The 67,534-nt window shown below is 50.6% G+C and overlaps 6 protein-coding genes, 1 long non-coding RNA gene and 1 pseudogene across 8 annotated transcripts; 6 read left to right on the top strand and 2 right to left on the bottom strand.

Moving 5' to 3' along the window:
- Positions 1 to 7,878: 7,878 nt before the first annotated feature.
- Positions 7,879 to 9,043, bottom strand: LOC119923278. Its single transcript, XR_005448806.1, has 3 exons — positions 8,965 to 9,043; positions 8,556 to 8,713; positions 7,879 to 8,037 (listed from the first exon to the last, which is right to left on the bottom strand). It is a non-coding gene; the product is annotated as an uncharacterized LOC119923278 (long non-coding RNA).
- Positions 9,044 to 14,814: 5,771 nt separating this feature from the next.
- On the top strand, positions 14,815 to 18,725 carry HOXA11 (homeobox A11). The gene is made up of 2 exons (XM_038772462.1): positions 14,815 to 15,539; positions 17,211 to 18,725. Exons 1-2 carry the CDS (start codon positions 14,822 to 14,824, stop codon positions 17,441 to 17,443), a joined length of 951 nt encoding a protein of 316 aa, XP_038628390.1. The 5' UTR covers positions 14,815 to 14,821; the 3' UTR covers positions 17,444 to 18,725.
- An 8,237-nt stretch (positions 18,726 to 26,962) lies between these two features.
- Positions 26,963 to 31,129, top strand: HOXA10 (homeobox A10). 2 transcript variants are annotated; one of them, XM_038769098.1, is made up of 3 exons: positions 26,963 to 27,355; positions 27,422 to 27,920; positions 29,663 to 31,129. In XM_038769098.1, the coding sequence occupies exons 1-3, from the start codon at positions 26,963 to 26,965 to the stop codon at positions 29,935 to 29,937; spliced, it is 1,167 nt and encodes a 388-aa protein (XP_038625026.1). In that variant the 3' UTR covers positions 29,938 to 31,129. The 2 variants fall into 2 exon arrangements, with proteins under 2 accessions (XP_038625026.1, XP_038625025.1); XM_038769097.1 differs by having other exon boundaries at positions 26,963 to 27,920.
- A 5,464-nt stretch (positions 31,130 to 36,593) lies between these two features.
- Positions 36,594 to 40,293, top strand: HOXA9 (homeobox A9). The gene is made up of 2 exons (XM_038741557.1): positions 36,594 to 37,549; positions 38,892 to 40,293. The coding sequence occupies exons 1-2, from the start codon at positions 37,003 to 37,005 to the stop codon at positions 39,128 to 39,130; spliced, it is 786 nt and encodes a 261-aa protein (XP_038597485.1). The 5' UTR covers positions 36,594 to 37,002; the 3' UTR covers positions 39,131 to 40,293.
- Positions 40,294 to 47,318: 7,025 nt separating this feature from the next.
- HOXA7 (homeobox A7) lies at positions 47,319 to 50,824 on the top strand. The gene is made up of 2 exons (XM_038767455.1): positions 47,319 to 47,768; positions 48,873 to 50,824. Exons 1-2 carry the CDS (start codon positions 47,393 to 47,395, stop codon positions 49,169 to 49,171), a joined length of 675 nt encoding a protein of 224 aa, XP_038623383.1. The 5' UTR covers positions 47,319 to 47,392; the 3' UTR covers positions 49,172 to 50,824.
- An 885-nt stretch (positions 50,825 to 51,709) lies between these two features.
- LOC119944878 lies at positions 51,710 to 55,896 on the bottom strand (annotated as a pseudogene).
- On the top strand, positions 54,059 to 64,329 carry HOXA5 (homeobox A5). The gene is made up of 3 exons (XM_038765991.1): positions 54,059 to 54,132; positions 60,142 to 62,269; positions 63,346 to 64,329. The coding sequence occupies exons 2-3, from the start codon at positions 61,711 to 61,713 to the stop codon at positions 63,594 to 63,596; spliced, it is 810 nt and encodes a 269-aa protein (XP_038621919.1). The 5' UTR covers positions 54,059 to 54,132; positions 60,142 to 61,710; the 3' UTR covers positions 63,597 to 64,329.
- On the top strand, positions 57,186 to 60,149 carry HOXA6 (homeobox A6). Its single transcript, XM_038765992.1, has 2 exons — positions 57,186 to 57,771; positions 59,279 to 60,149. Exons 1-2 carry the CDS (start codon positions 57,333 to 57,335, stop codon positions 59,536 to 59,538), a joined length of 699 nt encoding a protein of 232 aa, XP_038621920.1. The 5' UTR covers positions 57,186 to 57,332; the 3' UTR covers positions 59,539 to 60,149.
- Positions 64,330 to 67,534: the final 3,205 nt, after the last annotated feature.

The following is a 67,534-nucleotide window of genomic DNA, read 5'->3' as shown; positions in this document are numbered from 1 at the left end:
GGAATGACTGCTCAGGTAACTCATAGTGAAAAATGTACACTTACTGTATGTTTAAGCAATGCATTTTGTATGGAGGTAGAGGAAAAGGAAGGTACTGAAATGAAAATATCAGAAATAATCAACAGGGAAGAAAGATAACTGCGGAAGATGACTAGGCTTCTGGTAGCGAAATCAGCTCATCACAACCTGTAGGAGTTCAGAGTCAAATCTTGCTGATAAATATCCTTGCTGGATTTTTTTTAATTACTGGTAACAAACAGATTTCGTGGCATTTGAACTGTATTTGCCGCCCCAAATCATTTCTTTTCTAAAGGACTCTACATTTTAGAACACGATGATCAATAAGAAAGCTTAAAATTATTTCTTCCCGGGAAACCACAATTCGAAAATGACTGACTCTTGTTTGGACACAAATACATTAAAATTGGCATTTTATAAGGTCTTAAAATATATACATGCATATGTAGTTTTCTGACTAAGAAAACTGTTAGAAAACTCCGATCAGAAAATTCATGCTGTCACAGAAATATTCTGATTTCTATATTCTATATTTTGATCTATAAGTAATTAGTCTCTTTTCCGTGTTTATTGTCTGTTATGAGACCGCATTAGAAAGTGTAGGGATTCGTTTTACAGCACCTTTTTAATCAGTTATTTCAACCAGCACATTAGTTTTGTTCTTATTCACTATAAAATGCTATCTTGTAAATAAAGACATTCAGCGCACTGTGAAAATGTATTTGTGCACCCTCATTTTTTATATTTCTACTGAAAATGAAAAATCTAAGACGTGTAGATAGTCATAGTGGTATCAATTCTGTTAATAAAATAGTCACTGTCATAACACCTGAAAAGACATATTCTTTATTTTGATTTGTTGTTGCGTTCACTGTGTGGAAAGAAAAAAGGTTTATCTTAACTTATAAACCTGCGATCATTCTTTCAAATGACTGTTCAGTTCATATCTTTTTTTTTTTTTTAGTTAAAGCTAAAATTCCAAGGACTATCTTCATCCAATATATGTTAAAACTTAAGGTGCCAAGCATTTTTGAAGAAAGGAGAGACACGGAGAGAGGGGGAGATGAGAGATGAGCGAGAAAGGTGGGAGAGGGAGGGCATATGAGAGGAGGGAGAGAGAGAGAGAGAGAAGAAGAAGAAGAAATTCTAGTGCTTTTGCAGGGAAATCAAAACCAGTTGCTAGTATCACAGATGCCAACTCGCCGTATTTCAAGGTCTGCTGCTAGACTTGAATGTGTCTAAACGGGTAGGTTTTGATATTTGTTGAAATGACAGGACTAGGAAAGGCCTTAAACCTTGACCTTGACGAAAAAAGACAATTTGTGACCTTGACTTTTGACAGCTCATGAATTGGCATCTTTAGGATTAGTGGATCAAGGGCGCCACCTCGCGTCTCAAAGCTTCGTTGTACGTTACGAGCGGCAGTGGATATGGATTCAAGCCTCCTGGCTTGAGTCTGTTTCTGCAGGCCTTTTTCACAGGAGGCTTTGGCTCTAGAGGAAACAAATCTAGGCATTACAACTCCGTGTGGATGAGTTTTTGTGTGTTTATGAGTAGTTTATACAATTACGCCGTAGTTGATTGCCTATCTCAATGTATGTAATAGGTAGTCATATCTAGAGTTAAGGTGTTAACTGTATTTCATGGGAGATATACTCGACATATTTTTCCGTGGTTAGCCTAAGTCAGAGGTTGACCCATCTAAATGAGTTGCTTTCCTTACGTCATATTTCTTTGGATGTGTTTTGACGGAGATTTTTTTTACAACCTGATAGCTTTTCTTAAATAACCCTTCTTTCTATCCCCACATCTCCCAAGGTGGTCTGCCTCCCTAATTAGAATGATTGATAAACAGTTTCAACTAATGAAAGGGCCTTTCATTATGCCTGTCTATCTATAGGCCTTTAGAATTATGTTCCAGAAATTCAAAGGAGCCTACCTTCTTAGAGGTCAATATGGAGACTCTTTAGGATCTTAGTTCTGCAGCGCTGACCTAATAATGATACTTGGTTACAGACGAGTCAATTGTCAGAAACTTGACATTTTCGGTTTTCGAATGCTGGTGACTAGTTGATCAACCAAAGGAGAAAAAAAAACCACCCAGTGTACCTAGAGGAACTAGGTGTTTGGGAAGCTCGAAGGAGTCTGGTGCGAAGGAGGCTTTTGTGTGAGGAAATTGTTTTGCATTTATGTTGTAGCGGAATTATCCTGGATGCTAAGAGAGTGAATCGGTCGGCTCCTTCCACCCGGAGGAATACTGAAAAATTATGTCCCAGCCCGTTTAGAGGAACAATTCAGAATTATTGTCCCTAGCGCCTTGGCAAATGTCATCCCGCTCTAAAATGAGAATCAGAAAAGTAACTGAAGTTATTCTTCTAAAATTTCATCTGAAAAAGTATTATCAGATAAATATCACAAAATAGATGCCTATCTGGAAAATTCTTGTCAGATAAGTGTCACAAAAGAGAAGCCTTTTGTTCTGCCTTTGTAATCAGTTAAATAAATATAGGTTTCATTTTTTCCAATGGACCGCAAACTAAATGAATATCCCTATAAATGCAGAACTTCTTAATAAATTTCTAAGAGATTCAACGAGCAATCAAGTGCTAACTTCCTCCCCGAAATGGTCTCTTTTTTAAAAAATTTAGAGGAAGCTGTCCTCCAACTGTTGTTTACTCACAAACATCGATCAGCTTCTCTTGGTTGCACTGATATTGTTTTGGAAGAACCTGGTGATTAGTAATTATTACGGCCTAGGAGGGAGACGTAGCCCGTGATAGTAACTGGCACTTGGCAAACCAACTCGTGAATCATGGCTGAATCATGGATCTTAACGCCTTTCTTTAGTTTTCAGAAGTGTAGGGAAAACCCGACCTGCCCGCGGTTGTTACTATATTTATAATTTTCTCAAGCATTGTGATGCTTTGTGTTCCACCCATTTGAAATGGCCCCTAACCTGGGAAATAATCATAATGGTGGCCGGTAGACTAATGACGTGCATTGCAAGAAAAGCGATCTTTTAATACTCAGATACCTTCATCACAGAAAAGCAGAGGAATTCGGGCGTAAATTACAATTATTAATCATCAGAGAATAAAACATCTGAAAATTACCCCCCTCCCCCAATTTAAGACTAAGAGTGAGAAAAAGTACATTTTAAGGGATTTGGGTTTGGGGGCGCTATTTTGGGTCCGAAAGAATTTTATACGCTTTAGCGAAAGTATTCGAGTATATGCATTTCCCCTAATGTTTAAATAGGGGTCTTCCGAAATTTTACCAAATTTATATTTTAAACCAGTCCGAGTTAAATTGACTTGGTTAATCCAAGTTTTAAATTAAATGCTGCATAAAATTTTCTGGCGCGCAGACTCTCAGGTACGAAGATCATATCGAATTTAATTATATACCATTGAAAAGATGCATTTAAATGCATGTGATTAAAAATTCCAGTCTCGTGGGGTTTGTTTTTTCTTTTAATTTCTAAAATGCCTTGCACTGCCCTCGCTACAAATTCACAATGTTTCAGAGCTTAGCTGCAGTCGAATAGAGATTGTTAATAACAGTAATGTCCTGGATCCGAAGCACAACCTTGGCTCGCGGAACTCTACGGAGGTGCTATTCTGTAATTGATTTATGCGCATTCCTTTAAAGTTGATCGAATGCGTGTCAACAGCCTGGGACCCGGAGAAACAGGGAAATTCGCTACTCGTTGCTCATGTCCCATTTTTCATACCCAAAGATGTAGCGATATCGGAGAGGCAGCGGGAGATTTATGTCATGATTTTAGGACAGGCACGCTAATTAAGTTTTCATCTGTTCAGCCATGAAGTAAATAATAGCCTGCTTAATTCTTTATGAAAATGCACCCTACCTATCGGTGATATATGCGTGTGTTATTTGTAATTTTAATTTGCCGTTAAAGACGATAAAAGCTGTTAGGACATAAATATCTCGTCCAACACCCCGTGCACACGCGCGCGCGCACACATTCATCCATTCAATCGTATTTATTGAGCTCTTACTGTGTGCAGAGCACTGTACTAAGCGCTTGGGAAGTACAATTTGGCAATATATAGAGACGGTCCCTACCCAACAACGGGCTCACAGTCTAGACGGGGGAGACAGATAACAAAAGAAAACCCACAAACACACGCAGGCACACACTTCTTTCCCCGAACCACGACCAGGTTTTCTGCTTGCCTCTCAACAGTGTGGCTGAAAGGCCGAGCCATGAGCCCTCCTCCAGCTCACCAGAAAGCATTAGGAAATAGGAATAGCCAATATTTCGACCATCTCCCTCTCGTAGGGGACTAGGAAAACGGCTCCAATCGTTTCCCCAGGTGGAGAAGCAGGGTGCACGCGGGCCAGCAGGCTGGGACTCCCTGGACCTGCGTCTCCCTCTGCCGAATAGTGGATCCCCAGAAACTCCCCCCGCAAGTGGACACGAGAAACGCCAGCTCCGAAATGGCTGCGAAATCCTCCCGCTTCGTACATTCAGGCCCGGCTTTTCGTTCCCGGTGCGATGGGAACCCCAAAATCCGCGGAAGATTGTGGTTTGTGGGGGGCGGCGGTTGCGCAGCCCGATGACAGACACAATAATCAACCCCGTCACAAACGGCGCAGCGCATTTGCAAACTCCTTCGGTGCAGGGAGATCGCCGGAGCTGGCTACATTAATGCATGCTGACGTCACCGCAGCCTTATATTTCGATTCGAAAGACTGTACGCGCTCGGTGATATTTGATGAGAATGGACTCAGTTAAACGAATGTTTTGGGGTTGGTTTTTTTCCTTCTCTGAGAAAGAGACTAATCGGGTATTTAATCTCTCCCCGCCTTACTCTTGGCAGCGTGGAAGGAGGATTGCGATGGGAAATAAAACTTGACAGGAACATGTTTCCTAAGTGGAATTCTAAGGGCAGCCGAAAAGAAACTGTGTTTCTCGCCCTCGCATTCTTCCGTTTGAAACTCCCGAGTTGGTGGAGACTCTTTTGAAAATCACCAGCGACTCGACCTCTTTGGTTGGTAAGACCTTGAGTGATGGAATAGTGGTATTGATGTGGTGGAGGCTGATTGGGTATCGACTGTCGGCCCCTCTGTCATCTGGGATTATTCTACCCAGACACGCACACAACCGCACATTCGGGCCGCAATCCGTGGGAGCCCGCAAGCACCAAGACACCACGAGTCCCGAAGTCCGGGGCCGCCTCAATCAATCAATCAATCAATCGTTTTTATTGAGCGCCTACTGTACGCAGAGCACTGTGAAACAAGGGGAGGTGTCGTAGGGGGATGGAATTGCGTTTCTAAGAGGAAGAGCAGACCAAAGGCCAGAATCCTCCAGGGGCTTTGTGACTTGGCAAGGCCGAAAGTGGAGAGACCCGCGGGGGAGTGACATGTTTCGAGAGGTGTCCCTTAGCTCCATCACTGAGGGCCTGGTCCCTCTCGCGCTGCGCCCGATGTGGATTTTGTGGCGGGTGATGATGCGCGGGGGGCGGGGGGTAACAGGGGGTAGCCAGAGAGGAAAATGTGCCTGTCTGCAGTTGGTCTCCGCTGACCGAGCGGGAGGCTGATTTGGTTGGACGTAGCCTTCCCCATCTTGCCATGTTCATTGTTCCGCGGGGCGGCGGGGATGGTTGTCGAGCCGACACAAAGATAGAGGGAGGGGGGAAAAGGGGGGTGGGAGGGGAGCCATCGCCACCGCCAGAAATGGGGATTGTGTGGGTTTCTATTGGGTGGGGCGGCCCAGAAAAGTTCTCGGGATAAAAAGCCATGGCTCCCCCGCCTCCCTCTCCCCCCTACCCGCCTTCTCCTGCCCCCTTTCCCTTGAAGCGTGAAAGAAAGAGCCCTCCCTCCTCGGCGGCTTAAAGGTCAAGTCCTCCAGCACCATCCATGGTCACGTCTGTCCCGGTGGAGAGGGCACGGGAGGGGCTGTGGGCCGGTTCCCAGCTCGGAGCAGCTCTGAAGCTGGGCCCTCCGGGGGGCTGGGCCCTCTGGGGGCTAGGGGACGGCCACAGGGCCAAGCCGGCCTTTCTCTCCAACCCCCCCCCCACCCCCACTCTGTCCCCTGATGGGAGACGGCAGGCCCCAGGGGGGACGGGCAGGAATCGAGCCCAGATCTGAAAACACAAAAGTCACCCTCAGGCCCCCGTCTCCAGATGGATGGGGCTGGAGGGGTAGAGAGGGGCGAGCAGCTCCGGGATGCGGGAAGGCTGATGGTTGGCCCGCCCCGGCGGAGTCGATGGCCAGGGTCTGGCCCCGTGCAACCACTCTGGCGACAGCTTTCCCATCCCGGTAAGCGCCTAAAAAAAAGCGGGGTGCCAGGGGTGGCCCGGCGAGGGCGGGAGGGAAGATGAGCCAAGAGCAACGGTGCCCAGCCGGTTCGGGTGGTCCCTCTGGTCCTAGATGACCGAAGGCCGCCGAGGGTTGGCTGGTGCTTGGGCGCCTCTCGCTGTTCCTCTTCTTTCCTTTTATACTGGAAGCGTTCTAGCATTTCCCCCACCGCCCGCTCCTGCCCACACCGAGCGGGGCGGGAGGGGCTCGGTCCGGATCCCCCTCTCTGGGCCCCCGGAGTCTTCCGATCCCGGACTCTGTTCGCCTCTTTCGGAGGCTGGTTGCGGGGCGTCAAGGAGAACCCTGGGGGACGCGGACCAGCTGCTCTATACGGGCCTATGCCCCCGCGACGCTTTTTTTTTTCATTCATTTCATTTCATTCATTTCATTCATTTTTTCCCATCCATTCTCCTGACCCCCTTCCCCCGAATCCCACCCCACCCCTCAATCCCCCTACTTTTCCCCATTCAATTTCGCTTTATATGAAGCAAGAGTGAGGGCTGCTAGGCAGATCCTCTAACGGGAGCTGTATTTGGGGAACCGAAAACCGCCTCGCCCTCTCTAGCCCTTGACCCTTTCTAGGGGCGCCTAAACGCCCTTCGGCGTATTCATTCCTCCCGGAGCCGATTTACTGGGTTTCTGTTGGCTTCGCCGGAGCTGGGGAAATGCAAAAATAACCGCTTTCACAATCGGGTCTCCCCGAGTAGGCGGCTCGCTTCGCTCCGTCGCCGTCTGCTTCAGGTTTCAATCCAGAATCCCGGCTGGCTGCAGGTAATGATTGGCACACGTCTAAATCGAACCAGATTGCGCGACATGAATCAAAAAGGCCCCGGGAAAGATAAAATATAATGCTCAGAAATTCCCTGGTCTCTCTGTTGGGCTGGAGAACTCTTGTGTGGATTTGCTTTGGGAATGGGGGGGGGGGCGGAGGGGCGTGGAGGAGGGAGTTGCTTTTTTTTTTAAAGAATGTGATATGTCTGGTCCAGGCCGCTGATGGTGAACCGTAGCTCCGTATCATGATTTTATATACATCAGTGCTGAAATGTGAGCGCGTACTGAGCGGAGCAAAGAGAAACTATATTAGGGACCGGGAACCAAGAATACCCATGTTCAGTATATAGTTTTGCACATAGTGCTTAGCAAATGGCATTATTGTTGTACTATCATCATCATCATCGTTATTGTTGTTATTAAAAAATTCCCCTTTCTCCCAGTCCAACTCCCCATCTCCGGTCCTGCGAATTTAGCGAGGAAACGATAGTTCCGATCTATCTTTAATGCGGAGCTACAGAGGTGCCTGACAGAGACAGGAGTAGCCAAGGGGCTCGCGTCACTGCTCTCTCCGGTTAACGCGGGGTTCCGCGTTCACGTAGGAAAACCCGCGCCTGACCGCAACGCAGAGCTCCCACCCGGAGCAGAAGGGGCCGAGCTCTGCATCGCCCATCATCAATCGTATTTATTGAGCGCTTACTATGTGCAGAGCACTGTACTAAGCGCTTGAGGGCAAGCCCAGCTCTGGCTTGCCCTCGCCCAGTTCGGTACCCGGAGAAAGTGGTGTCCTCTGGCCCTGGCGGTGGCCTCCGCTTCCCTGGACCCGGTTCTGCCCGCCGGCGGAGGCGGAAGGAGCTAGGGAGAGTTGGTTCTGTAGCGACCAACCCGGATGGACGTGTAGGGGAGCGTTGTTTGTTTCTGTTCAAAAGAGAGGAAAGCCAAATTTGAGGTAAACCTTCCTCTAGCCGTGGAACTCAAGGCGAAGTCTCCTTGAGCCGGGTGTCTGGGAAGTGCTTTCAGAAAATGGACCCTTGTTTAACCTCTCTGAGCCGGATCACAGAACAAAATGTCTTGGTGCCAGGAGTCCAATAATAAAACTAGAAATGAGTGGAGAAGCAGGAGGAGAGGACAAAGTTGCCTCCTTTGCTCTCCTCAAAGAGACAGGCAGACAGCCCTTCTCCAGAGCAGGGTCTTCAGAGCCTTCCGGAGAAAGAAAAAAGAAAATTGTGGGGCGAGGGCCGCTGTAGAGAGTGTTTCTCGCTGGGTGTTTTTTCTCTCGCTCCCTCTCCTCGTCCCTCTCTTACACACACACACACACACACACACACACACACACACACACACACACACCACACACACACCACACACACACACATCGGGCCCCTTCCCCCCACATTTTGTAAGGAATGATCCTGAGGTCAAGTTCAAGGTATTACCTGAAGGAACTCTAGGACTGCGACAGGGCGTTTGTCTTTTCAAGAGGGAGGCGGAGAAGCAATTCCAGCCACGAGAATAAATTGTTCGTCCACCAGGTTGCCATCAGAGTCTCCTTCGTGAAATTGTCATAGGAGGCTCGCCCCGATTCCGCGTTGTTCTGGAAAAAAATGACGGATGGGGCTGCTTGTTTGCTAATACCTCTAGCTTCCTTGGAAGCAACATTGGGGTTGGTCCTTCTAACCTGCCTTGATTCCTCCCCATAAACCACGTCTCCTTGAAAGGGTCTGGGGACCTGTTTACTTAGGCTGACGTTCATGGTCCTTATCTTCTCCCATGCAGAATATGGGGGGAGCTCGACCCCCCAAAATGGCGAAGGGGAGCTGGTTTTGGAGAACAAGGTCCTATTACCCGGAAATTTGGCCATTTCGGTCTCTGACGAGTCCTATAGGCTTCTGCACCTTTGGCCACGCCAGCGGTGATGTGCACCTGCATTCCGAGATCCGGGAAAAAATGGTTAATGGGTTTTCCCGTGCTGGGAAGGGGAGATAGGTGAGGGGAGAGCGAGAGGAATTTGGAGAGAACCAATTAGGCGAGGGAAAAGAGACGAGAAATTTATGGTACCGGGAACCGTTAGTCAATCACTTAGGAAGCTTTGACGTTAAAGAAACTGCTTCCCCCCTCAGTCCTTCTGCGCCCCGTCCCCCTCCCCGGGATTCTCCCCTCCGACCTCTCCAGAGTCATGAGAGGTAAAAAGGGGAGGCTGGAGGAGTCGGGCTGCCTTGGCTTGGGCAGGGATGCAGCAAGTCACTGGACCTTGGGAGGAGGGAAGAATCCAGGGAAAGATGCTGGAGGCAGGAAGTCGTGCATCTGGTTAATGGTACCTTGGGGCAGAGGATTTCTGAGACCCAGGGTGTGACCCTAAATGGATTCGTGTGACTGGTGTTGGTACCGAAATGACACCCAATCCCCCGAGCGCCCCTCCTACCCCGTCCGCGTCTTTGTTTTGATAGTCCAGTGGGAATGCGAACGGAGATATCCTCGTCTTCCTTGTCCTCTCTCTTGTCGTCTTCTTCCTCCTCCTCTTCTCTTTTTGTCGGTTTTCTCCTTCTCTTTTTCCTCTTCCTCTTCTTCCTCTTCCTGCTTCTCGTGGAGCGAGAAGCAGCCTGCAGAGCTCAAGCCGGAGCCATCTCAGGTGCCTGCCCCCTCTGCTCTTCCTAGGCCCGAAAGCCGACAGCGGAATCGAAGGCTAAATTTGGGGAGCGGGAGCCTTGTAGGACTGAGGTTGCGAAAAAGAAGGTAATCGGGGGTGGAAAACTGGGGCGATTGAATTGGGGTAAGGAAGTTTATGGAAACAGAGGTCCGAGGCGCGACAATGGAGAAGAACCAGGCGAACTCGGATATTTACCTTGGCGTTAAGGAGACGAATATTTCCCTGTGTTCAACGAAGAGACTTTGAATCGAACAACAGCTCCCTTCTCATTTCAAAAGTCCCGTGGCGGGGGGGAGGACGGGGGTGTTAAGTCACTGCCCATTAGGCATTAGACAAATAACACGAAAATTTTCAATTCCTCATCAAAATATTAAGAGATTTCCCTCCTGATTTTTTCGTGCTGAAACGGGGTGGAGGTGTTAAGCTGCCCCGTGATTGATTGTTATTGAATATCGTGTCCCTCTGATGATAAAAGCCACAAAAAGCGAGAGGAAAGATATAATAGGACCAGTAACCAAAGCCAGGTGCATTTTCCAAAAATTACAATGTGGACATTTGTGATGTCATAATAGCCAAGGTATACTTCCCGCTTTTCTGGCCCCGTCAGGCCACCCACACAAATGGTTGTCCATTCGGACGGTCTCTTGACTGGGAAAGAAACCGGACACGATGGTGAATTTAGAAAAAAACAATTACCAGTTTTATTCTCCTATCTAATCCAGTGGAAAATAGTAGCACAAGGACAGCTTACACCAACACACAAGTTCTTTTACAAGTCAAAGCTACATCCCAGCGCAGAGAAAACATATTCTAATTTTTTCGGGCAAGTGATATGAAGCCGTTGAAAACCTTGGTTTCCTATAGACATCTCCCCTGTTCATTCACTTCCGCATTTCAAAGTTCCCTTTAGATTTACACTCTTAGATTACATAGATTTCTGCTGATGTTGGTTTTTTAAGGAATTTTCTCCAGAGACACTCTTAGAGCCCATAGAATGGAGCCCGGCAAAGTCACGGAGACCTTGATGCTTTTCAAAATAACAAGAAGAAATTGCAATATTTCCCTCCAGCTCATCTCACAAACACACACACACGCGCCCGCGCGCGCGCGTCAGACAGAGGAGACTTCCGGGCTTTGTTTTTCTTCCTCCAAAACATTTTTTGGCATTTTATATAAGTAGCTGATGGCTTCATGTTGGAAAAGAAAAGCAACTAGTGCTGTCCCGACACTGTTTACCATTCCCCCTCCTCTCATCACCTCCCACCCCCGCCACCGCTCCCCGAGAAAGTGAACCTGAGAGAGGCCAGATCTACTTCGCAAATATCCTAGCCTTGAATGTGCGTTCTCTAAAAAGCCCAGAAAGCCGGGGAAGGAAGAATAACGGGTTCTTTTTTGGTTTTGGGTTGGGGTTTTTTGCCTCTTCATACCCCTGCCCTCCCCCGGCCGCTTTGGGTGCTCAGATCCGGGCGGGTGCTGCTCTGGGTTATTTGTTGGAAAAAAAGGCGGAAGCAGCTCCAATTAGGAAAGGAGCAAAGTCAGAACCGGCGCCCCCTCCGCGCCAGCCCCAGGCCCTGCGCCCCCACCCTCTCTCCATTCGGAATATTCTACCGTGGTCGCCAAGTCGGCCCAAGCAGCAGGCTCACGGTAATTGCGCGTGCATTCCGAGGCTGGGAGGCTAAATGAGCTCTGTTTCATTTAACAGCAAATAAAGCTGTGAACGCCGCCTTGGCTGGATCTACTAATTCTGGCTCCCGGGGCTGGGCCCCCCTCCGGCCCCCACCCACCCCACCCACCGCATCCCCCCTCCGCCGCCGCTCACCCCCTTCCATCTTTCTACAACTACTCCCCAACGCTGTGCCAGATGCTCACGCGAGGCACAGTCTCTTCCCTCCGGCACGGAAGCCTTTTTCGTCCCTAGGTCTCCTGCTCCCGACTCCCCGGGAAATGTAACAGTCCGACGGCTCTCGCCTTCTTCGCAGTCCTGCAGCCGGGAGAGCCCTGCCTGCGAGAGGTCTGAGGTCCTAGGCCGGCCCTCCCGGTGGCACGGTCAACCTCAGCCGGCCTTTGCTCATCCCCTTTCCCTTCCGAACTTCGCCTCCCTCCTTTAATTCCCTTTGTTTCCTACATAGACACCTAAGGGGAAAAAAAATTCCCCTCCAGCGACCCGCGAACTCCTCACCGGGAGATGCTGGGGAGAGGAAATCGTCGGAGAAGCTAAGGGAGAAGCACCCCTAGACCAACCAACCTGTCCTAGGAGTCCCTGGAGCCCACCGTGGGGAAAGGGGGATGGACGGTTAAGGGTTTCTGGGGAGGTGGCGGGTCCGTTTCGCCGCTGGTCAACTCCGGTATGTCTGCTCTGACCCAAGCTGAAGTTGACTGCCAACAGTGCTATAAAACCGCAGGTCTGTCTAGAACTGTTTTCGGTTCTCCTAGACGCCCCGGGTTCAATTATAGCCTTAAAAGCCCTAATACAAGTGCAAGAATTTGTTTGCCAGCACCCAGAGGCGGGGCGAGGCTGGGCAATGGTGGCGCCTTTGTTATCTCAAAGTCACTGAAATCCTTTATACATTCCTTTTGTTAGGGGGCGTGGGGAGGGAGTCTGGGGCCGGGCGGGGGTTGAGAGGGTGGGTAGGGGTATATAATTTCATATCCAAAATTAAATCAGGGGGAGAAAAGCTCCTCTGATCTGAAATGGTCTCTCTTCTTTTCCCTTTCTTGCTTTTTCCAAGAGCGAGAAAAGGCGTAGATAAAAACAGGGGACAAGGCAGAGACAAACATGTTGCAACCGTTCAATTGCTGCTGGAAATATTTGTCATCTCGTTGCAACGCAGTCTACAGATATCATTTTCATAGCGAGAACCTCTCTGTCCCCCTTCTTTGGCTCTCTGTGTGTTTCACTCTATGTAATGCTCACACACACACACACACACACAAACACACACACGCACACATTCCCTCTATTCTACCCAAGCAGATTTGTCAAGAGGAAGATGAACTAATAATTTCAAGTTCAGCCTGCCAACATTAAAGAGCATAAAAGTTCTCTCGGCGAATCCAAAATAAAGAGTTCATTAAACGGATGTGTCCAAAGGCTTTGATTTGTGATAAGTAACCCTTGTAAAAAAAAAGGCATATAAACATTAATGCGAATAAATTAGTTTACTCCACTGCAAAGTAATTACTTGATATTATTGATATTTACAGCTGGTATTCAAGTGGAATGGTGTGCTATAATTTGGCGAAAATACATAATGAGGATAGTTCTTTTCCAGGGCAAAACATGATTAGATTTGTTATTGAGTCCGTTACGATCAGCTCAGCAATAAATAAATAAATCGATGTTGACATTTAAATACAGAAGATCTTAAAATTTATAATCGAAATTTCCCCCAGATATGTAAATACCTTCGACCATTTCCTGGACGGGAACATGGAAAAGGCTTATCCCTTTCATATTTCCACTTTCCTTATGTGAGTGCCCTCACCGATTCAGGAGAGGAGATATTGAACGAGGGATCACTCTCTAAGCCCCCAACTTCCTCAGCGCCGTCTGTGGCCTGCTGCTGGTCCAGGGGCTTTCAAAATACATCGCTAATTAAATCCGGCCAGGACTGCAGGCATTTTTTTTTTCCTTTTTTGCCTTCCCTCCAACGCCCTCGCCGCCCCCCGACACACACATACACACACACACACACAAAAATCAGTGAGCGCCAAAGTGACAATCCAATTCCATTGTGCGCGGGTGCATTTCTACCTATAGCTATCGCTCGGCTCCTCAAGGTGACCGTGCCTCCAGAGGTGCTGTAGGCTTTGGCGTATTTCTCTGTTTTTTTTGGCATTGCTCATTCGATGGGGTGTACAATTTTATTGGCAACAGTACCTCCCAGTCTCTGCCCTGCACAATCCTCTCGCTCTCTCATCCCTCTCATGCAACAAGAGGCAACCCATTTGCAAACTGGTCTCCCTGGATCTCTGCCTCTCTCGAGACTGTCTTCAGCGCTAAGGAGAAAGCATGGGGTTAGAGGATGGAGCGGGAGGCTGGCTTATTCCTGGAGGTTCTTAGGCTGTCAACTCGTTTAACTAGACTTTTGGCAATTAGACTTGGACGATTTGCTGAGCCGGCTCGCTCGTGTCCATTGGTTTTTCAAGCCCTTAGTTGCTCTTTTAAGCGAGGCGGCGGCACCGCTCCCTAGCCCCGGGCTCTGCTGGCGAAGGGAGTTTCGAGCCTGGAAATGGAGGCGGTTAAACGTCCCGAGGAAGAGGAAAGAGAGGGAATGTGGGGTGAAGAGGGAGACAGATCCCGGGTGAAACGAACGCCACAGACGGCGGAACGCGTCGGGAAATCTCGGCTGCAGCGGCACGGGGAGCTTGAAAGGAGCCCGCCCCTCCATCCCTTCCCAAGTGACCCCTAATGTGTCACTGAGTCCCTGGGAAAATGGATCCTATTCCCCCAACCTGGCTTTCCCCACCCAGGAAAGTCGCCCCCCGAAACGGGCCGAGTGAAGGGTCTTCCACGGAGACGGATCTCAGAGAAATCGGAGGCAGGGGAGGGAGGGACTGAGGATGTCAGAGACCCCGCGGGAGACCCGTCCCCAACTCCAGCCCCATAGGGGCCCTAGGCTGGCACTATCGGGGGGGGGGGGGGGGGTGAGGCTTGGGGACGGCTACCCTACGGCCGGGTTGCCACTGATCGGGCTGGTAAGGGGGATAGAGGGTCGCACGTTTCCTCGTCCTCGGAGGGTGCCCCAGGCAAACACGAGTGACATTCTAGACTGCGGGCTTTCGGTGAGATTACCGAGTGACGATCTGCGGCTTCCCTTGAGATGGCTACAAAGAAAGGAAGGGGAAGGGAAAGGAAAAAAAAAAGGGCCAGACTCGCAGCTTGTCAATTTCAACATTTGGTCACATGACCAGCACCTCCCTGCTAAGGATGGGGATAGATTTCCACGTCAGCTTACGTCTCCAAATTTCTACTTCACGGATCTGCTTCAAAGAGGCAGCTGCACTAGAGAATCATGTTAAGCTCAGCTAATGCGGAGAGCCCGAGGTAGCCTAATGATGGATTTTGATGAGCGTGTTCCTTGTTCCTCTAACATGTATTTGCCAAGTTGTACCTACTACGTCTCGGGTCCTGATTTCTCCAGCCTCCCTTCTTTTCTACCCCAGACCCCGTCTTCTCGCCCTATGACATATTCCTACTCCTCCAACCTGCCCCAGGTCCAACCTGTGAGAGAAGTAACCTTCAGGGAGTACGCCATTGATCCCTCCAGTAAATGGCATCCCCGGAGCAATCTGCCCCACTGCTACTCAGCGGAGGAGATCATGCACAGAGACTGCCTGCCGGCTACCAACACGGCAAGCGTGGGCGACATGCTCGCCAAGAACTCGGCCAACGTCTACCACCACCCCACCTCCACCGTCTCCTCCAATTTCTATAGCACCGTGGGCCGGAACGGCGTCCTGCCCCAGGCTTTCGACCAGTTTTTCGAGACGGCTTACGGCGCCCCGGAAAACCTGACCTCCTCGGACTACCCGGGCGACAAGGCCGGAGAGAAAATGCCTCCGGTGGCGACCGCGGCCGCCGCGACAACTTCAAGTTCGGACGGCGGCTGCGGTCGGGATGCAGCGACGGCGGCGGCGGTGGCTTCGGCGGCGGCGGCTTCGGCGGCTTCGGCGGCGGTGGCCGAGGAGAAGGACCGGCGGAGACGGACCGAGAGCAGCAGCAGCCCCGAGTCATCTTCCGGCAACAATGAGGACAAATCCAGCGGCTCCAGTACGTATAAAGCCAGCGCCCAGCGCTTTATGAAAGGGGAGTTTGAAATCTCGCGCACCGCCGCTGTTAAATTTTTATATGCTGTTTTATAAGCATAGAAGGTTTATGAAGGGCCTTTAGATTTCCCCCAACAAAACTTTCTTATAAAAGGCCGGATCACGTGGCGAGCCCAGAAATTGGCCGTGAAATACCCACCGGCCAATGGATGCTTTAAAAAAAAAAACACCCCAAACTCTTTTCTCCCTTTTTTTTGGAAACGACGACCAAAATGAAAGAAAGAAAGAAACCCCAAACCAGTCTCTCTCTCTCTCTCTCCACCCGCCCACCCTCTCCCCTCCCCCCGAAACCCCAGCTCCCGGGGTCAGCCCTCGGAAGGAGAGGAGCGGCCGTGGGGTGCCTGTAAACTCACCCCGAAAGGGATCGCGAGCCTTTGATATCAAGGTAATCCAGCGATTTTTATAAAAGCCATGTGTTGAGTCTGGAGTCTAGTTAGGGGCTGGATTCAAAGCCATCGCTGTTTAACGATTGCACGAGATCCGTGTTTAACAGATAAAGTAGCCGGCTGAACTGTAGCAATATATTAAAAGAAACAAATTAACCCAAAGCTGGCCTTTTTGTCTAAAGGAAGCCATTTTCCTAAGGCACTATGGCAATTACGTGCTGCCTTCTGTCCAACAGCGTGTTACTTACAATTGTTATTCAATCTGTCAAAGTCTGATTTTTTATGTCTGGTGGGTTTTTTTTTCTTAAAAAAAGGGCAAAGCGTGCATGCAGCTTTGACCAACACCTCTTCTCCCCACCCTACCTGCGAGGGAACGGTTTTTAAAAAGGCTTCTTAGGGAAAGGGGAAGAAGTCTGGGGTTAGGTGTTGTGGTGTTTTTTTTTTCCTGCTTCTTATTCTTCGTATTCTTTTTGGAGTGGCAAAAGTTCTAGGGCAGAGTGGGGAACCGGAGCCTGTTTTTCTTGGGGAGAAAAAAGGAGGTTGCCCTCTCTCTCCGAGCAGCAGTTTAGCTGGGGCTGTGATGATTGACTCCCAGTCTAGACCGAGGTGTCATTAGCCCTGACAAAGGAGGGGAAGGAGCTCTTGGAACAGGAAAGCAATAGATGTTTGCAAAATTGAAATCAATGGCCATGGCCACGGGGACAGGCTGGGATTGAGCTGTGTTTACTGCCCCTGATAACAGGCCGTCGGCCGGGTTGGGCCAGGTGATTGAGGGTGAATTTCAGCGAGAGAGTGTTTGTGTAGTGTCTCAGGGCAGGAGGGGCACAAGGCACAAAGCCCCTGTCTGGCTTGGAAAGCTGCAGGCACTCAGCCTGTTGCTTGGAGAACAGGCTTTTCTGATGGGGCCTGGTGGAGGGGGGCTTTGCCTCCATCCGATTCCGGGCTGGCTTTCATCTGAGTTTGTCTGGTTGGGCTGCTGGGTCCGAGCCCGCCAGGAACGGGCTTGCCTGATAGCAGGAGGTCAGTGGAGGTGGGAGGGGGTGGGGGAGGAGGTGAGGGGAGTTGTTGGGGGGGGGGCGGGGGAGGAAGACTCTCCATGGCGGGCCGGCGGGAGCCCAGACTCTTTCCTGCTGGCCTTTCCGCCTGGCCGGGCCCGGGGCTGTCTCCGTTGTGGTCTCCCGGCCATGTGCTCCGAATCTCAGTAGTTTCTGCCTTTTTCCATTCCACAGGTGGACAACGCACCCGTAAAAAGCGCTGCCCCTACACCAAATATCAGATTAGAGAATTAGAGAGAGAATTCTTCTTCAGTGTCTATATTAACAAAGAGAAACGCCTGCAGCTCTCCCGAATGCTCAACCTGACCGACCGTCAAGTCAAAATATGGTTTCAAAACAGAAGAATGAAAGAAAAAAAAATTAACAGAGACCGATTACAATATTACTCTGCGAACCCACTACTCTAAAACAAAAAAGCTCGCTCTCCAGGTTTGTTTGGGTTTTTTTTTTCGGAGATGAGATTAAATTCATATTTCGCCCTTGACACTGTCGAGACACAGGGTTATTTTCTAAAAGGTGTGTAACTGGCCGGGACGCTGGGAACCAAAGTTCCTCTCGCAGAGCATCAACCGGGGACTAGGTTTGCTATTGTTATTATTGTTGTCTTGATATTTACATATCAACTGGATCCCATTGGATTTTGGCCCTCGTGGCTTCCATTTCCAGCATGCCAGCCCCTCCACCGCTCTCAGAGCCCGGTTCATACCTCTTACTTTGATAGACACTGCCGTCTTAAACTGGTAAGTTTTCTAAAGGGTGGATAAAGCCAGTCAGAGCATGCCTAGCTATCCAGTTCTCCTGTCCCTCACTCCAGAGAGAGGAATGGCCTGTGTACGTGAACCCCTAAGCCCCAGCATACACGTGGAGGACCACTGCAAAATTCAACTTGGGGGAAAAAAAAGATAACCTTTTGGAGGGAAAAGGGGGACAGGGAAGGGGAAATTCCTGTCTTAGAGCAGTGCACCGTCCCATTGACTGAAGAAAAAACAAACACGAATTCTTTCAGAAGGCCAAGGTGGAGAATGTGTACGGATTTAGTTACTGATGTTACCTTTTCTATCGAGAAGAAGGAGAAAATGACCCTAATGAAACCCTTGAAATGGATTTCATTCAGGTAAAGATGTGCCCGATCCCTTTGAAAACAAAAGCGAACCCATAACCATTATGGTAGCCCCAGAATTTACCCTCCAGTTCAATTTCTATCAACAGTCCATGTGGGCTAATGTTCGGAGACAAATCATGACGCTTATGTTAAATCCCTGAACGAAAATGGTCTGAGGGGACTTACTCTCCAATTGGAAAGGGGAGAAAGAAAAGCAACTAACTTCCAAGCTTCTGGCTCAAAAGCTTTCTTCAGGAAATACCTGTGGAGAGCGACAGTTTGGCAAATACCACACAACACTTAATTGAAACTTGGATTTGTGCAATGCACTAACATCGGATCATTAAAATAACTTTCATCGGGTCGAGTTTTAGAAGGCAGCGAGAAAGGAATTTCGCAACGTGCACAGGGGCCAAAACAATGTAAATATGGTCATTCTGTTTTCATATGTTGTTGTGTCTACTTTAGATGTCATAAAAGCTCTACTTGATGACTTCAGTCGGCATCCGCAAAGAATGGAGAGTAGTTTGGAGTTATTTTAAAAGATATATATAAATATATATATAATAAATATATATATATTTCCCTGCCGGAACCAAAGCGATAAAAATACAATTAAAAAAGGAAAAAAAGAAGAGGAAAATATTTAAAAATCTATATCTGTTTACAAAGGAAATGATGTTCTATGGTTAGGGTCATTTACTGTTAAGAATATTTGAATGTATGTTTCATACAGGAACAGTGTTTTACAAGACTTGTACATAAATAAAACCATAACCTATTTTGTTTGAATACTTTTTTACATTTTTTTGGTTTACCTTTGGGGAATGGAGGGAGGGGATTAGGGGATGGTCTTTTTTTTTTTAACTTGTGCTGCACTTGAATGATGATAAAGGAATTTGGAAACAATCAGTTTATCAAATGGATGTAATTTCCTTCACACGGTTCACGAAAGGCAATATCTTTATATCCCATCACTGTTTAAAGAAATGTATCATCTCTATGTATGTACAGTGTTCTTTTCATATGCGAACGAATTGGGCTGCATGTGTACATTACAACAGGGCACAAGGAAAATAAAAAAGTGGAAAATTTATTTTTCATCTTGGTGTTGTCTTCCTCTCCCTGATTGCTTTTCTCCCTCTAATGCTGGTAAACCAATCCAGGAACCAAAAAGAAACCAGCGGGTCCCGAGATGGGGGTAGTTGAGTTCTTTTCTTACGACAATCCATGAGGCAGAGGAAATGGGTGGGAATCAGGGTGTCCACGGAGGACTGGTCTGCAGGCGGAGGTCTTCTCTGTCCACCTAGGCCATGGCCGGATTTTTGTGGCCAAACAAGGGGGCTCTGTGGTTCCAAGGCCAGAGGGGAAGACAGAACCTCGCTGGTCATGCCCATTCGGCCAATACCCTTTCTCTCGCCTTTCCTCCGGCCTCGGTGAACCCCGAGAACCCTGGCGTCCCATTTCTCCCTCCCAACGATGCTTGGGGAGCAGAGCCCCGGCTCGGGGGGGATCCCAAAATCACATCTGAGTCCCAACCACCTTGTGAGCATCGAGAGGACGCGGAGCCTGGCCAAGAGAAAAACTGCGAGTCGGGGAGTGGGCCTGGAATTGGGAAAGTAATGGGGTCCTGGGATCCCTTCCAGTGGGATGAGACTCCGCTGGCCTCGGAAAGGAGCTTTCGAATCGGGTTTTCCTTCCACTCTTTGCGGGCAAAAGAAAGAACCTCGTGTTTTCTCCCTGTTTGCTGGCTTTGAACTTCTCTCTTGCTTTGGACATCACCCATAACCTTGAGAGGAAGGACGAACCGGCTGTACCTTTTGTTGATCACCCCTTCACCCCCACCCCCACCCAGTGGGACAGCGTCTGGCACCGGGGAAATGGACAAAATTGGAAAAGAATTGGTGAGGGGGGGTTCTACATGTGTTTGTTTGTTTGTCCCCCTGGCACGATCGGATGGAATGCAAGCTGAAAAGGGAAACGGACAGACAGAGAGAGATGGATGTGGAAGCAGGCAGACAGACAGATCGAGGGGCCGATGTATAGGCAGGGGCTTCCTTTGCTGGTTAAAAATTAACTGAAATTCTCTGCAAGTTGCTAGAGACAGTTGAGTCATAGCGTTGCTCTCTGGTTGGGGTTTGATTTCCTAGCCCAATAAAAGCACATCCTCTAGGCTGCTGTGACAATGTGGTCATAAAACCCGTCCGAGACGGGCCCATTTGCATATTGGAATGCGCTGCTATAAACCCAGCTGAGGTTTTGCAGCAATTTCTTAGATGTAAAAATTAGATCTGAATAGCAGTGGTCTGGGCACCCTCTCCGGCATCCCTTTATTAGAATCCCTAGTTTGAATTCATTAGGCTCTCCTCCTTAGGATCTCTGCTACCACGAGATGGCGTGCTTCAGATCAATGTCAATGCCGCCGGGGGAGAAAGGAACCGCTGCAAGAATCTTGGCCTTTGTTCACTACAGATCCTAGGAGAAGCACGTTAAATAATTCCACTTTCCACGCTTCCATTCGCAAAAGTGTCCTCGAAAGATTTTTTTTTAGAAAAAACATATGTGCGAGGCTGGGAAGGGCGTTCCTGCGAGGCGAAGTGAAATCCTTCTTGGCAGTGATTTAGGAAATGCGTCAAGGTAAGTGCCCTCAAGTTTAAAAATTCAAGACTAATTCAGTGTTTTAAAGCGTTTCTCCGAAGCTACGGGTGGGTTTTGTACTTAGTTTACTCGAGAAGCCCTTAATTCTCGGGGAAGAGAAGGAAACAGTTCTAAAGTTGAAAATTCAACTAAATGAATACTTAATGTCTATATCAAGTAATATAAGGCGTTCTCTATTATTCTGAAGGCGGAGTGGAAGTTTTAAGAAAGCAAGGCCATTTCGCAGAATTACTGGTCAAATGCAGTGGGTGGAAATGATCTCTATCTGAGTTTTCGGTTAAAGAGAGAGAGAGAGAGAGAGAAAGAGAGAAACAGATCTTTTGCTAAATCTACCATTGGGCGTTCTATTTTGCTTTGCACATTGTACTAGAGCGTCAAGTTTTCATACTGTGTTCTGGTTCAAAGTCTCCAGTTCGTACTCCTGGGACTCTTTGTTCGAGAAAAGGCCATTTGGGAGCAAACACGTTTTATTTCTGCAACTGCTCTCGGAAGCCGCTCTTTGTAAATAGGTATTTTCCAGGGCTTGCACTAGGCTTGAACTCGGCTCAAGTAATCTCCAAATCAGTCTCTTCGTCCAGCTAGATTTAAATGGACATAACTCACTATTTATATGCTCTGGGCCAAATTTCCTACCCTATTTCTTTCTTAAAGTCTTCCCAGGGTATCCATGTTTTCCCTTTCTTCTCCTTATTTCTTTCCATTTCCCCTTCGCCATCCTTTACATTTCAAAGACATAAACGGGCCTTGGTTTCTTCTGCTCTGACTCCATTATGAGCCCAGATAACGGAATTTGCAGTACCCAGGGCTGCTCAGTACTCGGGCCCCAAGTCTTTGTTGACGCTGGGGTTCAGAATTGGCCGAGTATGGGTGGCTGTAGCGAGACCCAGCTCTGACCCTGTGCGCCTTGCTCACTCGAGCGGGACGTTGGTTTGAACACCGATAGTAGTCGTGGTTTAAGCTTGAGGGCGGTATTGTGTGGAACGAAGACATTGCAACCCAGGAAATTCATGGGAAGGTGCTGACTTGGGCTTTGGGATAGATATTTTAAAATAGATTTTGGGAGGCGAAATCTGATTCGGATCGTTTTAAAGCTTTGAAATGAATATCTCCTCGGACACGTTGACCTTTTACGAACATGAACGAGAAAGAACATCACTGCTTACGAAAACTCCTTCTTAACGGGGATGGGCGATGACGGCAAAGTTGTGGATTTCATTTACATGGACTAGGTTGGCCCCTGAAAAATGTATAAAATATTTATTTTCTCCGGCTCCTAGTTCCCATCCCAATACTTCAAGAAGCCCTAAGCAGCACTTAAAACGCCCTCTGGTTACACAATGTTTACCGGAACTTTCGGGCATGGGACCCAATTAAAAAACAAACTCGTTTCTTATGATAACGGTTTATTATTTTTCATTATCGGGAAGGAACCATTTTGGAAGGGGGACAATGAACGCAGTGCACCCCAGGGCTGTTGAGGTTGCGGTAGAAGCGCCGGTAAGAGGTATGATTTCATATCCTCGCCTGGAAGGTTGTGTTTCAGCCGGTCCTGTTACTGTTGCAGATTTGGGAAAATCGGGGGAGACAGAAGCGACATTAGGTTTTACCGTAGCGATGTCGTAACAGAGGCACCGTTTGAGGCAGGGGTACCTTAGGAAGCGAGCATTTTAAGTCAAAGGAGTCTTTTAGAAAAAAAGAAGAAGGAAAGATCGCCAGAGGAAGACCAGGAGGTAGCGCCCCGCGTTTTTATTTACCGTCCCTGCCCAGTCTCCGGGTAAGAATGCTGGATAGGAAAGGAGAGCTCAAGTCGCGGAATATTTGAGTGGTGAAAGTAACCCCACTACTTCCCTACCGCTTCGGCTTTGGGGCAGAGCCAAGGCGGGCAGCTTTTCGCTGGTCTGCCTGCAGCATCGGGGCCAGGGAGCGAAGGGCAAATAGATCAGAGGATGGCGTTTAACTTGAGCTTCTACTATACCGGAATCCCGCCGGGCTGTATTTCCAAACGTGCCCCGTGGGATTCCAGTCAACTGGACCGCGTATGGTGGTATGTCGGTGGGCACTGGATATATGGAGACCGAGAGAGAAATCTCAATTTATTGCAATCAGAGACGCCACCCACAAGGTATAAAGCCATTCCGACGGGTTAAAGAAAGACTTCCAGAATGTTGGAGGGACAATTAAACTGCAGCCCCTGCTTCCAGGGAATTCCCCGCTGCCTCCGGCCAGGCCGTGCTTTATCCCTGCCGCTGCTCCAGCGTGAAAGGATTTCTAGTAAAGATAAAAATTAGCGAGGTTGTCATTTGTCACCTTTGTTGGCACAGTCAGCGTTCCTAAAGAGGCTGATGGAAAGCCGCCTATTTTGGACCTGATCCAGACCGAAAACCCATTTGGCTCCTTCGCAAGATTTTGACAACTGACAGGGCAATTTAAATAGGGCCGCAACGAGTGTATTCATTTTGGGAAACCGGCTGAAATCGAAAGGGCCGAAAAGGATTTTCTCCCTGTGTTTTGCCTGGCCGGACGGCTGCTCGCCTGCGGGCTCCTTACCCGGGTTGAGCTCCCCATGGAGATTAAGATCCCTTAGATGGTATTGTTTTTTTTCTAACGGTAATTGGCCAAGTGAAGGTAAAGGGCTCGCGCCCTCGCACACACACGCACACACACACACACACTTTGAATTAGCATAAAATAACAGAAGAGCTGCTCTAAAAGTGGGGAAAAAACCCTTCAACTCGTCCGGAGATTAAATTAGTGAGCTGGAGAAAACGGATCAGTTTTAAACTGTTCCCTTTATTTGCTCAAATGGGTAAGGAGGTCGGGGCTGCCCGGTTAGCTCTCTATCTGAAACTTTGGTTTCACTCAAAAACAACTATCTTCCGTAAAGAGGAGGTTGGGCCTCAACCTCTCCTCTCGCCCCTACCCCAACCCTCAGACTTTCAGAATGGCCAGTGGGACTCAAGAATTCTGCTTGCCCCCGTGTCGCTTTCCTGAGCCGCCCTGAACGTTTCTGCTCCGACCAACGAGTCCGAGGCTCTCTGGCTTGTGGCCTGGCCATGGGGGATGCCCCTCAGCCCCCCTGCCCCCGTCCCAGGTTGGGCCCGGGGCTCCGTCCCTCTGCAGTGGACCGTTGCCTGGGCCAGTTACAGCCTAAATGAGCGTGATTAGTCTTCCTCCGCTGCGTTTGACGAGCTGGGTTACGATTTGCCTTGGCCTTGGGAGCGATTAAAGAAAGCGCCGGGAATCGGCGAGCGGCCGGAGTTCATGATCTCACCATCCAGACGCCAGTGACTTGACCCTCGGTGGCCCGAGCTGCAACGCTCTCCGCTGCCCGGACAGCCGCAGCCCCAGGCCCGGGCCTAGTGCAGGGAGCACGGCGCTCAGCCCCGCTCGGCTCCATTCCCTCCCCGTCTCTTTCCTTCCCTTTGCCTCCCTTTCTCCTCCCTCCCTCTCTCCACCGCGGGGCTCGGGGTGGCGGAGGGAACCTCTTGTGCAAAAGGATCCAGTTGGGTCGCAGGGCAATCACAGGGTGGAAGGGGGAGTGGAGAAGGAAGGCGGTCTGCGCGCAGGCGGAGGCTGGGGCCCGAGCTCCCGGCCGCGCTCTGCTGGGGGGCTGAGGAGCCTCTCCCCAGCGCGCTCTCCTCGCGGGCCCATCCTCTCTTTACCTTCCTCTCCCTCCCCCCGCCACCCCCCGAATCTCTTTCCCGGCCCTAACCAGTCCAGCACCCGGCAGAGGGAGAGGGCTGGGCCTTCAAGAGTTTCCTGGGGCCCGGGCTGGACCTCATGGAACGGAGAGAGGGCCTGGAGCCGGGGCCTGGAGCGCGGGAGGGATACTGAGGTTGCAAGCAGTAGTCACTTCTGCGAGGGGGGTCAATGAGGGATTTCTCCAGGCCTAGGGGTGCCGCTTTGGAGACCAGGAGGTAGCAAAGCTGCGGAGGGTTTCCCTGGAGCTCGGGTTGGCGGCAGAGAGGGGAGTGGCCCGGGTTCAGACCCCATCTCGGCCTCCGGCTCTCCGGCCTTACCCCTCCATCGGAAAGGGGCCGCCTTTTTGGGTCCATCTGAGCCTTTCCAGGAAGCTTTGATGAGCCGGCAAAGTTATGACAACCTCTCAGCCCCGGGGTTTTCAGTTAGCAAACAAAGCGCCCGGGGTTGAAGGGCTGCCTTCAGAGTCCCCTACCTCATGTCCCGCTTCCTTCCATGCCCGTCCCCAATAACTCGCCCCAGGGCCTGTCAAAACTCCGAGGGCATTTCCTCCTGGAAGGCCAACGGCACACACCCAAACAGCAGTGGCCTGACAGATCAATCGGGTTTGGAAGGGAAGGGGCAGGGAAGAGGAGCTGGGAGGTCTGGTCGGAAAACGGCCATCCTAGGAATCTGGTCCCCGGCTCCGGGAGAGTGAACGCCAAGGGTAAAAGCGAAGGCTCGGAACGGCCGGCCAGACGGATCTTCCCCGCTCAGCTTCCACCTTGACTGCCGGCCAGCAACCGGGGACACTGTGGAAAGCTGGGTCCACTTGAGTCCCGGGGAAGGGGGCTTTAAGTCTGCGGAGACAGGAGTCAGGGCCCCCAGTACGGGATGCCAACTCTGGAGACGATGGGGTGGTGTCTTCCAATGGGGCAAACTGGCGCCGGTAACAGCCCCACTCCTGCAACCTGAAGCTTTGATCTCTCTGCTTGGGAAAAGGAGGCCGGTGCTCCGGAATCCACCGGCTGTGAATCGGAGCGAGATAGTGGAGAGGAGAGGAGAGGGGAGAGAAGAGGGAAGAGACCAAGTGAAAGATAAGAAGGAAGAAATTAAGGGAAAATCAAGGACAGGAGAAGAGAATAGAGGAGAACGAAGGAGAGGAGAGGGGACAGAGGAAGGAAGAGAGGAAGGAGAGGGGAAAGGAGAGAGGAAAACGGGAAAGAAGAGTGGAGAGCAGAAATGTCATTCACCGGACCATTTCCAGATCCAGGAGCCTGACTCCCTAGCTCTCCGCTTCCTCGGGTCCCCGGCTTGGCGCCTTTCCCCCAGGGAGAGCTCATAGTGTAGATTCCTCCGGGAGTCTGATCGGACTCCGTTTCTCTGAACCCAGGCCCGGGTTCCGAGAAGGCAGAGGAAAAGAAGATGGAATAGAATGATGGGCCCGAACTCTGGCCAGAGATCAGGCAGCAGAAGGAATAGCAAATGAAGGGAGAGGGCGTCGGGTGGATTATTTCGTTAGGGGTTGCGGTTGGGACGAGGAGAGTGAAAGCTGCCGTCTTTTCTCCACTTCCAAACAGAAGGAGATCCCTCACCAAGCAGGGAATCAGCGATCCCCTCCAGCAGGGTCTGTTCCATCGCCCGGGCCTCAGTGTCCTAGGCCTGGGGACAACCCCTCTCCCCGTCCCCGCCCGCCCCTACAGCCCTCGATACCCCCATCTCGCAGCAGCCGGGTCTCCCCGCTCTTTTCTGCGCCCCGAGCGGGGTCGCCTTGACCATAACCGACATTTGGGTCGGTGCCGGCCACACTCTTTGGGAAAGAACTACTTCCCGAGGAATTTAAGGCCGCAGCTGCCAGGTTCCGAGTTTTTCCCGGCCTGGAGAGGGCCGGCCGCGAGCGGGAGAGCTCCAATCCCGTCCGCAGAGAAACCCGGGGACGTCCGGGCGAGTGGAGGGAGACCACCAGTTTGGCTCACGTCGACGCCAAACCCCACCAACGTCAGCGAGGGCCCCGGCTCCTGGAGAAGCCAAGGGCGCAGGAAATTGGGTTCCCCGTCTACCGGATCGCGTCCCGTCTGAGGTGTCATAAACGCCCTCCCGTTTACTGTTCGGGGTTGGGGCACGGGGGCCCTGCGGGGAGCGGCGCGGTCGCCCACCCCCTCGGAAAATGGGGGTTCAGGGGCGGAGGGGGAGGGGCAGGGGCGGAGAAAGGGGGGCGGGGGGAGACCGGCTCGCTCTCTTCCACGCTCTGTCCCGGCAGCCCGGGCGCTTCTGGTCCTAGGTGTGGGGGGTGTGCGCCTCCAGGTCCATCCATATCCATTACATATTTATATAAATTCTGAATTCAGAGGTCGACCTGAGACCAGCTTGGTGCCTACGAAACCAAACTGGGAGGGGTCGCGGGGAAACCGCGGCTCTCCATTGGCTGCGGGCGCCCGCCGCGGTGCGGGAGGATCTCTAATCATATTCAGCATGTTTTGCACAAGAAATGTCAGCCAGAAAGGGCTATCTGCTCCCTTCGCCAAATTATCCCACAACAATGTCATGCTCGGAGAGCCCGGCCGCGAACTCCTTTTTGGTGGACTCCTTGATCAGCACGGGCAGAGGGGAAGGAGGAGGAGGCGGAGGCGGCGGCGGCGGCGGCGGAGGGGGCTACTACCCCCACAGCGGGGTCTACCTGCCCCAAGCGTCCGATCTGTCCTACGGGCTGCAAAGCTGCGGGCTGTTCCCCGTGCTCAGCAAGCGCAATGACGGCAGCTCGCCCGGCATGGTGTCCCCTCCTCATGCCTACATGTCAGGGATGGAGGTTTGGCTAGACGCCCCCAGGTCCTGTCGGATGGAGCAGCCGGAGGGGCAGCCGCCGCCTCCACAGCAGCAGCAAGCCCAGCAGCAGCAAGCCCAGCAGCAACCACAGCAGCAGCAGCAGCAGCAGCAGCAGCAGCAGCAGCAGCAGCCTCCGCAGCAGCAGCAGCAGCAGCAGGCAACCTCTTGCTCCTTCGCCCAGAACATCAAAGAAGAGAACTCTTACTGTCTCTACGACTCGGACAAATGTCCCAAAAGTTCAACAGCCCCGGACCTGGCGGGCTCCTTCCCGCGGGGCCCGCCGGAGGGCTGTTCCCTGAGCGGCGGGAGCGGGGTGCCCGTGCCCGGCTATTTCCGTCTGTCTCAAGCCTACGGCACCTCCAAGGGCTACGGCGCCGCTCCGCTCGGCGCCGCCCCGTTCCCCCCGCCGCAGCCCCAAGTCCGCTTCGACTCGCCGCCGACGCTGGCCCAGGGCTCGGCGGACCCGGCCGGCGAGGACGGCGCCCTCGACTCGCCTCCCGCCACCGCGCTGCCCTGCGGCTCCCAGGCCGAGGAGGAGGCGCAGGCGTCGTCCTCGGCCGCCGAGGACCTGTCTCCGGCCCCCTCGGAGACCAGCAAGCCCTCGCCCGAGAAAGACCCCGTAGGTAAGCGCGCAGTCAGCCGGGAGAAAGGGGAGAGAGACAGACAGAGAGCCGGGAGAAAGGGAGAGAAAGACAGAGACGGAGAGAGCCGGGAGAAAGGGAGAGAAAGACAGAGACAGAGAGAGCCGGGAGAGAGGGAAAGACAGAGACAGAGAGAGCCGGGAGAAAGGGAGAGAAAGACAGAGACAGAGAGCCGGGAGAAAGGGAGAGACAGACAGAGACAGAGAGAGCCGGGAGAAAGGGAGAGAAAGACAGAGACAGAGAGCCGGGAGAAAGGGAGAGACAGACAGAGACAGTGAGAGCCGGGAGAAAGGGAGAGAAGAGAGACAGAGAGACAGAGACGAGAGGAGGGGGCCGGGGGCGCCCCCGGGAGGGGACACCCCTCCCCTCCCCCCATCCCACCCCTTGCCAGGCCGGAGGCAGCCGAGCTAACCCGGTGAACTTGTTTTTTAGCCTTGGGGCGTGGGGAAGAGCCAACCCCAAAGCCTTCCCTCGGGCCACTCGCCTCGAACGAAGGGGAGGGCCCGGGGAGGGAGAGCTTCCCCCCCTTCCCTTCCCCTCCCCGCCCCCCAGCCCCCTCCCGCAACCCCCCTCTTCCCGCAGCACCAGTCCGAGGAACAGCGGCCCGGGCCCCCTCCTCAGTCCCACCCCCGGCCGCCCGCTGAGCCCCCCGGCCGAGGAGAAGGTGGTTCGCAGATAACACGGATGTTTGTAAAGCATCCAAAACAAGCAGCCGCCAGTGCCAATAAATACGCCTATTAACGGGCTAAGTTCTATTTTACGATCCCGAATGCTTTTTCCAACTAACAGGCGCGTTGAAATACTCTTTCCGCGAGAAGCCATCCGTGGAGACGGATGAAGGAGGATCGTGCCCCCTTCCCGAGCCGCGAAACTGGAAACGTACCGATCGGTCGCTCTTTGCTTGTTAACTCAGGCTGCCCCTGCCCCCAGACCCCAGGCCCCAACCCCCAGACCCCAGACCTCAGACCCCAACCCCCAGACCCCAGACCCCAGATCCCAGACCCCTAGACCCCAGACCCCAGGCCACTGGGCCAAAGCGCCCTCCCCGCCTCCAGATCCGGCCCTTCCTGCTCCTTCTGACCCTTTGGCAAGTGGGGATCACTCGGGCCCGGCCCGGCGGAGAGGAAACAATTGTCTGCCAGGGGAGGAAAGGCACAGAAAAGGGCACTAAGTTCGAGATATACTGCTCTCCCTGTCCTCTGCCCAACGTGTTTTTAAAACCTTTTCCTCCTCTCTTTCCACCCCTCCCCCAACTTGGGGTAAAACAGGTGGTTAGGAAATCAACTAAAAGGGATCCACTTTGGGGAGGGGAGTGGGGAAAGCGTTGCAGAAGGAAGCCAAGAGGCGTTTTTGAAAAGGTCCCATTTCCTGATAACCCAGCCCTGCCGCTGCTCAGCCAGTTCTTCTAACGAAAGGGGGAAATTGGAAACACCCTCGATTGGTGGTGGTGATGGTGTTTGTCGGGGGGAGGGAGGGGACGGGGACGTGCTGGGGGGACGGTTGTCAGCCTTTCCCACCTTCTCCCTTCTCGCTGCCAGGCTGGCTAGCTGGCTGGCTGGCTGGGACCTCGGGAAGAGGCAGCCCAAAGCCATTGAATCCACCTCCACCTTGAACCGAAAGAGCTGCTGGGTGTCTCGGAGCCGGGCAAGGTCAGGGCGGGCGGCACCCCCGCGGGACCACACGGGGCAGGAGGTAACATCTTTCTCTTATCCCTCCACACTCAGGCAACGCCAAAGGAGAAAATGCAGCCAACTGGCTCACGGCAAAAAGCGGCCGGAAGAAACGGTGCCCTTACACCAAGCATCAGACACTCGAGCTGGAAAAGGAGTTTCTGTTCAATATGTACCTGACTCGAGAGCGTCGCCTAGAGATCAGCCGCAGCGTCCATCTCACAGACAGACAAGTAAAAATCTGGTTTCAGAACCGAAGGATGAAACTGAAGAAAATGAACCGAGAAAATAGAATCCGAGAGCTCACAGCCAACTTTAATTTTTCCTGATGAACGTCCAAAACGACCACGTTTTTACGGTCGAAAGAGCCAGTATCTTTTTCCTAGGCGATAGGAACTCGCACCTGTATGGAGCCCCGATTTGTTTGGTTTTTTTTCCCCTTCTACATTCGCGATCTGTCCATTACATCTGTGCAGGGTTTTGATTTTGGTTTTCTGGGGGGAAAAGCCATAATGCGAAAAAAACAAAACAAAACAAAAAAAATTGCCATGTATGTAAAGCGGTGACTCTGACGTGGGTTGGTTCGTCTTACGGTATCCCACTCCTTGAACTAACAACTGTCATCTCGGAGGGCTTCACGTATTTGTGTTGAGAGACGAAGCGACGCCCCAGTGAAAAGAGCACTCCCATTGTAAGCGCTAAAGTGTCTGTGGGCAGGCTTTAGGTGAATGGTGAGTAATCGAAGTCTTTCCTGGCTGGCTGAGGGCAGGTCAGGGAAACCTAGACCTTGTCTGTTTTGGCTTTCTTGGAAAATAGAGCGACTGACCCTCTGGTAAACTTAGATTGCAAATTAGGGTTTCGCGTGAGCTGGTGTGAGAGACGAGGCGAAAGGAAGAGTGGGAGAGAGGAAAGAGAGGAAAGAAAGAGAATCAAAGAGGGACTTTTCCCCTTCCTTTTGATATCACAGCTTTAAAAAATTGGCCAGGAAAATGAGACGCCCTCTCTTCCAAGAACATTCAAGGTCTTGTGTTGCTTATGGACTTAAATGATTACACTTACCTCTGAATTTCAGTATCTTTCGGGTTGTAGATATTTGCCTAATGTAGTTTTGCTTAAATATGTGGAATTAGTGGATTTTTGTCTATAAGTAACGTTACCACTGGTAACACGTGACAAGCACACAACAATTCTCCCTGTCTCAAGGAAAAAGCAATCTTTTTTTTTTCTCACTGAAATTCAAGGAACAGTTTGGGGGGCTTTGGCAGGCGAAGTAGGAGAGAGAAAGGGAGACATTGTTCGTATTTCCTTTATACTGTGAAGTTACATGCATAAAAGGGTCAAACCTATAGGTGCAAAAAAGCTATAAATACAAATCTGTATAAATGTCTATTATTATTAAAAATGCCGATACTGTTTTAAGCAAATGCATTCTATCGTTATTATAAATGTTAGTTCTAGCGCTATTTACTTCTTACCTTAAATCGGAATAAATTAATATTGTAATGCTGCTGTGCGTGAAAAAGACGATGTTTATGTTCTTATAGAAGAATAAAAGCCGTGGAATGAAGTCTTTTAATTTTACCTCTTTTTGTGACTGTTTATCTTCACCTTCCACTTTATCTCTTCCCCCACTTTTACAACAGGAATAGTTGCCTGTACCCCCTGCAATTACTTTAGGCATCTATTTAAATATTACCTAGACGGTCGTAATTTGTCTGGGCCATATAGCAATGGTGCTGTAAGGTTTGTCGGCTTTTGTTCAGTTTTATGACTTGCTAGTATATCTGGATTGTTGCTGTCTTGGACGAGTGGTTTCAGTTGAGTGTGGAGCTGCATAGACCGAGGAAGCGAAATACTATTTCTGGAGGACAGGGAATGGAGCTAAGAGGCAGAGTCTTCTTTTCTCTCCCCACTCACCCCCCCACCCCACCCAACCCCAACCTCAACGCCACCGAGCTCTTGTCCTCTCCCAAGGCCGAGCTCTTGGGGCCCTGGCTACCTGGCTGTCTGAGCGAGAGAGATGCGTTTCCTGCCCGACTCCTGCCCTCCTGGGGGTCGAGGGGGGTGTGGGTGAGTGGCTGCGGGGCCGCTGCGGGGGAGGAGGAGGGAGTGGAAGGGTGGGGAGGGAGGAAAAGCCGAGCTCTGCCGGTCCACGCCGCCTGCCCGGCTCTCCTCTCAGAGGACAGACTTTGAACCCGGGCTCGGCGCAGCCCTGGAGAGCTTTATGATCGCCCATTATCGCCCTCGCTTTTTCTCCACGGTTCGCTCTTCATGAAGGTTTGGGAAAACAAGCCCACACACCGGATCTCTCTCCTCCCACCCCCCACCCCCATCCCTCTTCCTCGCTCAATTCTCTCTCTCCCTCTGTCACCCTTTCACGTTCTCATTCTCTCTTTTTTCTCCCCCCCCCTTCCCTTAGTCTCCCTCCCACCCTTCCCCCACCCTCGGTTGGCACAGTTTAAACAGTTGTAAGTCTGCGGTGGCGGCGACGGGGACAGGTTGGAGTCACGTTTCTCGCTTTGTATTTCTTTCTTTCTTTCAATAGCGGGAACCCTGCGTAAAGGAGACTGCCATGGGGGAATCGTACTCATTAGAGCACCAGAACTGGTCTGTGATTTAGGTAGTTTCCTGTTGTTGGGGCTCCACCTTTCTCTCGACAGCACGACACTGCCTTCATTACTTCAGTTGAAATCATCACCAGGTATATAGTGCCAGGGAGATGGGATCTGGGGTCCGAAGACAGGTAAAGAAAAAAAAAAGGTCTTAGGCGTCAAATCCCAAAGCCATTGTTTCCTCCGGGAGCCCGGTTGCTCGGCTCTTTCCGGGTCCCTGTCGTGGGGGAAGGAGACCCCCTTCCTTCCTGGTTCGTCCTCTTCCTTCGGGAGGAGTAGCCGGGTTCAGGGAGCGAGGGCCCGCCAGATTCCGCGGCTAGGGCGGGTTATGAATTTCTAGGGAAGGGGCATTCAAGGTCAGGTGCGGTTTGCTGGTGACTCCGGGCTCGGGTGCGTGGTCTCGGGTTTCTCCCGCAGCGGGCCTTTGCCGGGAACCGGGCCCGGAGCTGAAGTGGCCACTGAACCCGGGAAAGGGCAGAGGAGCTGTTGGGGCCGGGGGAGGAAGATCCCGGGAGGGAAGGGAAGGGGAAAGGGCGATGGGCCTTGATCTGGTCCTATCACTTACCTCTCCCTCTGCATCCTCTGTCCCTTCTCTTTCCCTCCCTCTCTCCCTCTTTCTCTCTCTCTTATTTTGTCTTTTGGATGCAGGACTGTGTGGGAGCTGGGCGTGGGGGAGGGAAAGGAGGTGTTGTGCGAGAGGGAGGGGGGTAAACGTCCTGAGATCCGGCCTCGGTCTCTTCGCTCCCCACGTCCAGCTAAGGGCTTCCTAGGGTAGAGGAGTCCCCACGGTTGGAAAGGGTGGCGAGGAGGGTCGGGAAATGGGAGAAACCCCCTAATTTGCCTCCTCGGGTTCACAAGGCCTCGGTTACGATCATGATTAGACCGCGGCCAGGAGCCGGCATTCCAGTGAGGCGGAATGAGCAACAGCGACCTCGCTGGGCCTGACGCGGGGAGCCCCACGCTCCAGCCTATTGTGCGCGCAGCCCCGACCTCCCAGCGGGAGCGGGGAACCGGGAGCCCCGCAGCCCAGCGGGCCCGCAGCCCCGGCCGCCAGCACCCCCGCACCTCGGGGCCTCCGCTCTCCCCGGCCGGGGCGGCGGGGTCCAGGGAACCGGACGGTGGCCACGCGAAGGACCGGCGGCCGACGGAGCGAGAGGGGCTTGGCGATGCCCCCTGCTTCGGCCTGCGGTTTAGGACCAGGCTCCGGGGAAATCAATCAGTCGTATTTATTGAGCGCTTACTGTGGGCAGCGCACTGTGCTAAGCGCTTGGGAAGTACAAGCTGGAGCCCCTCGGCCGGCCGGAGCAGGAGGGATCCTCTCGCCCACAGGCAAACAGCCGAGGCTCAGTGAGCTCAGCGATACGGAGATCTGTAAACGAGGAGCTCGGCTTTTGCAGGAGGACAGAGTGCGGTGACAGGGAAAATAAAGGTTAAGGAAGAAGCCGACCTTCCGGCTACGGCCGGCTAAAATGTTTGGGGGGCCGGGGGGGGGGGGAGAAAATGAACAAACCTCGAAGAGGCTGATAATCCCGCCCCCAGACTCCCCCCCACCCCCACTCCCACCCCGAGTCGAGGTCTGTTTCGAGGGTCACGGACGGGCCCGGACCCTCCGGGATCTGAGATTTCAGAGCGCCTGTCCGGACCACGCGAGGAGGAAAATTCGGGGAAAAGTCAGATTTTCTTCTCCGCTCCGGGCCGAGAGGGTGAGGTCAGACAGCCAGGCGGAGGTCCGGGCTGGATCCGCGAGAAAGTAATCGTTTACACTTTCCAACCTGCCGCACTCTTCTCCAAAGGCCACAGTGCGGGCTGGAGGAGCCGCTTATGTCTGGTCTGGAGCCTCGCTGTGAACACGATCGCTGTTGCTGCTGTGTCCGGTTATTGGGGATGCAGCATGCTTGCAAAGTATTATCTTCAGGGAACAGGGGTGTGCCTCAATTTCACCATTTTCTTGTCCTTTTTTAACAAAAAAAATCTGGAAAATAAAAATTGAGGTCAGAGGATTGAATTTCCTAACACAAGCCACACCGCTTGAAACTAATATGATTTTGTTTACATTTTAATTTCTAGATGAACAAAACCCGCCTTCATGCATTAAATATCAATTATTCAGGGATCGTCCAATTTAGGGGGGAGTAGGCTGCGTATTGTTGATTGTCTAAACCCCGATTCTTTCCTGGTACAACTAAAAGGGAAAACAAGGCATGCCGCAGTCCAGAATGGACAACGTATTATAGTTCATTAACACTCTAGGGTTTACACTGAAAATCATTTTTCTTAATGAAAAGACGGTCAGAAAACACCTAATGTTCAGTTCAAAAAATACCGCGCTTATTTATTGTTATTATTGTTGTTGTTGTTCTTGTTCTTCTTGTTGTTTTGATTATTTTACAAGGAGATTAACTCAATGAGTGTGCTCTTGAAGATATCCCCGCGACGTTAGCCCAAAACGAAGACAGAATTGGAGTTCATTGTGTCTGGAGCTTTTTTCACTCCCAGATCATATTTTGTTTAGGAAAAGGATGGACCGCTTTTTTCCCCAAATGTTTAGAGATTGCTCCTTTCTCATTGTTTGGGATAGATAAGAAATTCATATGGTTTTTATCACCTGAAATCAGCCTTGGAATTGAGGGGACTAATGGGTTCTTTTTAGATTTTTTTTTGCTAAAGCTGTTGGAAAACTTGAAAAGAAGGGAAAAGGGGGTCTGGAGAGAGGAAGAGAGAGCAAATAGTGATGTAAAGTTAATGAGAAACATACTTTTGCATGCGGAATTTTCACACATGAATTTAATTATTACACGGTTTCTGGTAGTCGCTGCTTTCTATTTTGGATTGGGTTTTTCAAATTAGCAGAGTGGCTGCCAGCTCTTTTATTCGCCCCTCTGGATGGCCAAAAAGGAGATAAACGACTCCCAAACCGGATAGCAAAAAAGGGATTAAAGTCAATGGCCCCAATCCACCCGCCCCAAACACTCGAGCCTTAGTTTAATTCATAGCACTGGACTTGATCTGAAGGCCGTATCACTTTTTTTGAAGGGGACTGTAACCCTCCGCTTGGTTTGGATGTTCGCTCGCGCACAGAAGCCAAGCACCTTTAGCAAATGAACAAACAAATACATATTCCCCCTTCTCCTCCGCCTCCCCCAACCCTCCTATGATGCCTCAAAACCGGATTCCGGCGTCCTCCGAGCCTCCCCTTTCTGGTCTCCCTGAGGATTAGGGGCTCCCTGGGAAAAGTATCCAGAGAGAGTGGTTCCTGCTGGTGAATGTTTGTTGAAGAATAACTCGTCCTCGTTAAATCCTTCCCCCTCCCCCTTCCCCTTTGAGCTCCCGGGCTTCGGGGAGTACTCTTCCCGTGTCTTTCACAGCTCCGATTCGGGGTGCTCCAGATTTCCCGTGGATCCTCAGCTTTCCCAGTTCAGAACCGAACCCCAGGCCCGAAGAGGCAGCTCCGCAGCCCCCGAGGCGCCGTTGGATAGACAGGATTCGGCCTTGGGTTTGGGCCCTGTTCACCTCTGAGCTTTTCCAGCCACCTCGGCTCCACTTCCCCAGTTCTGGGAGGGGCTGGTTAGGGACGATGAGCATATTTTTTTGGGGGGGGAGTCCCTCCATCTGCAGACTTCACCCGACCCTCTGGGGCGGCCCAGCAGTCGGGTAGAGCGCTCAATGTTTTAGTTTCCCAATTTGAGGCGGCAAACGTGGCTGTCTCCAATCTGCCAGGGAGAAGGAAAATGCGGTGTGTGCGCCTGCCTAGCTGGCTGTCTGTGTGTGTGTGTGCCTGTGTGTGTTAGGTAGTGCAAATAAATCCATTAACTCTTGTGCATCTGGTTAAATGGCTTTTCTAGAGCGCCTTCTCTACCGCGACACAAGCCGGAGACGACGCTGCTTCTCAACTGGCCCCTTAGCCGTCCCGACAGTTCCAGCCCTCAGCCGGGAGTGGGGGGTGATGTTTGGGTGGGGAGGGTGGTTTCCAAAATGCAAATCTCCGAATCGAAGGCAAAATCGGGCCCGGATCCCTGTCGTTACCGAGCCCCGGGTGCCCGCCAGTCTCGTCTCAGAAAGGGGATATGTTGAATTTGACTTTTCGCGGGGGGCCCCGAGTAGCTCGGAACTAAACGGAGCGGTATTATTTACAGAGAGTCCCCAAACCAAACACAATAGTATAATTTAACCTTTCCAAGCACTCGTAAATTTTTACTGCTGTGAGACACAGCGATGCAAATGAATATGCTCATAGTTACTGACTTAATAACAGCCCCGTGGCTCCCGCAACAATAACTCCTTATGAAATATCATAAATATATATTTAAATACAGTATACCGAGAATGCGATTTTGCTTTTTTTATGGCTTCAATTATTGTATAATTTTATGTGAAGGTCTCCGCTCCCCAGGTTTTCGCCGGGAATTCGACTCACTGATGGCATGATTAATTGTGATATAAAATAGTCCGCTTAAAAAGGGTAGTCCTACCAAATCTGATCTTTTAATCTCCGTTGGCCACAATTAAAACAAACTTTATCGTGTAACTCGAATATCCCCTTGCATAAAAACATATGGCTTTGCTATAAAAATTATGACTGGAAAACACTGGGCCATTAATAGCCTGCGGAGTGATTTATACTTTATTGTTCTGCTGGCCCGGCACGTGACTCGGCCAGCCAATGGGGTGACGGGCAGCCTTCAACTTATTAGGTGACTGTACTTCTCCGTAGGACCAAGTTGTTACATGAAATCTGCAGTTTCATAATTTCCGCAGGTCCGGCGCCGGGGTGCTTGCGGGGCCATGTCGACTTCGGGGACCCTCAGCAATTATTATGTGGACTCGTTCCTCATTCACGAGAGTGAAGACCTGGTCCAGTCCCGCTACGCCTCGGGTGCCCTGGCTCAGCCGGCGAGGCAGACGGCGCTGGGCGAGCCCCCGGACTTCAGCCCGTGCAGCTTCCAATCGAAAACTTCGGTGTTTGGCACTTCCTGGAACCCAGTGCCCCCGCCGAGCGCCAACAATGTCCCCGCCGTTTACCACCCGTATATGCATCACCAGCCACCAATGGCAGCGCCTGACGGCAGGTACATGCGCTCCTGGCTGGAACCCATGCCGGGCTCCCTGTCTTTCCCGGGTTTGCCTTCGAGCAGGCATTACGGCATTAAACCTGAACCGCTCTCGGCCAGAAGGGGTGACTGTACCACGTTTGACACTCACACTTTGTCTCTGTCTGACTATGCTTGTGGTTCTCCTCCAGTTGATAGGGATAAGCAGCCCAGCGAAGGTGCGTTCTCGGAAAACAATGGGGAGAATGAGGCCGGCGGAGACAAGCCTCCGATTGATCCCAGTAAGTGTCACCGGATGTGTCCGTGCCCGTCGCTACCAGGGCAGACTGCTGCTGTCTGCCACAGAGGAATCGCTCTCCCTCCCTCCCTTCCTCTCCCTGCCTCTCCCTCCCTCTCTCGCTCTCTCTCGCTCTCCTCTGCCACTTTCTTCTTCTATTTATTCTTCTTCCAACCTCCCTCCTCTTTCTCCCTCCTCTCTCTCTCGCTCTCCTCTCTCACAGTCTTCTTTTTCTTCTTCTTCCAATCTCCCTCCTCTTTCTCCCTCTCCTCTCTCTCTCTCTCTGACCCCTCTCTTCTTGTTTCCCTCCTTCTTCTTCCTTTACCCGTGTAGCTCCTTCTCTCATCTCCTCCCGTTTACCCCCCTTTGTCTTGACCAAGATCTCCCCTCCCCCCGCCCCTGAAGGGGTGGCTGGATGGGATGGATCGGATGTACCCCAAATCCCAAGCAGAGCTGACTGTGTGGCCAGTGTAAACCGGACACGGGGCTGGTGCTGAAGGGCATGGTGTTGTAGAGGGTGGGGGTGGGGTGGAGGCCGGGCGAAAACGAATCCAGAGGATTTCTCTCCCTCCTCCTACAAACCCTGTCCTGGGTTTTTCGGATTTCCCTGCTGAGCTCCAGAGGCAAAGTAACTTTGGGCCGGTTCTTCGAAAGCTTGAATCCTGATGAATTCTTTTGTGAGGAGAATTTGGGCTTGCAGTGGTAGTAGGAGCAGCCTGAGATTGGGGGAATCAGGGCTGGGAAAGGCAAACGTGGTCCTGAACTCATTTCCCTCAGCTGATTGTTATATAAATCCTCCCCGTGACCGTACACATAGGGTCTTTATTGCAGCTCCGAATAACATTCTATGCAAATAAGCTTCATAAGCAACCCAGGTTTGATTAAGCCAGCTGCAGAGTCTGTTTAGCTCCTCCCAGCCTTCTAGGCAGAACACAGTGGAAGGTCAGAACGAGAAAAAGGAAGAAAAGCAAAAAATAAAGAGTCGATGCCAGTGTAGTGTAGAGGCTTCCCACGGGGCGGAAAGGAGAAGAGGTCTCTTTAAAAATTACATTCTATAAACAATCTAAGGGGAGAGAGTAGGCGGGAGCTGAGGTTTACTACATGCAATTGTATGTGACCCCGTCATGGGTCTGTATTTTGATTCTATTGTGTCTAACCCTCCTGTACGTCTTTGGAAAGAAAAGAGGCGTCCTCCCTTCGGATCCGCTTGGCTTTGAAAGAAGGGAACGCTCGTAGGGGTGAGCCTGGGTGGCTGCTCAAGGCTGCTGCTGCCTTTGCTCAGGAGGATACTGAGGAAAGGACTCTTTCTAATCCCTTTAACCACATCTCTTGCTACCTCCCTGTAGATAATCCAGCTGCGAACTGGCTGCATGCAAGGTCCACCCGAAAAAAGAGATGTCCTTACACCAAGCACCAAACGCTGGAACTGGAGAAGGAGTTTTTGTTCAATATGTATCTCACTAGGGACCGTAGATACGAAGTGGCGAGGCTCCTTAATTTAACCGAAAGACAAGTGAAAATCTGGTTTCAAAACAGAAGGATGAAAATGAAGAAAATCAACAAAGATCGGGCAAAAGATGAATGACGTTACCCAGGTCATTAAAGGAAAAATCCCCCTCCCCTCCATTCCCATCTTGTCCTCCTGCCCCCCCCCCCATCCCCATACAATGCGCCTGTATCCAGGCCTCATTTTCTCTCCAATCTCCTCCCTCCAACCCCCCCCCCCCCCAGCAAACACTTATCATTATCGTACTTTGTCACAGTAGCACCGAGATCTTGGCTTCCCCGTGCTATTGAGGAGGTACTGTGGAGCTTTTAATTTTCTATTATAGGAAAAACAAGGGGGCATTAGCGCTGATGGCTGTGTGTTGGCTTGTATAAAAAAAAATCTACCTGTTCTTCACTTAAAAAAAAACTACCTTTTTCATAATGCACAACGATTGATGGACTGTAGAGTTTTGTCTGTGTAGTTAATTTTATTTGCTCTTTGCGAGGCAGAGAGGTCTGCTGTAATACTTGAACACTGTGTTTTATTGTGGTGATTATGTTTGTGACGCAACTTATGTACTTGGGTGCCGTACCAGTTGTGAGCGTGTAAACTAGAATTCAATTTGAACTCAGGTTGTTTATGAGAAAGGTTGCATAGAGTATAGCTCTGTAGTGTAATAAGTCTCTCTTCTGTATAACTAGACAGTTAACCTTTGATTGTAAAATATATATATATATATATATATATCCCAGTAAAACTAAGAAAGGAAAGAAAGAGGATTTTGTCCAAGATCCATAAGGAATCATGGCAATCCCAACTTTTTCCAAGCAAGACGTTTTAGTATGTACAGTTGATCTCTAGTACTGTCTTTGTCAGTTGTATATATATTCTATATATTAAAGAAAAAAATCAGACTAGCTTGAATATTGTTTTTGCACCAGTAAACACTTATCAGATTTCGGAGCTATACGTTTATGTGAAGAAGGTAACTACCTATGGTTTACGTTTAATTTTAATCGAAAAAAATGATGCTTATTGTAATGGAGTTAATTTTATTGATAATAAATTATACCCTATAAAACCTGCCATTGGGCTACTGTAGATTTGTATCACTAGATGAAAATTGGCCACTTCTGTCGGGCAGAACATACACTGTATATTTCGCAATAGAGTTACCTCATGGCCTATTGACCAAATCGCTGTCTTGAAATGATATTTAACTTTTTGCCAAATAAAATATATTGATTCTTTTCTATTTTCCGGGTGGCTGTTGCGCGTTATTTTCTTGCGGGGATGGCGGCTTCTCTCTCCCCGGACACACTCCAGACAGGGCCGGCGGGGGCCCGGCTCACTGCCTCGCTCCTTCCCTCCTCTCCCTGCCCAGCTTGCGGAATCCAGCCTGGGAACGAATCTTCCGGCCCAGAATTTTCCTTTTCTTTCCTCCCGTCCCATGGACGAGGCCCGAGCCTGCTGTCCGGTTCCAAACTCCCAGGGCAGGAGGAGGGACGGTTTCCAGGGCCGTGTTGGGCAGCCCGGGAGAGCTGAGCCGAGAGGCCCTATTCGTGGGTGGGGAACGCAAGCGCTTAATACAGTGCTCTGCACACAGTAAGCGCTCAACAAATACGAATGAATGAATAAATGAATGAACCCCGAGAGGAGAGGGGAGGATCGGGGTACCGACCCAGGAATCGAGGTTTCCTCCCCTTTGTCTTGAATAGACAAAGCCCAAACTCCCCACCCGACCAGGCGTGAGCCCGGCTGGCTGGGTAGAAGAAGTCGGGTGGGGAAAGGAAAGCTACTCTTTAGAGCAAGCCCGGGCTGTAGCTCTGGCTTCTTGGTGGTGTCCACCCGGGCCTGTGCCCACCAGGGCCTCCCACCAGGTAGACGGAGAGAGAGAAAGGGGGGAAAGGGGGTCCCTGACGGGTTCCGTTGACAATCACCGTGGCTCCTTTCCTGTCTCTCGTTTGCTAGTTTCTTTTTAGCCCCAAGGAAAAGAGATGGCCCCAAGGGGAGGTTCTTCTTGAGACAAAAATATCTGCATCGAAAGAAAACTAGAAAGAGTACAAAGGGGAAAGGACTACTCTTGCGGGTCCATTGTGGGGGTCTCGGGGGCCCGAAGGGGCGGGAGAGGCAAGGGAGGGGAATGACTCGGGGCGAACAGGGCAGCTAGTGAAAAAAATACCGACGTCCGGTGCCTGTAGAGTTATTCCTGCCTGGGCGGACATCTTACGGCTCCTAGAAAGTCAGACCTCGGCTCCTAAATGTGAATGAACTCGGATCCATGCCTTTGCTCCGGCCCCAGAGCTCAGCGCTGGCAACCCCGGGGAATAAATGTGGGTTTGTTTTTCAGGGGCAAACAAGCCAGAACATTCAGAGTGGCAAGTCTTGGCAGAAGATGCTGTAAGGAAAATTCAGAGCCATGGAGTGCCATAAAAGAAAATGACTGCTGTTAGCGTTTATGGGGTGTAGCGCGCTGCAGGCGAAGACCAAACTTAGGGAGCCGCGGAGCCGCGAGGACTTTACAGATGTGCAAAAGTGCGGGAGAATGTTGCATCGTCACCGTTTATTCCTTTTTTTTTTAAAAAAAAAAGTGAGCTCTGGAAACCTGAATGTGTTATAATTAAAGGGGAAATAGTTCGGCTGGGCTAAAGAAAAAACCCCTTAATTGATCCATGTTGAGACGCCCTCTGTTGTTGCAGACAGAAGAAACTTCAAAGAATGAGCATTAAGAGTGTGTAATAAAGGACGGGTCTGCAAACTGTCTGGAATTCGGCCCTTAATGAGTTTACAACTGTCCAGCCACAATTAAGATTTTCCACAAAAGCCTTTTCATTTGTTTTGTCTGGCTGCCATAGATTAAGCGGGTGTGCGGAAACAGCTCCCACTTTTATGGGGCTGCCCCCTCGGCAGCATGGGCTCGAGGTGGAACATTTATCTTTAATGTTTTAGAAACAGAGAAAATTTCTATAATTGAGACCCTGGCCCGAATGGAGCAGGAAAGCTGTCTCCGGCGTCGAGTCCGAACGGCGCTGGCCAACTTCGCTTCCCTGCGTCTCTGGCTGCTGTGCAGTGCCCGGAACTGAACAGCAGATGGCAGTGTGGTTCCACGGAAAGCGCCGCAAATCCGCCATGAAGCCCACAGCCCCGCCGCTTGGAAGCTTCTAAAATGTCGACTTTATTAGAGCATTTCTGGATTTGAAACAACTGATTTGAGTTTAACAACGGACAAATATTTCCGGTCCTGTTCATGTCTTGAGTGATGCCTCGGTGGAGGAAAAAAAACCTCCAAGATAAATGGACCTAGCCGTAATACTATGTTTACCCTTTGAAATGCAGAACATGAAAAGGTAATTTTTTCTTTCCCATTTAAAAGGTGGAACATTTATTTCATTTTCATGGTCAGATTTTCGCAGATATTTTCCATCGTACACAGTCACATTCCGTCCCACTTTCCAAGTGCGGGGTGGCCTTGGTGTATTTTCCCGCACATTAACCTTGCAGGAGGTTGATAAGAAGTGAAATAACCTGCCTTTGGCTGGAGCAATCCAGCTTCGTTCGTGGGTGGATCGAGGGTGCACAGAGCATAGGTTCAAGGATCCCAGTGTGTCCGAAGGCCTCAGAGGGGCTAGGAGAGAGAGAAGCGGGTCTCAAAACTGGATTCCTAAGCGGGAAAGGATGTTTGGTTGGCGAACGCACATCCGAACAATTCTCAGATGCAGCTCGACGGATTTGGCTTGGAAAACCCTACAAGAGTTTTTCTTGTTTGTTCTTCTTTTTCCTCCTCCTCCTTCTCCGTCTTAATAATAGCTGTAGTAGTAGTAGTTATTATTAGTAGTAGTCGTAGTTATTAGTAGCAATAGTTGCAGCAGCAGTAGTAGTCGTAACAGTAGTAGCAGCAGCAGCAAATAGGAAGTGTTAAAAAAGTTTAATTTAGACGAGGAGGTCTCGATGCCCGGGAAATTACAGCTGCAGCAGAGGCCCGGACTGAAGGTTCGAGCAGTCCAACGTGGGCCTTGTAACCATTTCTTTTAATTTTGCCCAGATGCGTGGAGGTGGCGGTCCCCGCGCGTCGGGACGGGACTCCAGGCCGTCTAAAACCCCTAATATGGTTTCCTTCGTTTGGCCACCGTAACGAGTTTGGACGCCGGTTCGATGCAGAAGTTGGGCGGGCGGGCGGGTCCCTTGCTCGGCTGCCGCGAAAGAGAATAGACAGGACACAAGGAAGCGGCGTCCCGAAGTGGGGAATTGGGGAGTCAGGAGTAAGGGGTCAGGGTGGTTCCCGAGAGAGGGAAAATTTCTCAATCAATCCAACCAGAAGGCAACCCATAGTTCATTTATATACGTTTTAATACCCGCCGCCAAGCCCACAAAATGTTTATGAGCCAGATCTCCACATCGAACACGCTGTAAAATCTTGTGTGTGTCTGTGTGTGTGTGCGCGTGTTAGGAAGGGCGTGGGTGTCGATATTTTTTGGCTGCCTTGACTATTTGAAACACAGATATCCCGGTTCCAAGTGCGCCTCGGGCCAAGCTCTCAGCAGAGCCGTCTAGACGACACCCTGTCTTTGTGCTCCTCGCGGTGAGCACGGGGGGCTGCGGGGCTCTCAGGTCCAGAAGCCCCTTCCCACTCTTTGGCCTGGCGGGGGGCGATGGGGAGAAGGGGAGGGAGAAAGGGAAGGGGATCATGGATCCGGGGTTACGCAGAGCCGCTGTGCGGGGGCCCTCCCGGCGGCCGACCCGCGTGAAAGCAAATACTCGCACTGTACTTCATTGTTAGTTTTCACGCGTCAGTAATGGGTTTATCACCGAACGCTTCTGGCCAGGGCCGGAACGAAATAACAAGTAATGTCCTTGCTCTGGCGATGATAGAGAGGAAGCGAGCAAAGGCCCGAGGATGTATATTTGAAATATGCGTGGACCTAGAAGAGGCGACAAAAAGGAAGGTTTTGCTGAGTAACTGTTTACACGTATCTCTCTGTATACACACATGTATGCGGCAATAGCGGGTGAGGGGTTGGGAATACATATACAGGGCACTCCATGTACCTATTCTTAGAGACCAATCTATTCTCTCCAGCTAAATATGTCCAAATAGTTAAACTCCTGCTAAGCCTAGCCATTGACTCCTGCTTAAGGCTAGCCATTTATCTAAATTCTATTTAAATCTAGCTGACTCTCAAATTCATATTTCCTCGTTCCAAAAGGGGATAAATTCATATTTAAATACGTCTAGAAGGATCTATATTTTGGGTGTGGAGATCTTTTTTTTGTCTAATTGTTGCCATAGTTTCAGGGTCGTAGCAGAAGCTCCGGTTTCCCAGACGTCGATGGATTTTTTTCCGTTGATCCCGAGATCCTGACTGGGCCGGGAAGGGGAAAAATATATGGGGAAGAAACGAAAGAGGAATTTCAGCGCACACCGAAGCTCCGTTATTCGGAACCTCTCTTCCGCCCGAGTCTCCCGAGTGCTTCCTCGAAGACCCGAGATCCTCTTTCTATCCTGGCCAGCCCAGAGGAGACGGCCGTGGCCAGAACTCGGGTGGCAGCACCTCAAAGGGACGGAGTCCATGATCAGCAGACAGTTCTCTCCCCCTCCCGCCCCAGCTCGAGTCCCGACTGAGAGGGGTTCAGATCTGACCCAATCCAGAGACACTACCCCCCGCCTCCCAAGTCCCTCAGTCCCGACCCTTCTGCCCTCCACCGTCCACGAAGCCGAGCCTGGCACAGTCTAATGTCATTTCTGAAAGCCAGTCTCATTCTCCGGCCCAGAGTCTAGACATAGGTTATGTTGCTTGTTTCATTCTCCTTGCTTCTTGGTCTGTTGTCACCAGAGAAACAATAATTTATTAGTCTAAAGCAGTCTAATTCAGCCTCTTTGATCTTCCTGGTCGTCTTCTCGTTTGTTTCCATTCGTTTAACTTTCTTAGGCCTTTATTTACTGATAGAGAGCTTTTACTTGGTGGATTATTGTGCTCTGTCCCCTCCCGAGCCACCGTAAAGGGCTTCACCGATATCGTGTTCGGGATCGTCGCTCTGGTGAGAGGGACGGCCAGTTTAAGGTCAGGCGCGGACTGTGCCCGGTGGCCCGTGCCCTCTCCCCCAGCCTTGGCGGGGCCGCTGCTAGCCCAATTCCCTGGCATAACATCGGTGCCCCAGTCCCAAAGATGCAGATTGGGATCGCCGTGCACATTCCTCCGGAGCCTTTTGTGTACTTTCTTCCTGTAAACACCCTCCGAGGGTGCGGGCAAACACGCCGGCCAGAACCCCGCTTTAAGTGGTGAGAAGCGCTTTGTACCCAAGGAACCAAACTCTATCATTTACGGGAGAATTTCCGGGGCAATTCCATTGTGCTCCTTCCAGTTTATGATGTGCAATATAGCAGGGCAGTAAAAGCTGTCTTGACCCGGCTCCCTGTCTGAGGGCAGGAAAGTAATTTTACGATGCGTTTAGAGGAAGGGTCCTCTCCAGGCCCCTCAATGGGAAAGCATTCTTATTGCAGGAGGGTTGCGGGGCAGGGGGTGGGGGGTGGACCCGGCCGCCTTCGGCCAGGAAGAAGGGACTCTCGCCAGCCCGAGGCAGGCAAGGTAGGTTCTGGAAGGAATGGGTCGTGCGTTGGAGGGCAGCGTTTCGGGAAGGTGCATCGGCCAGAGCGATGGGAGGGTGGAGGTAGGGGGGCAGGGCAGAAAGACTGCTGCCTGGAGGTTGCTGCTAATTTAAAGGGTTTTCCAAAAAGGCAGCGTGTGGCAGGGAGTGCTCTTAGGGCTCCGGATAATTTGGATTTGATTTCATTATTGCGCACCGGAGAGGCCTAGAAATTTGACGGAGTCAGGCATGAGTCCAACAGAACTTCACGGATTTGTCTGTTGAGCCACCGGGGTGGGGGTGGGCGTGGGGATTAGTGAGGTGGGCTGGGGGCTGACGGGGGTGAGTGAGGTGGACGGGTGGTGGAGCGGGAGGATTGAGATTGCTGTTTACCCGAGGACGAGAGGACCCCTCGCTCCGGGCCCTCCGGAGCCGGGATCAGACAAAGGACCTTCCGCATCTGTCCCAAACCCCGACCGCCACAGCGTCGGCCGCCGGTGGACGCCACCGGAGCAGGCCACGAAGGTGGCCCTCGGAGAGCCAGCGGCCCTAGACGCTGGCCGAAGACGGCGAGACCCCTGCGGGCCTTCGGTTAATAAATCTGTTGGCAAATGCGTGTAATGAATATCGAACTATTTCACTGCTTCCTTCACGGCGGAAAAAAAATAATGCGGAGCCGATTAAGAGAATCATTTCAACATTTCCTCGATTTGACTCACATGGTTCCAGTTTATTGCGGCGGCTTTATGTGCAGCTGGAAGCCAATGCGCGTTTTCGGAAACACCAGATATGACACGGGCTAGCCCCGGGCAGGGAGAGGAGAAAACAAATGATAACAATCCCGATCCAGCCAGACGCACACACACACACAGAGACCCAGACACACGCAGACCCAGCCCCACACTCACACACAAACACACACACGCAGACCCAGACCCAGACACACACTCACACACAAACACACACACACACACACAGACCCAGACACACGCAGACCCAGCCCCACACTCACACACAAACACACACACCCAGACCGACACACACTCACACACAAACACACACACACACAGACCCAGACACACGCAGACCCAGACACACACTCACACGCAAACACACACACACACAACCCACCCCACAATCCCCCCTCGACCCCCCTCCTGGTTCGGACACAGCACTGCAAGGCTGCAGGACCCCGAGGGCCCGAGGAGGGTTTCGCAGGGGGGGAGATCAGGGCCGGGCTGTGAGCTGGTCAGAGAGAGCCGGAGCCGGGAGGCAGGTAGATAGAGCCTGGGGGTCTGGGGGGGACATGGAAAGAAGCAGCTTCTGGGACATGGGCTCTGCCTATTTTCAATCCACCCAGCCCCAGGTCCCGCTCCAGCTTGCGGACCTAAGCTGTGCCTGGCCTCCTCAGGACCTCCGCCTCAAGCCTCCGATTCTGCCCAGCCCCGCTGGGGGACGTGTCCGGCTCGGCTCCTCGAGGAGCCCCCACCGTGTGATCGATCCCCGCGAGGAAAAGCGCCCTCGCCGCTAATTTGTGGGACACACAATTTGATCCTCTTCCCCTTCCATTCTAGGAGCCACCCTGCTCGCCACCACCTGTGATGCCGGAGCAGATTGGCGGAGCCGCTCACATGATCGGTCACGTGCGGGAGGCAAGCTCAGTCCAAAAGAAAATGGGGTTTGGTGTAAATCTGGGGGTGTAATGTTATCATATATCACGCTACCTCGTAAAACCGACACTGAAACCTACCGGACAACAAATCACAGGTCAAAATTATGAGTTCTTCGTATTATGTGAACGCGCTCTTTAGCAAATATACGGCGGGGGCTTCTCTCTTCCAAAATGCGGAGCCGACTTCTTGCTCCTTTGCTACCAACTCTCAGAGAAGCGGCTATGGACCGGGCGCTAGCGCCTTCGCCTCCTCCATGCCCGGCTTGTACAATGTGAACAGTACCATTTATCAAAGCCCGTTCTCCTCCGGATACAGCCTGGGCTCAGACGCCTACAACCTGCATTGTTCCTCTTTTGATCAGAACATTCCCGTCCTCTGCAATGACCTAACCAAAGCCAGCTGTGAGAAAGCGGAGGACAGCAACCTGCACAGCCAGGCAGAGGCTAATTTCCGGATATATCCCTGGATGAGGTCTTCAGGTAGGGGGAGCGGAGAGGGCAGAGCCGTGGCAGCCAGGCAAACGTGGAGCCCGAATGACTGTCAGCGCAGCCTTTATGGTTTTAATTAGAGCAGAGGCGCCATTGCGTAGAGAGCCCGTAGCATTGTATGTAAATGAGTATCATAAAACTTTTTATTGCCCAATTAATGGGTTCTATCCTCGTAAATTTATTTAACTCCATTTGCTTGGGAATTTTAACATTAAGTTTGTTTGTTCGGTTTTTTTTTTTTGGCTTTTTTTTTTCCCTGCCATGGAGGAAGGGGAGGACAGATTTGGAGCCTGTTCTGCAGACGAGGTTCTCGCCTCCCCTCCTTTCCTCCTCATCAGCTCGACCCGAGTGAGATTTCGGGGCAAAGAACAGAAAGCTCGGAGGGAAAGGGGGAGAGGCAGAGGCGGAGGGGGTGGGAGGCCGGGAGGGAAAAGCTGCGGGGATGGTGAGGGGAAACCAGGGTGAGTAGGGGCGCGGGCACGCGATTCCTGGGTCTGGGAGCGAATCTAAGTGAGGGGTGGGGGGTATGTGTATGTGTGTGTATTGTGCAAAGGGTGGGAGAGAATGAATTAAAAACTGTCATTTACAAGCAGATATGTACACTGGATTTTTAACGTCTGGTTGGGAGTGAATGGGCCACCTTTTGACTGAAGACAAACCCATTCCCACTTCCCCACACTCTATATTTATAATTTCCCTTTGTGAGAGCAGGCGGGACATTGTAGAAGCGTAGCCGGGTGGAAAGGCTAGTTGTAAAGTTTGGACTCCATTTGATTTCCTCCCTCTCCGCCCCCCCATGCCTCCCCCCACCCCCCAAGTCTGTTCCCATCTCGGTGGGTCCCTTTTACCTCCACCCACCCCCAATTTTGCCCCTCTTCCCAGTTTCACTGATGCCAGACAGGGGCTGGAGAACGGATCCGAGCCGGGGAGAGAGAGGGGTCGTCGGGCAGAGAATCTGTGGGGGAAAGGAGGCCGCTTGGTGCGTGGGGATTCCTGGTCAATAAACTTTCTCTCTCTCGGCCGCCGGGCTCTGCTTCTCTGGCTAATCCCGTATCTGTCCGTGTGTCTGTGTGTCTGTGCGTCTGGTGCTTCCAGGTCCCGATAGGAAGAGGGGGCGGCAGACCTACACCCGCTATCAGACCCTGGAGCTGGAGAAGGAGTTTCACTTCAATCGCTATCTGACCCGGCGCCGGCGGATAGAAATCGCCCATGCCCTGTGCCTCACAGAGAGGCAGATCAAGATCTGGTTCCAGAACCGGAGGATGAAGTGGAAGAAGGAGCACAAAGACGAGGGCCCGGCCACCCCCGCAGCCCCCGAGAGCGCCTCGGCCACGGCCTCGGTGGAGAAAGTGGAGGAGGAGGAGGAGGAAGAGGAGGAGGAGGAGGAAGAGTAAAATTCTGGAGCCGAAGCAGCAGCCGCCGAGCTGTAGTATTATGTATGCACGTGACAGTCGTAAAAGCTTCTTAAAAGGACCTAACCGTTTTATTTAAAAAACAAAAAACCAAGAAAAGCAAAAAAAAAAAATCCAGCCCTATCAAGCCTCCCCTCCCTCCAACCAAATCCTCTCTCTCTCTCACCCCCTCCCCCAAGCCCGCTCCCCAGGATGGCGGTGCTGAGCAGGTTCGGGGACAACCTCGATGCTTGCCTCTTCTGGGGTTCCCTTTCCTCTATCCTTCCTTCCTTCCTTTTTTCCTTCCTTCTTCCTTCCTTCCTTCCTTCCTTCCTTCCTTCCTTCCGTCCTTCCTCCTTCTCTCCCTTGGGTCCTGGGGTGTCTCCCGCTCCCCGGCCTGAGCTCGAGGTTGCCCCTGGGAGGCCCATGCTCTTTCCCTGGGCAGTCACCCCTCGGGCGAGGGCGAGGGCAGCGGGCGCAGGCGCTCAGAGAAACTACCTACCTGGGCCCTTCGGGCCTCCGCTCCTCGGGAAGGAGGCCAGGGCTTTAGGCGCTCACAAAACTACCTAATTGCCAAGCCAGACCTCTGGGCTTCCGTCTCATGATTAAGATTTTTTTGTTATGTAAGGGCAATAAGAGCCTATGTGTTAGTGTGGGGAGGAGGGAAACGTCCCGCCAACCAACACAATTCTCTCTCCATGCACACAAATGCACACAGACACCCACACGCAGATAACCACTACAATTTCCAGCAATGATTTGTACTACCTACTTCTTCCAAACTACCTATCTCTTGTTCTTCCTATCTAGCTCTTTCTCTGAGCCGAATTTTATTAATCCGGGAAGGGCAAGACGCTAAAGTGACTCGAAAAAAATAGTATTTTAGAAAAAAAAGCTTTTAGGCAACTTAACTGTGGTGGAGACGCGCTCCTCCGTGGCTTTGGTAGCAAATTGGGTACCGGGGATCTCTGGTTCTATTTAAATTGAAAAAAAAATAATATATTTATTCCAAAGCGATTCTAAATGAAACCATATGCTGCAATCTCGTTTTCCCCTCCTGGCCTGAGCATTCCGAGGTCAGAAGCCAACACACCCCCACACCCCGCTTCCCTGCAAAGCGTTTCCCGTGGCCATTGCCCCCGGTAGCCCCCGACAGCCTCTTCCCGCTTAGTAGGGCCGTGACGGTTCTCCGAACCAAGTTCCTCGACGAAAGTGACCATTCCCCTCACTTCTCCTCCCCTTCGTCCCGACTCTTAGCCAGTGTTTAATATGTACGATCGTGATTTTTTCCTACAATAACAAATACTGTATATTTGAACGAGATTTTTTTTTTTGTCATTTATAATTGTCTTGAAGCTCATTTGTAAGACCATGTCATGACTCGGGAAGGATGTAATTCATTGGGGTAACTTTGTAGCATGATGTATTGTTGCGAACTCTTGTCTCGAGCGGTCTCGGAGGGTTGGCTATAACGCCCTCCCGAAACTTGTCCGTCCCCGTGTGTTTCACTGTGTTCCCCGTGGACACTGGCGCTGCCGTGTAAGTCTAGAGAGTCCAACCTGTGTAAGATCGCCGTATGACAGTGACTCTGTCCCACTCTCGCCCCGTCGGATGTGTTTTATGTTACATAGAAAATAAATATGCTTGTGGATGATACTCCTCACTCCTTTATTCGCCGTCAGATTCAAGGGCCGGGAAAAATAAATATTGCGATATTACATAAACAAGGTGTACAGATGGATATACACTCGCACGCTCCCTCACACATATGGGTACATAATACCTGCTCTTTATATACAAACATACTACATACTGAGAACCAGATACGTGTGTGTAGCCCACGTAAAGATATTTTGAATATTGTGAAAAGCGGGCGGACATAAAACCGGCCCCATCCCTAAGCCAGGGTGGGCAGGAGACAGAGGGGCCGGGAGTGGAGGGGTCAGAGAGAGATGTCCAGAAGCTTTTCCCTGCCCAAGCCATTCCACCTCATGACCGAGACCAGGGGAGCCCGGCAGGCCAGCCCGTCCGGGGGGGTGGGGGGGTGGCAGGGGTGGGTAGAGCGAGAGGGAGAGACCCATTAGGCGCCCAGGGTGTGATCCCGTCCGGGGTGGGAAGGAGCGGGGGATGGTGACCTCGACGGCAGTCCTGAGGGCCCGCACGGCCCATCCCGGGGTCTGCGAGGGAAAGGGCGGGGAGAGAGGATGCCCCGCAAATGAAATGAAAAGCCCCTGAGGCAGCAGGGTAGGAGAGGGTGGGGGGCGAGGGGTGGGGAGGGGGATGAGGTGTGGGTGTCGTGGGGGGGGGGGGAGGCCCGGGCCTGCAGTCCCCTCAGACTCCCCCTGCAGCTCCCTCTCCTCCGTCCCCGCACTGGCCTGCCGAGCTGAGGCCGGCCCTAATTGGTATTTTAATCCAACGAGTCCTAAACAGGGCTGCAGAAACACATCTTACAACTCTGAGGCTGCCTCTCTGGTAAGATGGCGCCCCTGTAAGACCTGCCTCTTCTTAGTGATGAGGAAAAAGCCATAAATCCGTTGTTGTTTATGAAAATTTACAACTTTGCAATACAACTTTATGAGTTGTTCGGGTTTTCCATTGGCCGCTGTCGGTCATGTGGATGGTAACCGTGAACATGAACTTTTTTATAATTTCCCTTGCGAGAATAGAGCTGCATTCTTTTGCTCGGCTCCGTCCTGCTTCGGATCTCTGCTCTGAATCCCCCCATCGCGTTTGTTCTGGGCGGCGGAGCTCGGCATGGAGGCCGGAGCGAGCCGCATGCTGCAAGGCCGGGCCGGGGCGGCTCGGCCGGGCCGAGGGCGGAAGGTGGGGCACAGGGGATTCAAAGCGCTGGAGTGGCAGATTTTCAACTCGCAACCTGGCTAATTTCCTGCTTCTTCTGGCACCAAAAGGAAGGCGATTCGTCTCCGGGGCAGCCAAAGCGGCAGCTGTCAAAGTCGCCGGGACTCCTGGAAGCCAGAATCTGAAGGTGAGAAAACGTACAACACGAGCCGAGGTCAAGCAGCCCGCTGGGGAGGCGCTGGACCAGAGCCCGGGGCACCCAGAATCTGGGTTGGCATCTCCCGGGCACAGAGAGGACGCAAGGCACTGGCCACAGGCGGGCAAGCGCGGGCAGCTTTGCCCCGATTGTGGGCACCCACCGCCCACGGGAGGTGCCCGCGCCTGTCACCAAGCGAGCCGCCTGCAATTTGAACGAGGACCCGACCGATTTGCGAGCCAGGGCTTAATCCCCCGTTTCGATTTTAGGGGTTTGGGTTCGGTGTCCTTCCGTTTAATTCAGGCTCCTGACAGCAATTGAAAGAGACCATTCCCAGCACAGGGGCGGGGGGTAGGAGGGGGGGTGAGGGGGAAGAGAAGCAAGAAGAAACCGTTAGGCGCTTTATTGGGCTCCGAGCGGCAAGTTAATTTTCAAGTTAAATGATTTTCAAGGGTCGAGTAGGGTGGAAAAGCACACTTACGCATTCATACAGTGCCCCTTCCGCACACCGGCTTCTCGTTTCGCACAGTTTTCCAGGAGAGTGATGTCTGTAATAGTAAAATACAAGAAATAGTTGTGTTGGTGAATGGGTTTGGATCTGGTTGACTTTATTGATGGCTTCGATTTGGTTTTAATTAGGGATGGAGGGAGGTGCGGGTCCGTCGAAACTGTTCCCAGCTGCGGCTGGCTATTTTCGGAGGCGGGCAGCAGTTGACATTTTCGTCACCCCCTACTGTTTACGGTGTCGGGCTGGTTTGTACCTCGTTCTTGATTTTATACGGAAGATAAGTTCTTGCAGATCGCGCCGAGAAGATGTGTAGCTGTTAAAGGAGAGAAAACACTCACAGGAGGGAGGGAGGGATGGAAGGACAGATGAGGGCTGGTTGATGAGAAAAGGAAATTAGAGGCGGGCATGGATGGAGCGGGGATCGGTGTGTTTTCGTAACGTCTTGGCATCATAACGTGCGTTTCAGAGATTCTGGACTCTTTCCTGTTTCTGAGCTTGAGAGGGGAAAACGCTCCCCCAGAGGGATGGTTGCGGGGATTTTGCTCTTATAATATCTTGATATTCATTACAGTGATTAAGAATGAGCTGCGAGTGCTTTGAGCGTTAACACCGGTGTTGTTTGTGTTCTCTCGGCTGATAAAGAATTACATTTGCATTGCATTGCAGTGTCTGCTTGACTGCAACCGCAGTGAGTGTGGGATTATTTATTGCGGCGCCGCTTCGGGCTCACTGCTGCCACGCTGTGGCCGAGTGCGGTAGCAAAACTCGGACAGACAGGCAACATCAGGCAAACCAGGACGAAGCTGAGCTTCTGTGTGTGTGTGTGTGTGTGTGTGTGTGTGTGTGTGTGTGTGCGTGTGTGCGTGTGTGCTGTCCCCTTGGATAAATCACGATTTGGGGGTGGGGAGAGGGGAGTGGGGGGGGGGGGGCGGTGGATGGTCTACCAAAGAGCTTTAGCAAACCAGGTCATTTCTGGTCTCCCACCCCTCCCCAACAATTTTTTTTTTGTAGTGGGGAGATGGAGGGAAGGGTCACAAGAGCAGAAGTGACTCCCACCTTAGGAAACCGCTTGGGTAGGCTGAGAGCGCTGTCAAAGCCCACATTTAGGGGTTCCTCATCCGAGTTGAAGGTAAACAATGGTTGGGGGGCGGGGAGGGGGGAGAATACTGCTTGAAACGGAAACGGCGAGTGGCTGGCGAGCAGCGGGTCTGACCTGAGAAGGACTGGTGACTGGATGGAGACAGGATGGGGAAACAGGGGTTTCCTCCAGCGGAGGCGTGGAATCGGCCCCCCGCACCTGTGCCATTCACGGGTTCTGACTTATGGATCCAACTGGCCGGTAGCAGGAGGCCAGGACTCGGATTATTGGCCTGTGTGCGGGGAGAGAGGGAGTCGTGCCCTGCCCTGCCCCGCGGCGGAGCCCGGATCTGGACGCGGGCCCCCTTGGAGAGCAGTTCAAAGGTGAGTGTGTTGCTTTTCTGTGTTGCTTTGGGAGATGAGCTATGAACTAAGGTGGCGCCTGGCCATCTAAAGGAACCGCCTCTTGTGCCTCCTATATATTGTGCCAACGTCTGGTTGTTACCGTCGCCGCAGTTTCTTTATTTCCTTTTTTGTTTGTTTACATAGCGCCTAAAACTGGATTGGGCATAAAACTTGGTTGGCTGCCAATGTAACATGGTGCAGCCACGGAGAGCACGTCGCGTTTCAATTTTATTTTTTTCCGGTTTAGTCACTACGGAAACAAGGACGTAATGCTTTCCCTCTTACGCTGAGAAATCAGATTTCCATGTTGTCTAGGACGATCAGATCGAGAATTAAGGTCTAACCATTAAACAAAATAAAACAAACCAAAAAAAAAAAGAAGGCCAAAAACCCATCTCTCGCCCCACGGGGCTTGGAGATGAAAGGGAAAGCATAAACTATAAATATTTATAAACATCTCTAAATAGTTGTGCTCCTTCAGGGCCACGTTTCTGATTTTAACGTGATTCAAATAACTGGTATTTGATGGTCTCTCAAAACACCAACTCGACCCCAGAGTTTTCAACGTAATTTAAATGATATACCCGTCTATTGTTCCTTCATTTTTCATCTCTCTTTTCTGAAGTATGTTGGCAAATGCCAGGTTGCAATCTCTACTCTGTAGCTTCCATAGATTTGTTCAGAGAAAACTTTCCAGGACAGGGTTTGTTTTGAAAATATGCAGCCTATTTCAGTTACATCTCTTAAAGAGGTACCCGAACATACTGACATACACACACAGATACATATGGGTTTATAATGAAATCCACCCGCGTTTCCTTGCTGCCATTTTTTATAATGACAAAAATCGAAAGAAAAAGGGAGAAAGATTAAGAAAGTTCCTGCAAACTGACTAGAGGTAATCACAGTCCTCACTGAAACCGCTGACACCACCAGCATATTGCTGAGAGTTGCATACATTCGCCAGGCTTTTATAGATCTAATAAACACCCTCCGGAAATTCAACCAAATAGAATAAATAGGCTTTATCAGCCTCTCCCGAATCCAGGGTTTTAAAGCTAATTCCGGGGGGTTTACAAGCCCAGCAAACACAGTCATAAAAATGCCATTGGGACGATATCACATTTAAAAACGAGATGGATCCATCTGCTGTAAAACTCAAATATCTTGAAGAAACACCTCTAAGGAGAGGAAGGTAGAGTGGGAGAGCGAGGGAGAGAGAGAAGGAAGACTGGGAAACAGGGAGAGATACAGAGAGAGGGAAAGAGACAAGGAGAAAGAGGAGAGAGAAAGAGAGAGGGGGAGAGAGAGAGAGAGAAGGAGAGAGCGCAGTTCTGGATGGGGTCATTTACTTCATGTCTGAGGATTGCAAGGGATAGCAAGGCATTAAATGCAGCTTCTAGAATTTCTGGAACAAACTGTAACAACCCCATCTAGGGCTAAGGTCTCCACGTTTCCGCCGGGGAGCCGGGAAGCTCGGCCTGGCTCGAAGGGCCTCTTAAAGTGTTTCCTCTGGGAACATTCAGAAAATCAGGATTCGAGAGAATTGTTCCATGGGAGTTGGAAAAAGAGCAGAGCCGCCTGGCCTCTGGGACCCTTTCAAATAAGGGTCTTTTAAAAGAGAAAGCCTCTCACCTTTGAGTTCCAATTCCAGTTTAAAAATAGCTGAAAGGGGGAAAAGGAGAAGGGAAACGGGGGAAACTTTGCTAATGAGAGAAGCTGGAGAACTGGGAGTTTTCCCATAGACTCCGAAGCTTGGTAAGCACCTTATTGGCAATACCCCAGGGGTTGAGGGTCAAGGAAGGGGTGCAGGGATGAGTCGCCGTCTCTGGGCCTCCATTTCCTGCCTGGCCTCAGAGTCGGAGAAGGGTTAAAGGCGAGAGCAGCAAGGAGTTCCCGAGTGTCACCAGGCGGGCAGTAAGTGGCACAGGGGGAAGAAGGAATGAGTGGCACATGGCATTACCCAGAGAACCCGACCTGGGGCAGAGGGAAGGGGGAGTCGGCGCAGACATTTCTTAGAGTTTGCTATTATGACTCTCCTTGGCAGAAGAACTGGGCCTCTCCCTTTCCTCTTCCCAAACCCAGTCCTGATGGGCTTGCCCAAATTGGCCCGCTCTGAGGATAGAGGAAGGATGGGAAGATAAGCGCGGAAGGGCCGGAGGGAGCTTGCTGGTTCCAAGTTGCACTAGGGAGCAAAAAGATGGAGCCTCGCCGGTGCCCGGGGAAATGGAAAGGGGGTGGGGATAGCACTCTAGGGGAGGAGGTAAGGGCAGGACATCCAGGACCCGGTCTCCCCCTGGACGAGCCTAAGGAGGGAAATCGATCTTGTCTCCCAGGCGGCTGGGTGAGGGGCACTGCTCTGTAAAGGAAAGAGTGGGAGTGGGTTTGGAGAGGGCGGAGGGAGGAGAAGGATATCCGTCGCGATCCCAGAGCCCTCCCAGATGCAGATATGTCAGATTTCCAATTGAGGGGTTGGGGGGGGGGCTGAAAAGAGGAGAGAGGGGGAGAAAGAGGTGTGTGTGGAGGGAGAGAGAGGAGGAAGAAAAAGAGTTGCGTATGCGGGAGAGGGGGGAAGAGAGGTGTGTGTGCGGGGGAGAGGGGGAGAGAGAGTTGTGTGTGCGGGAGAGGGGGGGAAGAGAGAGAGAGGTGTGTGTGTGTGTGTGTGAGAGAGAGAGAGAGAGAGAGAGAGAGAGAGAGAGAGAGAGAGAGAGAGAGAGAGCAGGCAGGCCCAGCAGCCCGGCTTCCCCTTACCCCCTCTCCGCCAGGCTCCCCCAGCCTCCCCTTGACCTCCCTCCCCCCGGCCCCCGCCGCCCCCCACCGCCCCCCATCGCCCCCCCCCCCCCCCCCCCGCCCCCGTTCCCGGGCGCCCTGCGGCTGGCGTTCCGGGAAGAGCGCCGGGCAGGCGGGCGGGCGGGCGGGCGGGCGGTGCGTGCCCATCAATCTGCCGGGTGCGCGGGCTGGGGGTTGTTTGTAACTTTGCTGGCTCGGTCGCCGCGGGTCCCCGGGGAGCGGGCTCCGCCGCTCGCTCCCATTGGCCGCCGCCCCGTCAGCTGGTGCTATTTGCTGCTGTCGCTTTTGGCGCTCGGCCATCCAGAAACAAACCAGTTCGATGACTACTAATAGTTATAGCCAGATGTACTAATACACAACAAATCACAGTCCTAGAGAGGGGAGAGCAAATGAGTTCCTATTTTGTGAATCCCACTTTCCCTGGGAGCCTGCCTAATGGGCAGGACTCCTTCCTCGGGCAGATCCCCCTTTATCCAGCTGGATATGATGCTCTGAGGCATTTCCCAGCTTCTTATGGGGCATCGAGCCTCCAGGACAAGACATACACCTCACCTTGCTTTTACCAACAGTCCAACACGGTCATTGCCTGCAATCGGGCATCCTATGAGTACGGAGCCTCCTGTTTCTATTCGGAGAAGGACCTAAGTAACGCCTCTCCCTCCGGCAGTGGCAAGCAGAGAGGCCACGGGGATTACCTGCACTTTTCTCCAGAACAACAATACAAATCCGACAGCAGCGTGCAGAGCAAAATTTTAAATGACGAAGGCACCGACCGGAAGTACACGAGTCCTGTTTATCCCTGGATGCAGCGGATGAACTCCTGTGCTGGTAAGTCGAAAGAAAGAAAGAAAGAAGGAAAAAAAAGGAAAGAAAGAAAGAAAGAAAGAAAGAAAGAAAGAAAGAAAGAAAGAGGGAAAGAGGGAAAGAAAGAAAGAAAGAAAGAGGGAAAGAAAGAAAGAAAGAAAGAAAGAGAGAGAGAAAGAAAGAGAGAAAGAGAAAGGAAGAAACACGAAAAGAAAAAGAATAGGGAAAGAAAGAGAGAGAGAAAGAAACAGGAAAAGAAAAAGAAATAGGGAAAGAAATAGAGGGGGAAGGAAAGGAAAGAAAAGGAAAGGAAGAAAAGTTTCTTTGGATTTTTTAAAAAATTGGATCTAGTTCCGCATTCAGGCAATGTTTCTGTCCCTGAAACGTAACACCTTTGGGAGTGGAGTGTGGGTGGGAGTGGGGGTGCTATTTCCACTCTATTTTAGGCTAGCGACATGGGCAACTTGCAAGGAGCCTTAGGGGAAAAAATAAATACCCCACGCTGCACCCTGGTGTGACTTTTCTGAAGTTCCGGAGCCACCGTGGACTCCTTTTCCATATACACATCACTAATGATCTCCCTTTCTACCAAATATCTCTTTCCTTTTCACCCTCGAGCAGCCCAATCGGTCTCCTACTGGCTCCCCAGTACAGATCGAGGATCCAGATCTCTAGTTTCAAGCTTTTTTTCCTCTCCCCCCCCGCCCCCTTTCCCTCCCTTCCCCAACCCCTCCCCTCCCTGCTCACCGAATCGCCAACTTCTGAAATCCTGGGAGCCCCTTCTTTGCTCCTCGGGAAGGTTCCTTGCTCCAGGTGGAGTTCACACAAAAGGACCACTTTGGCATCATCACCATCACCACCATCATTAACGTTACCACCACCACTACCGTTATCACAATCATCATCACCACCACCATCATCATCATCATCATGCAAAACAATTTATTTCTTGGGAACTTCACAAAGCACATTGCCTCCTCTCACTTTCCCAGATCCATCCAGACAAGACCCCTATTGCAGTATACGAGCTGTTATGGATTTGCAAACTTAGTTATTGCGATTTAAAAAAGCAAACAAAGCATTTATTTTTAAGGGGAGAAAGGGGAAGCACTTCTGGAGTGCCAAGTAATTTCAGAGAAAGGAATAAAGTTCTTGGAGAGCTTGGAAATTTTTGAGACTTTAAATTTAGTTGTACTAGACTACTTGGGTCCAGAGAGCTATAGATCTGTTTTGTGGCTGGATTTATGGTGGTTCTATAGAGAGAGAGCAAGATCTCTCCCATTCACTCACTAACACCTCCAGTTGAACTGATTTCTTTCAGTGAACACAAACAGCCATTTTAGACTAGAATGTTTTCCCAGCGACACCCCTTTAATTTAGTCCTATTTCACCCCACCAGTTTAGAAAAAGCAGAAAGAGCCGGCTCTGCGGCTCTGCTAGAGGAGGCAGGAGAGTTCAGAGCGTTGCTGCCATTTCCTTCTGAAACTGCTGGGCCTTGTTCAATTCGATCATTTTGTCTTTGCTCCCACAGGTACGGTCTACGGCACCCATGGCAGAAGGGGAAGGCAAACTTATACGAGATATCAAACCTTAGAATTAGAAAAGGAATTTCACTTTAACAGATACTTGACCAGAAGACGACGGATTGAAATCGCCAACGCTCTCTGCCTTACTGAACGACAGATTAAAATATGGTTTCAAAACAGGCGGATGAAATGGAAAAAGGAAAACAAACTCATAAATTCCACACAGCCCAGCAGCGAAGAAACAGAGGAAAAGGCAGGGGAGTAGAATAACGCCTAATAAAAGTTCTCAGGCCTTCCCCCTTAATAGCGGTTTTTTTTTCTTGCGTTCATTCTGCTACACGTTTTCACAGTCTGTTGATTTCTAAAGCTTGAGGAGAGGCTGAATCTTTGCAATCAACTGTGAATTTTCTTAAGGGAAAAATAGAACTGCGTAATCTAGAGGTTTGTAGTGTACATAGTCACGTTTCCTAATTATAATGTTGCTGAAAGTCTTTCGGCAACGCCTCCCCTCCCCCCAGATTTTAAAGTATTTTGATTTGGACATCTCTGTCCGTTCGTATGTTTGGGTTCTGATGGCTGTAGTGCGGTAAAAGCAGCTGGGTGCAAAAAATTTGTATCTAGTCCCCTGGCACGTAGTGAAATACGAGGGATTTGGAGAAAAAAAAATCGGGGTTTCGACCCTTGCTGAATTCCTCTTAGGGTCGGGCAGTCGCCTCTGCTCATTGGGAGCTGGACGTCTCGTGGGCGCTACACACACTCACACACGCAAGTTTTCCTCCAGAAAACGTCAAAAATCCGCCTAACAGAGGAAAAGAAGGGGAGTTGGGGATTCCATCTCTTACTCTCCCCCAAAAAAAACCATTTCCAGGAATCTTCCACCCGAGTCAGACTGAGCGAGCCAGTACGTCGAGGAACAAAGAACCGCCGAGGGAGATCTCAAAGGGCCAGCCCCAAAGGAGTCCGCGCACCCGAAGAAAACCCACCTTCCTAACCAGCCGAGAAAACCTGCGCATTGAACTTTCCAGCCCCGGGAGATAGCCCGTCTTCGGGCGAGGTGACTCCTGGTCTCCCCGCTACAGCACCAGAGAAAAAATCTTTTCGGGAACAACGAGGGCAATTTGAATTCGGAAGTGCTCCAGCTTCCAAATTTCCCCGGCATGGAAGCGGCTCTCCGGCTCTACCGGGGCTACCCTCTTTTCTCCTCCGCTACCTTTGTTATCTACTTTCGCCTTTCCTAGCACAGGAAAATAAACAGATAACTAGAAGCTGCCACGAAATCATTCTATTAGAGTTCTCTTTTCATTTATTCCAATCTGTGCAATACAATATAAAAAAACCCCAAACCCAACAACAAACAAAACCAAACAAAAAACATCAGAATTAACAAACAAACCATCCAACCAACCCAAACCCAGGTCATCTAATGTCTAGCTCTCCCTGGCTCTGCTGTCCGTGTTGCGGGAGTCTGTGAAACAATACATAGGTATGCGTAAAAATCCTCGCCTCGGGGATGGTCCGCTCTTGGATCTGGAATTCTGGTCTCAATATCTTCCAAGCTCAATACTTAAACAATCCTCCTGGCAAGCTAATGACACGAAAACCATATTTCCTTGAAAGAAAAATCGACTTCGACCATAAAATTGTATGGAATTTGACCTCGCCTCGAAAAAATACTCCACAAAAGCTATCTTTAATAGGTGCCTGTCATTGAAAATCGGCAGGGCAGCGTCTCTTAAGCGCCAGCAAAAATGGGGCCGTAATTGTAGCCAGTGTGAGGAGGATTTATTTCTTCAATTGGTTAAATGGACACTACCCTACAGAATCAAGGTGATTTTTGTATTTTACAAAATTCTGATCCGCCAGGAGAATCGGGAGGGGAAAAAAATAGAGGGAAAGAAAGAAAAAAATAAAGTTATTGCAGATAAAAAAGTAAACATTTTTTTCCAGTCTTCTGTATTATTGCTGGTTTTGTGATCTGCGCTTGATAGCCCTTACAATTGGTACATACTAATGGAACTGCGAGGGAAATGTAATAATTTTGCTATAATGGGCTGTAACCTCAATTCGACCCCAGCCCTGCAGCCCCGGCTTGGAAGCGTGAAGATCTGACTTGTTTCCAGAGGGTGGCGCACGAGTCCGACTGAAAGGCAGGAGCTGAAGGCGGGGGCGCGCTTCGGGCGCGCGCGCCAGCCCTCCAGCATCCACCCAACTCCCCCATTAGTGCACGAGTTTACCTCTAGAGGTCATCAGGCAGGATTTACGACTGGACAACAAAAGCACGTGATTTGAAGTCGTACCCCATATTTGGGTGCCTACGTAGGAGGGAACCAAGTACATGTCCCAGTCATTTCCATAATTCATCATAAATTGTGCAAGGGTGCTATAGACGCACAAAACGACCAAGAGCCACAAATCAAGCACACATATCAAAAAACAAATGAGCTCTTATTTTGTAAACTCATTTTGCGGTCGCTATCCAAATGGCCCGGACTACCAGTTACATAATTATGGAGATCATAGTTCCGTGAGCGAGCAATACAGGGATTCAGCGAGCATGCATTCCAGCAGGTACGGCTACGGCTACAATGGCATGGATCTCAGCGTCGGGCGCTCAGCTTCCAGCCACTTTGGTGCCAATGAGAGAGCCCGCAGTTACCCATCCAATGCAACCTCTGCATCGACAGAGCCCAGGTATAACCAACCTGCAACGTCTTCGCACTCGCCTCCACCTGAACCTCTGCCCTGCACCGCCGTGGCCACTTCGCCTGTCAGCGAGAGTCATCACGGGGTGAAAAACTCCATAGCTAACTCCACTAGCACTTCGTCCAATTCCAGCAGCACTCACATAAGCAGAGAGGGAGTTGGCACATCGTCTGGGACTGAAGATGACACCCCAGCAAGCAGCGAGCAGGCGAGTGCTCAGAGCGACCAAAGCCCAGCTCAGCCATCACAGCCCCAGATCTACCCCTGGATGCGAAAACTGCACATAAGTCATGGTAAAGCGAAACCTGTTTTTCTTTCAAAGAGGAATGCGGTTGCAATGAGCTCGGTGTGGGTGTGCGTCTCTGTGTGTGTGTGTATCTGTATGTGCGTGTGTGTGTGTGTGTGTCTGTCTGTCTGTATGTCTCTTTTTCCTTTCTGCCTGGCTCTTCCTCTCTGCCTCTTCCTCCTTCTCCCCTTCTCCCTCTGTCTCTATCTGGAGATCTAGTCTGCACAAGAGCCCTGGGTTCGTAACTGGGGAAAATGAAAGCTTTGCAAAGCAAGTTCATGCGTAAAAAAATATATATCTCGCAATCCTCTTTCTAACGCCCCCCCACCCCCACCCGCCGCCAAATCACCACAGCTGAGGGGGCAGAGAGGTAGATATTAGAAATGGGGAATGTGAATGGATGCTTGTCACGACGGATAATTTATTAAGAGGGCTATACTGGGGAACGGCGTTACTAATTATAGCCAAAAAAAGGAGTTTAGGAAATAATAAGGGTGGGGGCTTTATTGGTTAGAAAGTCTGGAGGAGGGAAAAAGCGAGAGAGAGAGAAAGAGAGAGGGAGGGAGAGGGAGAGAGAGAGAAAGAAAGAAACTGAAGCAGGGGCAGTTTCGGTGGATTCATTCTACACTGTAACTTTAAGGAATGTTGACCAGGCGCCCACTTTCTCCCGCTGTAAGATAGCCATTCTTTGGTGGGTTCCAGGGCGTCGGAAAAGTAAATCGGATGCGGGCTGGACGACTCTGTTTCTGGTGTCCCAGCTCCCGAGGAAATAAAGACAGACAGAAAACAAGCGAGAGAAAAGACAGCCCCGTCCAGAGCTCAGCCTGGAGCACTAGATGTGCTGATTGTTCTCCAGACGAGATTCCAATTCTTATTGTTTTCTCGGAGAAAGGAAGGAGGGAGAAGATTTGAAGGGTGTGTGTGTGTGTGAGGGGGTAGAGAGAGATAGGAGAGAAGACTTGTTGAGCGTTTTTCCCAAATAAAAATCGACCCCTGTCCAACCGTTCCCTGGCTCTTAGATGCTTTCAGACACCCAGACCAAACCGCTGTTAAGTTTCTAAACCACTGACTTTTCTGTTGCAGACAACATAGGGGGGCCAGAAGGCAAAAGAGCTCGGACTGCTTACACCCGGTATCAGACCCTGGAGCTGGAAAAGGAATTTCACTTCAATAGATACCTGACCCGAAGAAGAAGGATTGAAATAGCACATGCTCTTTGCCTCTCAGAGAGACAAATTAAGATCTGGTTCCAAAACAGGAGAATGAAGTGGAAAAAAGATAATAAGCTCAAAAGCATGAGCATGGCCGCCGCGGGAGGGGCATTTCGTCCCTAATTGTTTGAGCGTTTAAAAGTACTGAGCAGTATTAGCTGAACCTGCGTATCGTGTCAGTACTAAGGTGACTTTCTAAACTTCCTTGTGTTACTTCTGTGAAGAAACCCTGTTCTTGTCGCCCCAATTCATCTTTTAATCATGAGCCTGTTTATTACCATTTATCGCCTGTATAAGTAGATCTGCTTTCTGTACATTTCTTTGTCTTGAATGGCTTTGTCTTGAAAAAAAAATAGATGTTTTAACTTATTTATATGAAGCGAGCCGTGTTACTTGAAGTAACTGTAACAAAAATGGAATGAAAAGAAAAAGAACAAAAAAACCCACCCTCGACCTCGTTTAGTGCCAATGTTGTGTGTTGCACTCAATTTGCTTAACTGTGCATGTGTGTGAAAGTGTTACTGTCTGAATAGCTCCAAGCTGTTAAAAATATTTTTATTCAAACTACCTATACTTCCTGTGTAATTAATGCTGTTGTAGCGGTGAATTGATGAGATACAACTTAACTTGTTAACCGTGTAGTGAATAGTGAATCTGTGACGAAAACTGTGACTTCAAGCAGTATGTCCTTGCTGTGCCTTTGTATGACTCTTTGCACGAACTCCTAGAAGTGGCTCTTATAAGCGCAGCTTCAGTGATGTATGTTTTTGTGAACAAAGTTACAAATATAGTCCAAGTCTGGCTGTTTAAGCAAACTGTGATCAGCTTTTTTTTGTATTTGTTTTTAAGAAAGAAAAACCTGACTGGAAACAAAAATAAACTTTGTATTGTAAGTTTTCGTGATCTGGTTTGTGCCAAATGGTGAGCGGTCCTTCCTCCTTAACTCTTTCACAGAGCTCTGGGAGTCTAGGGTTGCCTGGTTCATAAGATAGATACCTGAGCAGTTAGAACCCGATGCAAAGGAGACAAAACCCAGTTATCCGCCAGCAAGCCACGGACCTGAAACTTTGGCTCTAAGACCCTTCTGAGGCAAAGGTGGAAAATCTGCAATGCAGAACCCCCCGTCCACACAGCCTGTGATTCAATCCAATGTTAATGTACTGTTGGAAAAGAAGAGGAAAAAAAAAAGGACAGAAAAAAACCCCATATGCTTTGTTAGAATGCCCTCCAATCTCACCCAAATCTCCACTTCATTCTGAAATTACCTCTGTGGTTTCAACTTCCGAGAGACACTGATATTTACAGGATACCGCATCAAAGACCTCGGCGTCTAAACAGACCCTATCGCCACCTTCCCACTCTTCACCCTTAACAGATTTGGTTTCTTTCACTACAATTAATTTGCTACAAATGTAATGTTACTTACCCCATCATAGCTTGATTGGTTAACTCTTCTGAGCTTCTATGAGCAACTAAAGATTTGCACATTTACTGACTGCTTACACTGATGCCTTCCCTTAAAAGTTATAAAACAGTAAACTTTATAAGCCCCAGTTCCGGCTATATGACATTTGGGTGCCAAATGAATAGGGTTTTGTCTATGAATTAGATCGTAAAATCATCCATAGCACAGACAGATAGGCTCACTGGCTATAAAAAGTCACGTGGTGCCATTAAAGTAAGTTTTATGGTTTTGGGGAGTTGACATCCAACATTATATACCACATAACATATAATCTCACTGACGCTGGACTTCATTTGACTCTTTTGCAGGCTACGTGTGCCGCCTGGTCATTCAAATTATCAATATTAGGTACAGAAGTATCCAAACCACAAGTTCTCAAAACTCTCTGAAAAATGGCTCCTTGCAAGTTAAGGTAAGTTTGGCTCACGAGTTCCTTAAAGTTTATTTGTTCATTGAAAACTTCCCTTTTTCTCTTTCTCTTTCTCTCTCTCGTTCAATAACTCTGGGGGCTGCCACTGAATTCAAAAGAACTGAACAATCAGTTCAGGCTGTGGATTCCGCTGAAAACTTTTTGTCTTCCTAAATTAGAAGGGCCAGCAACGAGCGAGAAATTTTTACCAATCCAATCGTAGCAAACCACAAGAAGTGACTCTGGCAGAGATTGATTTTTGAGGCCTAGCTTTAATTACTTGGGCTACCGCAAACGTTAATGACTTCCGCTGATCTCCGAGTTCTTCACTTTGCAAAAAAGATGATTTTTACGTGGTTTGTGTGTGTGTGTGTGTGTGTGTGTGTGTGCATGCATGTGGCATGTTAGAGAGAGGCCGAAAGAGGATGTCTGTGAACGGATGGGATGAGGGCAGAGTCCAGCCACCCCCTTGTGTCGGGGCTGGTTCTTTTCCGAAGAGCTAGGTCGGGGGACGTGGGGGTGGGGATGGGTTGCTGAGACGGGGGCGAGGTTTCTGGCTGCAGGCCCGGGGAGTGCTCTGAGCTGCGGGAAAGGAAGAACGGGGCTTTCAGTTTGGGCTTGGTGAAACGACTGTGGCCAAGACGGATATGATCTTTCGAGGGGCCGGGGTCTCAGGATTTATCCTAGGTTTTGACCCAAGACCCACGCAGGGTTTAGCGGGATTGGGCGGATCCTGGATTGAAGAGGGCTTCGCCCTCCGTTCAGGATCCGCAGTGTGTTGGTGAGCACACTGCCTCATAGCTCTCCTAAGATGCCTTGCGCCATTGAGGATGGGGTTTTAAGGGGATGGTATTATATTTCGAGGCTATAGGCACATACGCAGGGAGCCCGAGCCATACAGATGTAGGATAGTATATTACCCCCGTCCCAGCCTCCCTCCCTTCGCCCCTCTCTGGCAACCGAAGTGTAGGCCCAGCTGCCTGGTCGCCTCGTCATTCTCTTTATTTCCGTGGACTCTTCTCACTAGTGTGTGATTACTCAGCAATAAACTTTATGGCCGGATTTAACTTTAGTCTTTGAATTTCCAGGGCTGAATGAAAGGGTAAAAGGACTTTCTTTCTTTCTCTTTCTTTCTCTTCCCCCTCTCAGGAGAATTAGTATTTCAATGCAGTGGGTTCCAGCCACCCTATCCGTCTAACTAGTTAGCAGTTGAAAAACACACAAAACCCATCCCACCTCCCCATCACCCTTCTCCCCACAACCGCAGTCTGGATGGGGGCGAAACGGCGCATCTTCAATGCAGAACTTAAAAGTCTTGCAGTGCTATTAGCTTGTTTTTCCTGACACGTCATAAAGTGGCGTTTAAGGAAGAAATGGGTCGTTTGTCAGTAGGAGATTTCCGGCTTTCTTTTGTTAGCCTCCCTTTCTATTTGATCGTTGCCAATTTCCATAATCTAGGTTTTCGAAATAGATTCCCAAAATGGCACCAGCGGGTTATTCTTTAGTGAACTCGGAGCTATATTTTTGTCCTCCCTGAGCCCATCAACCCCTTCAAATCCTTAATGTCGCCTCCTGTTCTGCCCATATTTTTCAGGATTAAAAAAAAAAAGCCAAAACAAAACCCCCGAAGTGATTCTCCCCTTATAGTTGCGTCCTTATAAACCTGGAGATCTCCTGAGCACAGGCCACAGGAGCGGAGTTGCAGATGACCCGCAGATTCCTCCCTCCCCATCGCTCTGTTGAGTTAAACCAAAGTTCTCAAACTTCCTCTGAAATAAAAGATAGGAAGGAGGCACAGTTTTTCCAGACGCTTTCCTGTTTGATGGTCTGTCTGTAAGCGCTGACCAGAGAGGGTATTTTACGTGTGTCTTGCCTAAACCGGGAATTGACAAATATAGAGACTTTTAAACTGTCTTCAAAGTTTACTACCTAACCCCTGCACACTAACGTTAAACCTAAAGCTGCCAGAGGTTCGGAGGTATTATGAGCATAAATGTAAGGAAGACAAAATTGTGCGAAAGTAACTAAACCTTTTCCCTCATCGTCTGGCTCTGTGCGCTGGGAGAAATCCCCATAGTAAGATGTAAATCTGGGTATCTTCTAACTTAATAACTGGAATCTAGCATCAAGGAAATGTGCATCCGCCTTTAGGCGAAGGGAAGGGGGAAAAAGAATATAATTGTTGGT

This window comes from Tachyglossus aculeatus, chromosome 2 (genome assembly GCF_015852505.1).
Source record: "Tachyglossus aculeatus isolate mTacAcu1 chromosome 2, mTacAcu1.pri, whole genome shotgun sequence".
NCBI lineage: Eukaryota > Metazoa > Chordata > Mammalia > Monotremata > Tachyglossidae > Tachyglossus > Tachyglossus aculeatus.
The sequence above is the reverse complement of the archived record's forward strand: the minus strand, read 5'-3'. Positions and strand labels throughout refer to the sequence as shown.

Bases quoted from the DNA above. Each gene is read 5' to 3' on its own strand.
- HOXA11 (XM_038772462.1), top strand. From the start codon at position 14,822: ATGATGGATTTTGATGAGCGTGTTCCTTGTTCCTCTAACATGTATTTG. The intron at 15,540-17,210 runs GTACGTATAAAG...TCCATTCCACAG, and splicing joins GGACAAATCCAGCGGCTCCA to GTGGACAACGCACCCGTAAA.
- HOXA10 (XM_038769097.1), top strand. From the start codon at position 26,963: ATGTCAGCCAGAAAGGGCTATCTGCTCCCTTCGCCAAATTATCCCACA. The intron at 27,921-29,662 runs GTAAGCGCGCAG...CTCCACACTCAG, and splicing joins GCCCGAGAAAGACCCCGTAG to GCAACGCCAAAGGAGAAAAT.
- HOXA9 (XM_038741557.1), top strand. From the start codon at position 37,003: ATGTCGACTTCGGGGACCCTCAGCAATTATTATGTGGACTCGTTCCTC. The intron at 37,550-38,891 runs GTAAGTGTCACC...ACCTCCCTGTAG, and splicing joins CAAGCCTCCGATTGATCCCA to ATAATCCAGCTGCGAACTGG.
- HOXA7 (XM_038767455.1), top strand. From the start codon at position 47,393: ATGAGTTCTTCGTATTATGTGAACGCGCTCTTTAGCAAATATACGGCG. The intron at 47,769-48,872 runs GTAGGGGGAGCG...TGGTGCTTCCAG, and splicing joins TCCCTGGATGAGGTCTTCAG to GTCCCGATAGGAAGAGGGGG.
- HOXA6 (XM_038765992.1), top strand. From the start codon at position 57,333: ATGAGTTCCTATTTTGTGAATCCCACTTTCCCTGGGAGCCTGCCTAAT. The intron at 57,772-59,278 runs GTAAGTCGAAAG...TTGCTCCCACAG, and splicing joins GCGGATGAACTCCTGTGCTG to GTACGGTCTACGGCACCCAT.
- HOXA5 (XM_038765991.1), top strand. From the start codon at position 61,711: ATGAGCTCTTATTTTGTAAACTCATTTTGCGGTCGCTATCCAAATGGC. The intron at 62,270-63,345 runs GTAAAGCGAAAC...TTTCTGTTGCAG, and splicing joins AAAACTGCACATAAGTCATG to ACAACATAGGGGGGCCAGAA.